The 72,089-nt window shown below is 38.6% G+C and overlaps 2 pseudogenes; both read left to right on the top strand.

The window, feature by feature from the left end:
• Positions 1-13,886: 13,886 nt before the first annotated feature.
• On the top strand, positions 13,887-43,330 carry LOC126033394 (CCHC-type zinc finger nucleic acid binding protein-like; annotated as a pseudogene).
• Positions 43,331-44,969: 1,639 nt separating this feature from the next.
• On the top strand, positions 44,970-45,991 carry LOC126033712 (60S ribosomal protein L5-like; annotated as a pseudogene).
• Positions 45,992-72,089: the final 26,098 nt, after the last annotated feature.

Genomic DNA, 72,089 nt, shown 5'->3' with positions numbered 1-72,089 from the left:
ATCAAGGGTATTTGAGGTAGAGAGAGGTACTCTGGAGAAAAAGCCTTATGCTCAGTAATAACATGTTAGGGTACTTCAGTGCTAACACTCCTCTGAGTCCGTCTACATTTAGTCAAACATGCTCTCTGAATATAGAAACCTGACTTAACACTTGACCATCATGACTTTACATGGTCCCACCTTGAGATAAACTAAACAACACAAAAGTAGAAAGGCCCTCAGGAATAGTATTGTGACTGAGATCCAGAATAGCACAGCTCCATATCTCTATGCTGCTCTCAGCCTTCTTTCATGGAAAAGGATTCTATCATCACCCCCTCCTACTTCACAGGAGCAGATCACATGTTTTGGGAAAGGGAATCTTAGCTCATGTAACAAAGCATGCAGACAACTTGTATATGTTTGTTGGTGACTAGAATATTATGCTCCATTAAACCCCTGCATGAACCATGCCTATCAGGAATCTTTATAAACAACTCTAAAATTCACAACTGTTTCTCTCTGTCCTGTTATATGTATGAAAAGTTTTGGGAATTCAGTGGCATTATTCATGGGAAACAAGAAGAGCTAGTCTCTAAACAAATGGACTGAAAACTCTTGCTTTTATATTATGTTTATCTTTCTTCATAAATCTAGAACACCCCTCTGTGCATTTGTGCATTTGTAGAATTTTGTGTCCTTCAAACTCCCTATATACAATCAATAAAGTCATAGAGTTGTCTCTTCATGAAAAATTCCAGATTTCTTTGACAGAGCTATGCAGCAGCAGCTCTGAACAGAGTTTCCCAATTACCACAGTGGTTGTTTGGACGCCATATCAGGCCTCTAGCTCTGAAGTTATCACTCAGAATAGCAATCTAGCAAGAATGAGGTGTGCATACTTGGAATCCCTAGCCCATCAATATTCCCATATTGGTAATGAGTATATAGAAAGAAGTCATACAACCTACTCAGGAACCAACATTCAAAAGTAAACTACTGCCACAAAGAATGGCTAAATGCAGTTAGAGTAGAGAAAGGTCTACTGTGAGAGTGATAGTTGGAACTAATAACTCTGGACAAGAACTGGGTGCTGAAAAAGGACAAATTTACATGCATGCCACCCCTTCATTAATAGTAGTGCAAACTTGTATCAAAAAAGAAAAGAGAGTATGAAGTAAAATACCTGCCCCAGAGACAGGTGGGGAGGTGGGTGGGAGGAAAGAGAGAGCATCAGGGAGGGTGAGAGAAAATCTGGGAATATTGGTGGCGGGAAATGTGCACTGGTTAAAGTTGTTGTAAGTCACAGCATTAACATAATAGGAATCTTACTATTTCTAGACGAAGTCAGTCAGAAGGCCTGCGAGGATGTTCATACCCTTAGCATGGGTAGCTGATCAAAATTTTCTGAGGAAATATTACCAGCAGGCCCACTGAGAAGTCTTTTCCCTAAAGTTTGGATGGTTGGAAGATTCCTGAGAGATGTCTCACCAATAGGCCCATTGAGTCTTCTCTCTCAACGTGGATAATTGAATGAGACATTCTGTTAATGAAACTGACATTCTGCTTCCTTTACTACATGTAATAGAGATAGATAGATAGATAGATAGATAGATAGATAGATAGATAGATAGATAGATAGATAGATGATAGATAGATAGATACTTAGATAGAGAAATATGCTCCCTTTTGCTGTGTATATATAGTAAAACCTTTCTCATCCTAACATAAGGATATTTACAGGCAATATAGCCCCAATTAAATTTATCTTTACTTGGAATACTCAGCATCAAAACAAAACAAAACAAAAACAGTTTGTAACAGAAAGGATTGCCTTGCTTCAGGGACTTCCCCTAGACACTTTGAATACCTGCTAACTAATCTACACTCCAAAAAGGTTTGGCCAGAATAGCACTGGGCTATTGAATTTTACTAGGTATATATTCTGTACCCCTTTCCTATAAGTTTTATCTCTTTCAAAACCAGGCCTTAGGAATCTTAGTCTTAGCCCCTAAGCTAGAAACCTGTTCCCTTAGGTAAAGAAAATGTGTTATAAGAAACCTGGCTTCTTACTAATCTCATATATCAGTATGACACCTAGGGCCAGGCCAGAGAGAAACGACTTTAAAATGTAAAGGTTTACCTTCCTTTTATCCTCTGGGTTCTAACTGAACTATATTCTATTCTAAGATTACCTAGAGCCATGTGTATTGTTTTAAAGATCAAACAATGTACATAGATAAGTTTCTGTTGTACTTTGCAAAGAAAAATGTGAGCATTCTTTTTATACCTGTGGATATACCCCTTATAAAAAAAATAAACTCTAATCTGGGGGCTGGAGAGATAGCATGGAGGTAAAGCGTTTGCCTTGCATGCAGAAGGACGATGGTTCGAATCCCGGCATCCCATATGGTCCCCCGTGCCTGCCAGGAGTGATTTCTGAGTGGAGAGCCAGGAGTAATCCCTCAGCGCCACTGGGTGTGGCCCAGAAAAAAAACAAACAAACAAACAAACAAAAAAACTCTAGTGTGGATATTAAATTTAGAACACTGTTCTCCATACACACACCTTGTGTGCTCTCATCATTTCTTCATATTTTTCCATACTCCAGTTCATGTTAATCCACTTCCCTGAAGCATATTCATTTGAAATTTACATGCAGGACATTGTATGACTGTGACTCAGTCAAGAACAACTTTATCTGTTAAAAAAAAAAAAGCTGTATTATGGACAACTTTGTAAATAGTGCTTACATTTAAAAATAATTTTAAACTATGGAACCCACAAAAGTCACTATTTTATTATAGATAATGGAATGCTTCTACTTCTTGATTATTAATAGGACTATACATGTTATTATACATACGCAGTGACATGTATACAAACACACATGTTCTGGTCTATGATATAGATATGTTATATGTTTAAACACATATGTTTTATGTTTAAAAAAATCACTATTTTAAAGAGCACATTTCCCCCAATTCATAAAATCCTCACAAGAGACCACAGCATTCAGCCTTGTAGCCATGACAACTAAAGAATCCACAATTGTCACAGAGGTGACCACAGAGATCAAAGTAGCCACAGAGGAGGATATAAGCAGCCTTAATAAAAAATGAACTTCCCAATCCCAAATCCCCTGGCACCAGGCGGTAGTGGTGGTGGTAGTGGTGGAGGAGGAACAAATATAGTGAATAACCTCCAGCCAATGCTCAATGTATGCCTGCTCTTGATTGTGTCACTGCTCTATGGCATCTGCTATTGCTGCTGGGTAAATCCATGATATTCTTACAGGCTCCATCAATTGGGGAAGTATGGGTCCAAGTACTGCTCATTACAGCCCTACTCTTGACTCTGATGCTGCTCGGCTGCATCTGCTACAGCTACGTGGTGAGTGTCTATGGCCCCTACTCCAGCCCCTTTAAGTGATAACCAGGTAAATTTCTCAGGGACTTGAGTGTTTCATCCCTCTGTTTCTATTTATTACATTAATCCAATCCAATTCTCAACATAAGCAAAGAGGAGCACACATTATCCTTCTGTGCTTAAGGTGAGGCCATCTGACCTCTCAGAAGCCTCCTGCTTAATGAATGAACAGGGAAGGGGATCAGCTGCCTTGATCCTTGGAGACATAATCCTAGGTGCCCAATAAGATAAACAGAAAGATTTCAGGCTCTTTGATGACAATGTTGGACAATAGACATGAGGCATATTTCGTGATTGAAGGGGAAAGAATGGGTGGCATAAAAGAAGCATTTTACACAAGGGGGAGTGATGCTTGAACTTCTCACCAGATTTCCCATTAGTTGAAAGCACTGTCTTAAAAACCCACTCAGTTTTTGCATATATGTTGTCTCATATGTCCAAATAACATTATATATTATATTATATTATATTATATTATAATTTTATATTATTTTATATTATAATTATATTACATATGCTATGCTATATCTTATATTATAATAATATATGATTATATGGTTGTATAATATTATTTATATTTATAATATTATTATTATTGTAGTCATGATCATTTCCTTAATGGACCAGAAAGAGACAAAATGAGTTGCTCTCCTGGAAAGAGGCACTCTTTTTTGTGTGCTTTGCAATTAAAACATGGAGTTGTTGAAGATAAACTATCAGCTGATAGGATATAGTAAATGCCCAGATAAAAGAAAGAAACAGTAAGGGACTGGACTTAACCAAAGAAGATTGGAAAATAGAAGAAATAGAAGATGAGAGGCTCTGATGCAAAAAGTTTGTGAAGACACATGCACAGTGATAGATATAGGAGAAAGAACCCATAAGTGCAACAAAGTAAAACAGGCCCAAAAGAAGCATATTCATTTTGATGGTCAAAGACTCAAAGGCAATAAGCATTCAGTGGTATAACAAAAGTCAGTCTTTATCTCATTGCTAAATAACCTAATGTCAGTTTATATCAACCAGAAAACTTAACACTCCTTAAACAGCCTTTGATTGTATCTCTTATTTTTCTAGACATGCGAACCTGATCCAATAGATCATTGTACTGTAAGTATTTCTATTTTTATTCAAATGTTGTCAGTAGACCTGATTTGTGGGCTGAACTTCACAGAGGCCTTCTGAATATCTGTGACATTGTGTTCCCCACATATATGTATATCAATGTCAGCAGAAAGAGAGTTTAGAAAGAAAGGCTAACGGGATTCCAGCCAGAGAGGGCATGGGATTCACAAAATAAATTACTCTGAGCCTTCTGGAACTCATCCAATTCCATGACCAATGAGCTCCAATAAAACACACCTGCATGTTGCAGGCACCTGAACACGAACTGGGCTCTGAAGAGTTATGTGGCATCAGTAATATACTCAGTTCAAATATATGGACAGATGGGGGTGCATGGGATTGGTTTTGTCTTTGAGAGGAAATGTTTAGGTGAGAAAAGAGAGCCATAGGACTGTGAGGGAGACACAGGCCAAGCGAACAGCAGGGCCTGAAGTCAGGTGTGCACACTGGAAGGGAACCCAATCAGTCCATAGCAAACAGCAGAGCAGAGACTTGCTGTTCCGAGGAACAGAACTGAGGGTGAATCCTGAGACAAATAGACCTCATGGTTATAAACGTGGCCTCTGCAAATATTCACTGTCATTTTAAGCTATACATACCATAGTCAGCTGAAGGAACTGACTCCTGTTAGAATAACAGCTCTCCTTTATTCTGTGCAGATAAAGAACGTGCTGCTTCAGGGAGTGCTAAGGGTATGCAGACACAGGATGGAATTTTGAGGTCTTTTGTGTGAGATTCAAATTGATCAAATCTGTAGTATGCCTATATGTTGCAGGGAAATTTTTCTAAGGCTATGCTGTAACCTACTCATGAGTCCTCAACTTTTCCAAAGTATCCCCTGAATCTTTTCTGAGTGCTTAGAACTAGACACGTGAAGTGGAAATGACAGTATATTCCAGGGACAGTCAGACAGGAAAGTAGACCTTTGTTCCCTTCCTAACAGCCATTGAAGATACATCCCTTAATGATAGTCTCTTGTGTTTGCCAGGATGAGAGTATAAAACAGATGGAGGTGAGAAGTGAGGTGTGAGGAGAGTTGTGAACCAAGATTAGAGCTGTGAAATGAGATAAACAATGCAGCTCAGACCTGGAACAGATAAATAGCATGTGGGGTTAACAAGTAGTTAGAGATTCTGACATCGTGGTGCCTAGAGACCCTTCCTCCAGTCTACTTTCTACACAGGGAAAAATCCAAAAATTGAAATTTTAAGCTATGACATTAAAGCTAGGCTGGTCATTTGTCCCTGCACATGGATCCCCCACTTTGAATTAGTCTAAGTCTCTGCTATGGTTACTGGCTCAGGACAATGCATTCTGGTTCTCAATGTGTCTGTCAACAATGAAGGCTCAACAGTGAGCCTTCGGTCTCCCTGATAAGATTAATATAAGAACTTACAATACATATATAACTTTGATGTCAGATAAAAATAAAGATATTTTTCCATTCAATGATTTAAAATGCTATTCTCACCTGCTGGCTCCCAAAAGCTCACACAGTAGTACATACAATAGCTACATGCTCTATCCTGTGACCCTGTGAATTAGGTGACAGTATCAGTTGGAAGGTAGTCCAGAAGAACATATCATGGCCAAAACTAAGTGGCCTCACTTGGTGATTAAAAAACCAAGCTCAGAGTAGACCTATTCTAACAGATGGGAAAGTCCATTGTATCAGTATTGAGAAAGGAATATGCTTGCTCCTATTCCTATCATGAAAGAGGTCTGTTACTTCTTTCAGGGAGCTTCATACGCCATGTTGAGACTCAACCATAACTTTCTCCAATAATCAAGTGTGGGGGAATGACAGACAAAACATACTTCCAGACTTGGGAGATGTACTTACCAAGGGGCTTGTTGCAACTCATGGGGCATCATCCCAGCCCCCAGAAGTAGGTCCTTGAAGGGTAGATCTTTAATACTCCCATAGTCAGGATCAGTAGCCAGGGTCCAAATAAAATGTTGTGTCTCTTCTTTGCTGCTTTTCTTCCTAGATACTGGTATTGGGTCAGAACAAAGCATGGATCCTCCACTCTTCTTTTAGGTCCCCTTTCTTCTATAAGTGTCCACAAGTCCTTATGTTCACATCATATTTCCCCTTTATTCTTCTTTATTCCTTATCCACCACTTATTGGCTTGACCTCCCATATTAACATGTAGATTTTTTGCAAATTGCAAAGCAATCTATGAAATACAGTGAATTCTGAATGGAGACTGAAGGTCTTTCTCAGGGAGACAATAAGGACAGAGCCTCAGGTAATGCTGTGACATCTCAGAGCTTCTGTCCACAGAACCACATCTGCTTTTCAGAAAAAAAAAACTGGATTCCTTGTGTAAATTCATTCAAACTTGCAATCATGTACAATTGTCATTTCTAGATCCAAGGTAAGTGGTTTCAAGTATGTCCTCACAAATCTTAAAAATTCCTTACTTTGCATCAGGAGACCTTGGTCTGGGATTTGACAACAAGAAGGTCAAGATCCATTTTTTACATTAAGGAAGTATTGCTACAAGTTAGAAGTTTTATTGACTTATTTTATATGGAGCAAGTCCTCTTTCATCAAGGCTGCACAGCCAGGTCTCTCAGGAACATCAGGCCTCACAATATGTGAACAGCATTGGTAATTGACATTTGGAGAAAATCAAATGACATGGAAGTTCATTCCATTTTCATACAAGATGTCTAAGCACACATTAAACAGAGTCAAAGGTAACTTCATCATCAGAAATGTGTTTTGTGATCAGGAGTCCCTAGACTTTTATATCCTCCTTTCCCCCTAGTCGATGCCAGTTCAGGGAAGTTAACAGAATTGTCCTCCTGTTCTCTTGACACTGCTTACACATCATGCCTCACTCTATCACTAGATCTAGCAGAATTTATTCAAATATCCTTTAGTCAAGCCCTTAAATTCCTCCTTGAAGACTGTTTCTCCTCTGCAGTTGGCCCAGAGATTGGTCATAGCATCTTCAAATCAATGGTAGGTATTCATGGGAATATATAAGGACCACAAAGTGGATAAGTAGATAAGACCTTGGGAAGAATCTTTATGGGTATTCCATGAGACTGTGTGTACCTGGAAACTAATACTTGCTACAACAACATGGTTCTATATTTTTAGTTTTTTATTAATATCTTTATTTAAGCACCTTGATTACAAATATGATTGTAATTGGGTTTCAGTCATGTAAAGAACACCCCCTTTCACCAGGGCAACATTTCCATCACCAATGTCCCAAATCTCCCTCCTTCCAACCCAACCCCGCCTGTACTCTAGACAGGCTTTCTACTTCCCTCATTCATTCACTTTGTTATGAGAGTTCTCAATGTAGTTATTTCTCTAACTGCACTCATCACTCTGTGGTGAGCTTCATATCGTGAGCTAGACCTTCCAGCCCTCCTCTCTTTTGTCTCTAATAATTATTGCAAAAATGTCTTTTATTTTTCTTAAAGCCCATAGATGAGTGAGACAATTCTGCATCTATCTCTCTCTCTGGTGTATTTCACTCAAATAATATATTTCATGTACATCCATATATAGAAAAATTTCATTACTTCATCTCTCCTGATGGCTGCATAATATTCCATTGTGTATATGTACCACAGTTTCTTTAGCCATTGATCTGTTGAAGGGCTTCTAGGTTGTTTCCAGAGTCCGACTATTGTAAATAGTGCTGCAATGAATATAGGTGTGAGGAAGAAATTTTTGTATTAATATAGTTCTTTTAATAGATCTTTTTATTCACAGGTTTTTCTATAATTTATGCACCAATTTTATCATTACAAAACACTTTTGTGTCCTCTGCCTTTTGTTTGGTTTTATGGGGGAAGTGTGGCACCAGCAATGCTCATGATTGCGCCAGGTTCCATGCTCAGCAAATCACAGAATACTAAGAGAACCTGGATTGGCCACATGTAAGAAAAGTGCCTACCTACTATACTATCACTCTGGCTCCTCCTGATTCCTATATCAAACTCTCTATTTCCTGTGTTCATACTCTGTCTTCCCAGGACAATTCTCATTTATCAAAATATCTTGGATGACACCAAAAGTCTGGCTGAGATTTAGACTCACAATCCTACATCCTGATTCTTACTCATGTTCCTCAGAACTGAAATCATAAACTTACTTCATCTTCCCTCACACACACAGAATGGCTGAGCAAACCTTGGATCTTTGCAGCTTTTTGACCTAGTCCTTGTTTCTAGGAAAAGAGAACATAATGATCAAATGAAAGTCTAGACCAAGTGAGTTCTGAGTCAGAACGATGGACAGCTGAGTAGACATCCAATAATTGAACAAACCTTGGAGGAAATTTTTCAGATAGGAACAATAATTAAAGCAAGGTCACTAAGAAATGTCACATTATAAGTCTGATTTATCCTAGTATGAGAGCAGTGGGCCAACATAACCTAAATTTATTGTTCCAGTAACAATGATCTTTTAGTAATATTCTCTTTCCTCTTTTTTCCAGGGAGAATGCTAACTATCAACTTATGGAGCTCATACAGCATACAAAACCCCCACTACCCAAATCTCTGCCTTCAACACAGTCAAGACTACCTGCCTTTCAACATCTATATCTTAGTTCAACATCTCAGAGCCATTTGTTTATTGCCTTCTTTCAAAAAGCTACTGCTGAGAGCTCCCCCTGACTTGCCAGTGTGCCACACCTTAACTAATTTCATAACCATAGTCTAAGGTTAAAAAAAAATACTTTAGTTTTTCCAAATCTCTTGAGTGCTGAAAGAAAAATATATATTGAATCTTGCTGTGCAGTCAGTAGAAATTATAATTTATTTCTGCTTGTTATCCCTCCCCCAACTTCCTCCTAGCTCACCTGGATGGGAGGGGTCTGTGGTTGCTAATAAAGTAGTTGCCTTAGGGGTAAGGGGAGATGCAGGGAGAGATGCTGCAGGGACGTCTCAGGAGAAAGAGGCAGGATGGAGAGATCAGAGACAGGATTAGTTGCAAGGCAGTTTAAGAAGGTTGCTTAAAAGGTTAGTTTAGAAGCCACACATGGTGGCTAGGGCTTCATTAATAAAGCTTCATGTCTCCTGACTTCTACTGACTGCTTGTGGATCATTTCCTCGCTGCTACCCTGGAACCTCAGACCCGCCAGGCCAAAGAAGCTTCAGGTATCTGGGAAGGATGAAACAGGCCTCACCACCCATCCACCATCATTCACCACCATCTAGAACTCTTATTAATATTTAATTCAACACTTCATGAAATCAGTTTGTACCTGGCGAGCATTATTGCAGATGTGTCTTCAGATGTATCTCAACTTTTCTGAGCAAGATAAAATATTTTTTCTCCAGGTATTCAGTGAATATAATCTCTTCCACAATCTGGTATTCATCTGCCATCAAAAGCTATTATTTTTTTTCCACATCCAGATTTTCTCAGGGATTACTACTCCCGGCTTTGTGCTCAGTGATCAGTCCTGGAAGGCTCTGTAGACATTTTGGGGTGATTGGAAGCATGTCAGTCATATGCATGACAGTCATTTGGGTAAATTATACTCTTGGAAAAGAAATCTCATCTTTTAAGATATAAGTACAGGACTGCTTCTACCCCATATTGATTGTTAATTTTTTACCATGTCAAATAACTTTTTTTTTCAAATTCATATGTAGAGAATTTTCAATATTCTTCATGATTCCAATGACATTTTAAGTCAAGTTTTAAAACCTGTTTATTATAGGGGGCCGGGTAGGTGGCGCTGGAGGTAAGGTGTCTGCCTTGCAAGTGCTAGCCAAGGAAGGACCGCGGTTCGATCCCCCGCATCCCATATGGTCCCCCCAAGCCAGGGGCGACTTCTGAGCACATAGCCAGGAGTAACCCCTGAGCGTCAAACGGGTGTGGCCCAAAAACCAAAAAAAAAAAAAAAACAAAAGAAAAAACTTGTTTATTCTGAGACAACTACATGAGCTCCAGTATTATACTAATTGAAAACCTTATGCTAAAGCATTTAATGTTATTGAAATAGATTAAATATAGGGGCTAGAGTGGTGGTACAGCAGTAGGGTATTTGCCTTGCACGTGTCTGATCTAGGATGGACTGAGGTTCAATCCCCCAGCGTCCCATATGTTCCTCCAAGCCAAGAGTGATTTCTGAGTGCATAACCAGGAGTAACCCCTGAGCATCACCAGGTGTAGCTCAAAACACCAAAAAAAAAGGATTAAATGTAGATATTTAATGGAGAGAAAATAATGCTCTATATTAAGCTCTTGTAGAATATTTGATAGTGATCCAAGGATATTGGATAGAGAAATGTCTCTTCTGCAATAAAGATGAGGGCTAGAAGGATCAACCCACAATATGAAGCTTACCACAAAAATTGGTGAGTGCAGTTAGAGAAATAACTGCACCAACAACTATAATGACAATAGTAGTAACTGAGAGAAATAGAATGCCTGTCTGGAAGACAGGCAGGGGTTGGGGAGATGGGAGTAGGGGGGCATTGGTGGCAAAAGGTTGCACTGGTGAAGGGGATGTACTTTATATGACTGAAACCCAACTATAAACATGTTTGTAACCACATGGCTTAAATAAAGATATTTTATGAGACTGACGCATTGCCTACTGAGCTAAGAAGGCACCACTCTAATAAAGATGTTTGAAAAAGGAAATATCTCTTTTCTAAAGAGAAAGGCAGCCTGAAAATGGATGTTTGCATATAGGAGAATGGAAGTTTATCTAAAATGGAACATTACATAAATTGATTTAAAATGCATTAAACACATATTTAAAACATATTTCTAAAGGAAAAGAAGAAGAAGAAGAAGAAGAAGAAGAAGAAGAAGAAGAAGAAGAAGAAGAAAGAAGAAGAAGAAGAAGAAGAAGAAGAAGAAGAAGAAGAAGAAGAAGAAGAAGAAGAAGAAGAAGAAGAAGAAGAAGAAAATAAAATCACATGTTGTCAGTTTGTACTGGAATTTAGAGTATCATCTTTTGAGAGCAGTATTTCATGATTAATACCCTACATTTTCTCCTTAGGTTAGCTGTATTTTGTCCTACAGTCCAGGTCTTACCTTTTGATTTTATTCACTAATATATGGGGGAGTACTATATTCCATGACCTTTGCTTATTTGGCTTTTGTTTTAGCAATGTGTATTATATTAACACAATATTAATACTTATAATTTTTAGTTTTCATTGCCATAATTTATAAATTAATCATAATTTAACTTTTGTAAAGATAAATTTAATCATCCCACATATTCTTAACCTTGCATCTGGCGCCCTGGTACCCCTCCAATGGAATTACAGTTCCTTCAGTTCCATACGTATCCTTCAAGATGAGACAATATTCTTGTGAGCCCTGAAAAATACTTCCCAGCTTAAATGATTCCATTTATACTAATAACAGACAAGTTAAGCTTCATGAACCCTATTCTCATCGGGTCCACTTTAGTTTTATCTGTACTGTTAACAAGGCAAACATTAAAGAGGGAACAGTAGGAATCATGAAATACTGCTATTTTTTAATAAATTTTAATTGAATCACCTTGAGTTACAAAGTGCTTCCTGACTGACATTCATGCATAAAATTCCAGAGACCCATCTTTCACCAGGACCCATTTCCCATTACCAAGGTCCCCAGGTTCCCTCCTTCTCCATCCTTGCTATTCCCTTTTCCTTGCCTGCCTCTATACTAATTCTCTCTCTCTTTCTTTCTCTCCCTTTTTTATAAGCTCTGTGGTTTGCAATATTGCTACTAAAGTGGTATCTTGAATTTCACTTTACCTCCTTGTATCACCCAGTTCTTGTCCCGAGTAATCATTTCCAACTATCATTATCATAGTGGCCCCTCTTTGCCCCAACTGCACTTCTCCACTCCTTGTGGCAAACTTTCTGCCATTGACCAGTCCTGCAGGCCCTCATCTCTATTTACTTTTGGTTTTATTACCATACTATCTATTTTTTATACTCCACAAGTGAGTGATGATTCCATATATATCCCACTCTGATCCACTGGCTGTTCAGTAATGAATGGTTACTCTACTAGTACGTTTTTCATTTCTCCTACCAAATTTTTGGTTCTGTCATATTGGTTTGAGTTTTTTATTTCTGCTGTCATATACTCGAGTCTTATCGGCTGGCTATTCTATGGTTTCTTTTGAGTTTCATGGTTTCTTTGAGTTCCTTGAACAGCCTCATCATATCCTCTCTAAACTCCTTATCAGAGATGTGATATTGCTTATATTATTGCATATGTTATATAATATACTTCTACCTATATAATAAATATATATTATACATATAATATAAATTATATATTATAATAATATCTATATAACAGTCTATAAGGATATAGTCTAAATTACATAGATATTATTTTAGCATATCATATATTATAACAAACCATATACTATATGATAATATCTTTATCATCTATATTATAATATATATAATAATATAATACAATACAATAATATATGTCATCTTTATCACTGAGCATGATGGGGTTCTGCATTACTTTTCCGCTGCAACCTTTGTAGTCTGAAGGTTTTTATGTGTTCTGGTGTAGCTTGTTGACTGTAAGAAATGTGTTGCCTCTGAGAGAAGTGGAGTGGCCACACGCTTTTTAGGGAATACCAACAATGGGTGCAAAAGTGGCACTTCTGAGTCACAAAGAGGACCCTGCTGCCACTGTTTCTGCCTTAGTTTCTTGGGACTGTGTGACTAACTGGAAGACTTATTCCCTTATTCTGGTGCTTCTTTTTGCCCCCAGAGAACTTGAAATCAGTCATAATAGAATTTATGAATGCTGAACATTTGAAGTTGATTCCTATTTCTGTTGGTTGGATTAATAACTGATAAGGGAAGAAAAATAACAAAACTTCCTGGATCTATGTTTGGCTTTTGCACAGATATAAGAGGCCCAATGACTACCAAACAAAGTTGACTCAAACAGAACAACACCAAGACATACAAAGATAGCCATACAGCAACAAGAAAGAAAAACTCCAAATATAAAGGAAACTACACTAAAGAATCACAAAAGACCTCCCATATAATGTGATCTAATCAATGCAGGCCTAATGTCACTAATAAAAAAAAAGGAACACCAAAAAAAAACAAAAAAACAAAAAAAAAGAATAACTTGATCAGAGAATAAATACAGGTAGGAAAGGGGAATGCAAAATAAAGCCAAGTAATGACTCCAAATCTCTGAAATAGAAGAAAAATTCAATTAATACTAAAATTAATGCAAATAAGACAATGAAGCATTTAGATGGGGCACCACGAGATAGAGACCTGCACCTCCAGATGACACGCCAAGCATGGCCCCACCCCTATGAATGGATCTAGCGAGAGGGAGACCAGTGGCATCAGATGAATCGCGAGCATGGCCAGCACATGGAGACTGCTGCCACCAGGTAAACCACAAGTACAGCAAGTAAATGGAGACCAGAGAAAACAGGTAAACTGTGAGTGCTGCTCCATCCCTGTGACAGGCCACTACATAGAAAGACCAATGCAACTAGAGGAGTGTGGCCACGGAGGGACCACACATTTCTTCTAGTCAATGAACCCCAGCACAGCACATGAAAATACCACACTTAAAGGAGACAATGGGGAAATAAGGCAGAATCCTGCCATGCTTAGAGAATGAAGATGGTATCTCTGAAGACCCAACAAGTACTGGCCGTCTATATAGGCCTCTCTGAGAAGGGCTTTATAGAAGAAATGATGAGGATGTTCAATGAACTGAAAGTAGGATGGAATAAACTGAACGAACCACAAGTAAGACTCAACTCACACTCACACTGTGATGCTATTACGTCCATCATGAAGAACACTCTATTTATATGGGGGATGTGCCTTTAGAGTTTTTTTTTGTTTGCTTCAGTTTGTTTGTTTTGGTATAATCTTTAGTTTTTATGTATATTATCACAAATTCTGGAAAAGGTTTAAATGAAAGTTTAATTTCTTTTCCAATCTGAATGCCTTTGATTTGTCTTATTTATTTGTCATTGCTTTTAGGATCTAAAGTTTGATTTAGAATTTATTGTAACCTAGCTCTGCTGTTAACCTAAGTGCAGGGTCCAGAAGCCCCCCAGGGGGGCCCGGCCAGCAGGAATTTGCTGGGAAGGCTTCTCAGACAACCGCACTCCTATTTTGCTGGGTAGAAGAACAACCACACCTGTAAAAAATCTGAGAGAGGTTAATAATAAAGACCTAAGGCAATATCTCACTGCTCAAAGGCGTTTATTGAAATACAACTCCTTCTTTTATAGTGAAGGAGAAGGGGGCAGTACAAAGGTGCTGTCAATCATACTTTTGGCGCGAAATGGACAGTGGGCTAGGGGGCTGGATGACCTTCAAGCTATGCTGAACGTGCTGTTTCAATGGAAACTTTTAGTGTCCTTCTAGCTGCATTCCTAATTGCTTGACTATCAGGAAATGGTGCAAGATGTGCTTGTCTCAGTGATCTTGAACAGACAATGTAGCATATACTTATTGAAAACAGCCTAATTCACTCCGGAATGTGGTCTTAAGGAATGGGGCCTAGTTTCTGATAACTGTACCAGGCAGTTTTTACTCTCCTCCGGGCTTAGAGCTAAATTATGTCCTGCAGCTGCACATTCTTTTCTCTTAGCTCAAAAATTTGCAGCAAGACTGCATATTGCTTTTAGGTGAAAAGCTGGGCTATGGCAGAAAGAACCGCAAAATGTCCTCAAACAAGTCAGTTCCCAACATCTCCCCCTTTCTCTTCTAATAAAAGAAGGAAAGTCGTGAGCGGGTGGAAGAACCGTGTCTTAGGCATACAAGGTTTGACCAGGTCGGACACGGCCAAAGCCGCATTTAAAAGGTGGCTACAAACGCCGTGGGTGTGCGCAGAGATCCGAATTATGCGTTGTAGCCTTTTAGGGCCGTGCCCTAACTGGGACCTTGCTAATCCCGTCGTAGGTGTCTCCACAGCCGAGAGCACAAGTGCCGGAGCGAGCTCCGTCTGTTAGCTATGCGCTCTATCTCCTGGAAACTTAGTGGCTGGAAAGGCGGCTTGGTGACTAAAGCCAAGTTTTCACAGGAGTCACGCGGGGTTAGACGCTGGTAGTTAACCTGAATAGAGGTTTTTGCCTTTTCATCTACCTGGTTTTTAATAAAGGCAGTAATTTTGCGGAAAATCCATGGGCCAAGAGAAAAGAGCAGCATGAGGCTGATAAGAGGGCCCACAACGGTGGACAAGATTGTGTGGAACCAAGGGGAAGAGAAAAACCAATCCTGGTACCAACCTTGTTCTTCATCGAAATGTTTTTCAAAATCTTTTATACCATCACCAATATGTTGAACGCTATCTCTAACTAAACCTGTTTTGTCTTTAAAAATACAACATTGTTCCTTAAGGGCTACACAGACTCCCCCTTTCTTCAAAAAAAAGGAAACCAAATTAAAGCATGGTGGTTTTGCTGCACTATCTTTGCTAGGGATTTAACAATGTGCTTTAAGTGTTGTAAACTTAGTTTAAGTTTGTAAACATTATTAACAACAGTTATACTTAAGGCATTGACAGATTTTAGAGTATGAACCAATGAATAAATTATTGTGCTTACAGCGGTAGCACCCAGGCCTATGATTAAGGCTAGGGTGAGAGCAGGTTTGACAGGTAAGTTAGGCATTAAAACAATGAAAACACAGTAGTTTTAGGACTGAAAAAACAAATGTGAAACAATGGGGGAGATAAACCAGTGAAACAGGCAAGAAACGTTAAATTGGGGGCAATTATGAACTGAAAGGAGGAATTAATGACAAGAATTTGATTACAATTTTCAATAGGGGGAATTATATTGGGTACCAAAAGGCAAAGTTCAAGTTTCACCACCTGTTTGAAGGTGATGCTGAAGTGAGGCTTGGGGCTGGATTGCAGAGCGAAGGGGTCAGAGACAGGCAGGGGGTTACCAAAGCAGAAGGGCGGTTGAGATGAATAGCAGATAGGCAGGGTCAGTGATGGTGGAGGCGTTGGCCATCTGCAAGATGAGGTTCGAGGTGGGTGAATAGCAGGTACCGAAGGCGTCTGCGTTTGGACGGAGGGCGGAAGCGTTGATCATGACAAGGATGAGCTGAGAAGAGGAGGGGGGTCCGGAGGACAGCATGGGCAGCAAAGGGTGAAGAGAAGGAACCAGAGGTGTTGTCATCGTCTTGCAAGGGAGAGTGAAGTGGAGCAAACAAATTAATGAAGCCTTGGTGCGAAGGGGGTGGTTGGTGGCAGTGGGCATCAAGGACAGCCAGGCAGAGTACCAATTTCAGCATTTTCTTTAGGCAGAGTCAGTTAGAAACAGGTCCGGCAGGAATGGTGGGCTAGCAGGGGGTGACAGGCTGTTTTGAAGTGGGTGAAGATAGGACTGCAGGAAGCTGTAGGAGGTCTATAAGAAAACAACTTGGCAGGAGGTAAAATGATTACTTTTGAATGCCACAGGAATGCCTTCTGACTTTTGCCAGACTTTAGCACTTTTAAAAAATCTTATAATTAATGATAGCCAATTGTTCAAAAGCCTTTAAACTGAACTTAAATGATTTTTCTTAAACTTATTAGTTATTATTTTAAAGCTAGATGCTTCTTTCTCTAGCCACATTTGGCCTTATTCTATTGGCCTTAACTACACATAGCAGAAAAACTGGGGATTGCAAAGTCCAAAAATTCTCCAGGGAAAAATTATTCCTGATGGCCATTTGAGAAATTTTCGGGGTTTACCATCCCCTACCTTTTTTGCCATGCTGATAGAACAAAGCTAGCTTAGCACAGGATTTTTAGCAGGATTTTACAGTTAGTTAGATGACTAGACTAAGCCAGGTTAAAAAAAAATTAATTGAAATTTTAAAAATGGATAAGGCTTTAAAAATTGTATTTATATGAAATGCAAAAATAACAAATAGACAGACAGAACAAACACGAAACACAACATTGTGGCCACTTTCACGCATAACACACACACATGAACAGACAAGAGGACTTATTCAAAATTTGCATTGGAAAAATTGACAAGCGCTTTTAAATATTTAGCCGGCATGTTTGTAAAAAATTGTTAACGTAGCTGGAGTGGAACTGCTGAAAATAAATTTTAAGGTTTAGCTTTAACACAAAACATTTTTAAAACAATTTTAATTTGAAGTTTAAATCATGAAGGAAAATGTTAGCAGTTAAAAAATGAGCGCTGTAGAAGGAGTTTTTACTTTGAAGTATGATATCATTTGCTGTAAAGAAACAGGTTTGTTATAAATTGGTTTTACAGTAGAATAGTAAAACAGCTGTAATAAAGTGTTAAAATTTTTATGATTAAACACAAGAGCATGAACTATGATTATTAAAGGTATAAAAAACTGACTTTAAAAAACAACTGTTTTTACTTTGAAGACTTAAAGTGAATAATTTGTAAAAAATATTAGATACCAAATTAACAAAATGTTTAGACATTATAAAATATAGTTAAAGACATTTGATGCATTTACACACCTAGAGCTTAAGACCAAAATTATTTTTAATACTTGTTAATTTGCTTATAAAATTTAGTTACTTTTATGATACTAATTAACAATATTATTTTAAAAAGGGCTAACCACAACATGAACAGAGACAACTTAAGATTAAACTTGGAAAATGCAAAATTATTTGTACTTACCTCTGAGTTTAAAATTAAGCTTGAAATTAAGAAAAGAAATAAAGCTACTTAAGGTTTAAGTTTATGAACAATAATTTATGAACAAATTTATTTAACTAGTTATTATATTGTTTTTGTTATTGAAATGGCTTTTATGCCACTATTTGAACTGCCTAACCACTTTTAAGGTTTAGATTATTTGGTTTAAGTTTTTCAAATGGCAATGCTATTTTGCTATATTTATATGCATTCAAAAGAGCTTAGGCTTAGCTTAGAGTTTTGGAATGTTTACACATTATTGTTAAGTAAAGCTGACCAACTTATTTTGCTCACTTGTATTATTTTAGTTTTTAAAAAATTAACTTTCTAAACATGTGCAGTAATTTTAACAAAGGAGTTTTGCTTTTTTTTTTCCAATGCAGAGGTAAGAAAGACACCTGTGTTATATTTACAAATTATTCCTCAAAAACAAAGTTAAAAATGTTACAAAATGTTATTTGACTATTAGATTTGAATAGCAAACATGGAGAGGAAAGAGCAATTAAAAAGACAAAATATGAGAAACATTTAAACGCAGATTAAGGAGCTTAAACTATTAAAAAATGCCCATGACCTGAACCACTTTACAAACTTCATATACTTTTAAGATTAAAAATAATTTTTTTTTTTTTATGTTTTGCACTTAGGTACAGAGAAACTTACAGTTTTAAAAACAGGTACAAAGGGCCCGGAGATAGCACAGCGGCGTTTGCCTTGCAAGCAGCCGATCCAGGACCAAAGGTGGTTGGTTCGAATCCCGGTGTCCCATATGGTCCCCCGTGCCTGCCAGGAGCTATTTCTGAGCAGACAGCCAGGAGTAACCCATGAGCACCGCCGGGTGTGGCCCAAAAAACAAAAACAAAAACAAAAAAAAAAAAAAAAAAAAAAAAAACAGGTACAAAGTATTGCCACACATACATGACCTTTGCATAGGTTAAAGAACTTTTTATGACATTTTGTAACACATTTAAGACTTTTTAATTTTACCAACTGTGGCCTTTATATTTAGAAAAACATTTCAACTTAGGCATCCCAACTCAGGAAAAAAGGAACATTTGTAGCACCAGAGAGACAATTATAAAAGCCTGAGGGAAGATAGGCATTTGTATAGTAAGGGATGGGAGGTTTTCGCCCTGCTCGCTGAATTTTGCTGAAGCTGCCGCATGGCCAAGAGGGGGGGGGGGGGGAGTAGCAAAAGTTTGTTGCCACGTGTGGAACCGGGTTTAAGCTGGGATTTGGAAAATGGGCGCTGTCCCTTTAAGGTGAAGCCAGCGATGAGCTCAGAGATTAGAATGTGTGCTTGCTTGCTGGAAGGAAAGATTTTACTGCGGAGAAAAAGTTAACTTTGCAAGAGTTCAGCTTTTCAGCGGGGAGACAGCGCCGCCCCCAATAGATTTCAAGCAGGAGAGCGTGTAAGGGGCTGGGGTCACACGGCTTGAAACAGCTGTGTGGCTTTTTTAATTAAAGGCTTTGTATTGTTGCAATTGCTGGCTAAGGAGGGGAGGGTGGTGAGGGGAGTAAAGGTTTTGGTGGAACAGGGACGGAGCTGAGACTAGGGAAGTGAAGGGCTGTTTAGGATTTTGCACAGAGGGTGCAGCGGCAGAAGTAAAGATGAAGGGTCAGAAGAGGAAGGAAACTGAGAGACAGAGTCAGAGTAAGAGGGAGCCCAGGAACACTAGATTTCTGGCAAACATCATGAACAAACATTAAAAAATTACAAATATCTTTTTTGGTAACCTCTACATGTCTGGCTTTCAACTCAGACTGTATATATTTAATGAATTTAAGTTCAGTACTCAACGAAAACACCCATGGTAGCGTATCCTATGGGTGAAGCCCCAAAAGCCAATCAGGGGCGGTGATCAGAACGACTGAAAAAACTGCAGTTTAAATTTTTGATTAAGGCTAACTCGTTTCAACGCTTACCCTGATGAGGTATTTCCTGCGATTTATGAAACAGCTCCGGACTCGCCGACCTATAGTCGTTCGGAGTGTGGCGGTGATCTTCGAGCCCAGCGTTGGGCGCCAAAATGCAGGGTCCAGAAGCCCCCCAGGGGGGCCCGGCCAGCAGGAATTTGCTGGGAAGGCTTCTCAGACAACCGCACTCCTATTTTGCTGGGTAGAAGAACAACCACACCTGTAAAAAATCTGAGAGAGGTTAATAATAAAGACCTAAGGCAATATCTCACTGCTCAAAGGCGTTTATTGAAATACAACTCCTTCTTTTATAGTGAAGGAGAAGGGGGCAGTACAAAGGTGCTGTCAATCATACTTTTGGCGCGAAATGGACAGTGGGCTAGGGGGCTGGATGACCTTCAAGCTATGCTGAACGTGCTGTTTCAATGGAAACTTTTAGTGTCCTTCTAGCTGCATTCCTAATTGCTTGACTATCAGGAAATGGTGCAAGATGTGCTTGTCTCAGTGATCTTGAACAGACAATGTAGCATATACTTATTGAAAACAGCCTAATTCACTCCGGAATGTGGTCTTAAGGAATGGGGCCTAGTTTCTGATAACTGTACCAGGCAGTTTTTACTCTCCTCCGGGCTTAGAGCTAAATTATGTCCTGCAGCTGCACATTCTTTTCTCTTAGCTCAAAAATTTGCAGCAAGACTGCATATTGCTTTTAGGTGAAAAGCTGGGCTATGGCAGAAAGAACCGCAAAATGTCCTCAAACAAGTCAGTTCCCAACACCTAAGTATAGCCATGAGAGGCTCAAGTTTTAAGGAACAAATACTAGGCCAAAACAGCCAGTTTCAGGAACTTCAAGGGCATGTACCAAAACTGTGAGATAAGCTAGCAACACTGTAGGGCCTGCAGGTGGACAGGCTCCTGAGCCCCTTCTCTACTACTTCAGCTGACACAGATCCTGAGGCCCATTAGTAAGGATCATTCCCTGAGAGGGATGACCTCAGCATGACTCCCATGCCTTATTTCAGTGCTGTTCATCTCCTTAGTGGTCTTTGTAGGAAGGATCTCGAATTCAGAGCTAGCATTACAAGGTTTTCAAAGACAATAATGTACAGGAGAAAGTGGACATCCTTGCCTAATAAATGATGTCAAGAGGAAGACTTTCAAATTTTTGCAATGAAGCAAGATGTTGGCTGTTGGTTTGTTAGCATGCATATGACCCATTATTCACTCGAGGTATATTCATTTTATCCCCATTTTCTTGAAAAACTTTTATCATGTATAAATATTGATTCTTTTTAAATTATTTAACTGCATTAATTAATATCACGCTTTTTACATATCTTTTAATTTAGTTTGCACTGTACATTAACTTATTTGCATATATTAAACTAGACTGTGTTCACAGGATCAGGGTATATGACCTTTTTTATATTATCGAAAGCTATGGGATACAACAAAAGCAGTTTAATAGTTAGCAATATAGGCTGATGTTAGGAAATAAGAAAGGTGAAAATCAATAATATAATCTCATAGCTTGATAAAATAGAAAACAACCATGTTCTCAGGTAATTATAAAGAAAGAAATAAAAATTAGTGTGGAAATCTATGGTCTAGAAATCAAGAAAATGATTGAAAGCATCAGTGAAGACAGGACTGGTTTTTTTTTTTTTGGGTCACACCCGGCAGTGCTCAGGGGTTACTCCTGGCTCTATGCTCAGAAATTGCTCCTAGCAGGCTCGGAGGGCCATATGGGATGCTGAAATTTGAACTACCGACATTCTGCATGCAAGGCAAACACCTTACCTCCAGGCTATCTCTCCAGCCCCAGGACTGGTTTTTTTCAATTAAAAAAAATTGAAAAACCTTTAGCTAGACCAGTAAGGAAAATAATTACAATAAACTGAATCAGAGATTAAAGAAGAAATACTGTGACATATAACTCTGAAATGCATATAACCATAATGGGTTACTATGGACAACTCTATGCATATACTCTCAGAAGAAAGACATGGGTGCCTTAAAATCATTCAACCTCCCAAGATTGAAACCGGAGAAAGTTTAAAACTTAAACAAGCCAATCATGAATAAGATTTAAACAGTAATTACAAGTCTCCTAAAGAACAAAATCTCAGATCCAGATAAACTCATCATTCTAGAAAACTTCAAATTAATTATCTAATTACTTGGCTATTCAAAAATATCAAATAAATAAAGGCTGGATAGTACAGAGAGTAGGGTGTTTTCCTCACATACTCTGACACCACTATGAGCTTATCTACAGAACATAGTCTCCTGACACTCAGGAATGTCCCTAAGGAGCAGAATTAGAATTAAGTCTTAAGAATGGTCTGAATAGGGGCCAGAGTGATGGCACAGTGGTAAGGTGTTTGCCTTCCACGCGGCTGACCCAGGAAGAACTGACCAAAGTTCGATCCCTCAGAGTCCCATGTGGTCCCCAGGCCAGGAGCAAGCCAGGAGTAACCTCTGAGTGTCCTGGGGTGTAGCCTCCCCCTGCCAAAAAAAAGAATAGCCTGAATACCAAAAACAAAAACAAAAAAAAACAGGAATCCTTCCTGACCTATAAAGCCAACCTTATAAAAATACAAAAATCGGGGCCGGAGAGATAGCATGGAGGTAGAGTGTTTGTCTTGCATGCAGAAGGACGGTGGTTCAAATACCGGCATCCCATATGGTCCCCTGAGCCTGCCAGGAGTGATTTCTGAGAGTAGAGCTAGGAGTAGCCCTGAACACTGCCAGGTGTGACCCCAAAACAAAAAACAAGGGGAAAAATGGAGCCAAAGAATTAGCCCAGAAGTATGTAGTCCATCTTGCCTTGCATGTAACCAACTGGGATGGACCATGTTGGGTCCCCAGCATCCCATATAGTCCCCCCCGACCCTGCCAGGAGCCATTTCTGAGCACAGAGCCAGGAGTAACCCCTGAAAGCTGCCAGATGTGGACCAAAAACCAAAAAAATAATGAATGAATGAATGAATGAATGAATGAATGAATGAATACAGAAGAGAGGGCTTCTTTTAAAAAAAGCAGACAAGGAATTTTTTATTGTTAAATTATCTTTATTTAAACACCATGATTACAAATATGATTGTAGTTGTATGATTACAGTCATGTAAAGAACATCCTCCTTCACCAGTGCAAGATTCCCATCACCAATTTCCCAGATTTCCCTCCTCCCCACCCCACCCACACCTGTACTTGAAACAGGCTTTCTACTTCCCTCATTCATTCACATTGTTATGATAGTTCTCAGTGTAGTTATTTCTCTAACTGAACTCATCACTCTATGTGGTGAGCTTCATGTCATGAGCTGCACCTACCAGCCCTCATCTCTCTAGACAAAGAATTTTTTTACTCAAAAGGAAATTTTCGGCCAATATTTCTGACAAACAATGATATAGATCAATAAATAGATCAATGATATAGATCAATAAAACTTGACCAAACCTAAAATAACAATAAATTTAAAACAATGTACTAAATGTCAATAATGAACAGTATGTTCTCAATAGTATGCTGAAATAATTACATTGAACTGAAAAAAGCATACCATATGTGAAGACTATACGATATGCTTCTAAATATTCATTAGCTTAGGATAAATATTAGGATAAAAGTAACAATTTGTCCCTCTAGTACAGGGATATAAAGAGTCACTTGGACTCATTTCTGAAGAAAAAAAAAACCTGGAAGCCACAAAACTAACCATCGGGACATTTAAAACACATATAGCACTGCATACATTGTTTCTTATCTTAATGCTATATACAGGATCATGCAGTCAGCTGTCAATCTGAAGGAAAAAAAGAACTTTTTCACTTAACAATGTAAAACATATATTTGTGAAAATTAATAGCCAATCAAAATATTTAAATGATACCACTCCTCACACTCCTGCTCTAGTAGTTAGTAGAAATAACTCTTTATTCTGCATTTCTATTTCCTTCATGGCTGTGTCAGACAATAAAAGGGGCAAGCTGAATTTTACCTAATAGAGAGACACCTTGGAGTAAAGGCAATAATTCCCAGTTTGGAAATCCCTAATACTGCTCTGGCACCATCTTGGGACAAATTGATATAACAACCTGACAATGAGGAAACAGCAAAAACTTGATCCAAGAAAGATTCCCTATCGCATTACCTAACGGTAAAATGAAATCAGAAGACACACCATCCTTTGATCTGTGCAAAAATCAAGAACACTAATTACAGAAGACAGACTATGACAATCACTACTGGGCAGAAATTTTCCTGGGACCAATAAGAAAGATCCTAGCCTGGGGCCTGAGAAATAGCGCAGTGGTAGGGCGTTTGCCTTAGACGCTGAAGGAAGGTGGTTCAAATCCCGGCATCCCATATGGTCCCCGGAGCCTGCCAGAAATGGTTTCTGAGTGTAGAGCCAGGAGTAACCCCTGAGTGCTGCCATGTGTGACCCAATCCCACCCCAAAATAAATCAAAATTTAAAAAAAAAAGAAAGAACCTAGCCTATACTTCAGCCTAGGATGTGTACAAAAACCAATATCTCTAATCCCAGAGTTCTGACTTTGACAACAGTGACTGATCAGAACTTCTGGAGCCATTAGTAAAGAGTCTATCCTAGGCTTCAACCTAGGTTCTCTGCAAAAATCAAGATCACTAATTACAGACTACTAATTACTGACTACAACAAACGTGATGGAACAAATCTTCTAGAACCATACAAAAGACTCTATCCTAGACATTGGTCCTATGACTCATTGAAATACCAAGATCTCTAGCTACAGAAGACTGATTTTGTCATCCACAACTGAGCAGAAAGTTTCCTGGCACCATAAAAAGACCATGAGGTTTCAGAATGAGTGTGTATGAAGCCCGTAGTTGCTCCCATGACAGTATGCTTCAAGGGTGGAGAAACTCTATATCTCCTAGGCCAAGGGAATTTCCTCTAATTTCCCATACTTCCAATACTTATTGTGCCTATGCAAAAAACAAAACACAAAACAACAACAACAACAACAACAAAAGCCTTATCACACCAGTCCTTTAATGGCTTTCTTTTCTTTCTTGTGATTATGGTTTTGGTGATGATTTATTGTTGCTGCTGCTGTGTTTTTTGTCATTGCTTGTTATTTTTTTATTTTGTTTTTTTCTTTTTTTTTCTTTCTTCTTCTGAATTGATATTTATAGCCTCTAGATGGATTCCCCCAGTGCTTTTATTTTCTCTTCTTTCCAACAAAACCACAGAACTTGAATCATTTTGTTCTCCCTCATAACTTGAGGGGGGGAGATGGTATCAGGAACAACCAATCATACGAACATTGAATGGAAATAAAGAATGACAAGACTTAAGAACCAAACCCAAAATGAACAACACCTGAATCGATACCCAATCTACAGCAAGCTCTACACAAAGGAGACCTCTCACACTAGCAGTCCAAGGGGCAAAGAAGGGAGGTATGGGATGCATGCTGGGAACAAGGGTGGAGGGAGGACAACACTAGTGATGGGAATGCCCTAATTTTTTGTCACTATCTACCTTAAATATTACTTTGAAAGACTTGTGATTCACTTTGATCACAATAAAAATTATTAAAAATGTTTTAACAGAAAATAATAATAATAATTCCCAGTGTGAATTACTCTGCATCACCCTGGCATTTTTATTACAAAAATCAAAAAGATAATTCAAGGGTATTTGAGCTTGAGAGAGATACTCTGGAGAAAAAGCCTTATGCTCAGTAATAACATGTTAGGGTACTTCAGTGCTAACACTCCTCTGAGTCTGTCTACATTTAGTCAGACATGCTCTCTGAATATAGAAACCTGACTTTACACTTGACCATCATGACTTTGCATTGTCCCACCATGAGACAAACTAAACAACACAAAATTAGAAAGGCCCTCAGAAATAGTATTGTGACTGAGATCCAGAATGGCACAGCTCCATAGCTCTATGCTGCTCTCAGCCTTTTTTTATGAAAAATAATTCTATCATCACCCCTCCTACTTCATAGGAGCAGATCACATGTTTTGGGAAAGGACATCTTAGCTTGTGTAAAGAAGCATGCAGACAACTTGTATATGTGTATTGGTAACTCAAATATTATGCTCCAATTAACACGTGCATAAACCAGGCCTATCAGGAATCTTTATAAACTCACTCTAAAATTTCACAACTATTTTTTTTCTGTCCTGTTACGTGTGTGAAAAAATGTTAAAATTTGAGTGGCATTGTTCAAAATTAGAACTGGGAGACAAGAAAACCTAGTCTCTAAGCACATGGAGTGAAGTCTCTTGCTTTTATCTTCACTGACTCCTCTTCATAGATCTAGAATACTCCTCTGTGCATCTGTAGAACTTTGTGTCCTTTAAACTCCCTGTATAATTAATAAAGTCATACAGCTGTCTCTTCGTGGAAAATTCCAGATTTCCTTGACAAAGTTATGCAGCAGCAGCTCTGACGAGTTTCCCAATCACCGTAGTGGTTGTTTGGACACCATACAGGCTTCTAGTACTGAAGTTATCACTCAGAATAGCAATCTAGCAAGAGCTAGGTGTGCATACTTGGAATTCCTAGTGGGATAGTGGTAATGAGTATGTAGGAAGAAGTTACACAACCCACTTTAGAACCAACACTGACATTCAAAGGAAACTACTGCCACAAAGAATGGCTAGTGCAGTTAGAATAGAAAGAGTTTAGTGAGAGTGATAGCTGGAACTGATCACACTGGACAAGAACTGGGTACTACAAGGGGATAAAGTTACATGCATTTCATCCTTTCTTTAACAGTAGTGCAAACTAATGTCAAAGAAGAAAGTGTGAAGAGTCAGAGGGAGAGGTAGGTGGGAGGGAGGAGGACATCAGGGAGAGTGAGAGAATGATCCAGCTATACCCCCCCTAGGGATAAACCCTAGGAACACAAAAACACAATACAAAAATGTCTTCTGCACACTTATTTTCATTGCAGTGCTATTTACAATAGCCAGAATGTAGAAACAACCTAGATGCCCAACAACAAATGAGTAGCTCAAGAAACTGTGGTACATTTACACAATAAATACTATGCAGCCATCAGGAAAGATGAAGTCATGAAATTTTCCTATACATGTATGGACATGGAAAGTATTATGCTGAGTAAAATAAGTCAGAAGAAGAGTGATAGACACAGAATAGTCTCACTCATCTGTGGACTTTAAGAAAATAAAAGACATTATTGTAATAATAACTAGAGACAATAGAGATGAGGGCTGGAAAGACTAGCTCACACTATGAAGCTCACCACGAAGAGTGGTGAGTGCAGTTAGAGAAATAACTTCACTGACAATTAGCATGACAATGTTAGTAAGTGAAAGAAGTAGAATGCCTGTTTCAAATACAGGCAAGAGCTAAGGTAGAAGAGAGTTGGAGGGCACTGCTGATGAAAATGTGGTTTTGGAGGGTTTTTGATTTGGGGGGGGGCCAACCTTGTGATGCTCAGAGCTTACTCATGGCTATGTGCTCAGAAATCACTCCTGGCTTGAGGGACCATATGAAGCCAGGGTATCAAACCGTGGTCCTTTTCTAAGTTAGCATGGGCAAGGCAAGTGGTGGTGGAAATGCTTGACTGGTGAAGGAGGGTGTTCTTTTTTTATAACTAAAAACCAACCACAAACATGTTTGTAATCATGGTGCTTAATTAAAGATATTTAAAAAGAAAAGAAAACTGAAGACATTGGTGGTGGGAATTTTTGTTGTACATTGTATGAATGTAATTGTTATGAACAACTCTATCTGTTTAAAAAAAAACTATATCATGAACAAACTTGTAAAATGTGCTTAAACTTAAAATATTTTTTTGGTTTTTGGGCCACATTGGTGACACTCAGGTGTTAGTCCTATCTATGTGCTCAGAAATCACTCCTGGTTTGGGGGCCCATATGGGATACCGGGGGATTGAACCAAGGTCTGTCCTAGGTCAGCTGCATGCAAGGCAAACACCCTACCACTGTGCCACCACTAAGTCCCTTAGAATAAATTTTAAGTAAACTGCAGAACCCACAAATATCACTATATTGAAGACCACAGTTCCCACAACTCATTAGTTCTCACACAAGAGACCACAGCATTCAGCATTATAACCATGACAACTAAAGAATCCACAATTATTACAGAAGTGACTCTAGAGATCAAAGTAGCCACAGAGGAGGATATACAGCAGCCTTCATAAAAAATGAATATTCCAAATCCCCTGGCACCCCAAGGTGGTGGTGGTGGTGGTGGACCAACAAATGTAGTGAATAACCTCCAACCACTGCTCAATGTATGCAGTCTCTTGATTGTGTCACTGCCACTGCTCTATTGCATTTATTTACCCAGCTATTGCTGCTGAGTAAATCTATGCTTTCCTACAGGCTCCATCACTTGAGGATGCATCCGTCCAAGCATTGCTCATAGCAGGCCTACTCTTGACTCTGTTGCTGCTCGGATGCCTCTGCTATTGCTGCTGGGTGAGTCTATGGCCCCTGCTCCAGCCCCTTAAAGTGATAACCAGGTAAATTTCCCAAGGACTTGAGTGCTTCGTTCCTCTGTTTCTATTTATTATATTAATCCAATCCAATTCACAACATAAGCACACAGGAACTCACATTATCATTTTGTGCTTAAGGTGAGGATATCTGACTTCTCAGAAGCCTCCTGCTTAATAAACAGGGACTGGGATCAGCTGCCTTGACCTTTGGAGACATAATTCTCAATGCCTAACAAGATAAACAGAGAGCTTTCAGGCTATTTGGTGACAAGATTGGATAAAGGGCATGAGGCAGATTTTGTTACTGAAAGGGAAAGAATGGGTGCTATAAGAGAAGTATTTTACACAAGGGGGAGTGATGGTTGAACTCCTCACCAGATTTCTCATTAGGTGGAGGCACTATCTTAAAAACCCATTTGGTTTCTGCATATATCTATTGTCTCTTATGTCCAAATCTGTCATGATACGTTCCATAAAAGACAAAAGGAGTTGCTCTCCTGGGAAGAGGAGACACACTTGTTGTGGGTTCTGCAATTAGAACATGGAGTTGTTGAAGGTGAAAATATCAGCTGACAGAGTGTGGTAAGTGCACAGATAAAAGAAAGAAATAATAAAGGATAGGACTTCACTAAAGAAGAGTGGAAAGGTAGAAGACAAAAGGTTCTGATGCAAAAAGTTTGTGAAAGGAAATAACAAAGCTTAGAGCAGAAATCAATGAAGTGGAAATCAAAATAAAACAATCATAAATATCAATGAAAGCAAAAGTTTGTTCTTTGAAAAAAATAAACAAGGTTGATAAACCACTAGCAAAACTCACAGAGAATGGGAAGAGAAAAACTTAATAAACAGGATTAGAAATAAAAGGAAGAGATTACTACTGATATTACAGAGATTCAAAAAGTAATCAGAGACTACTTTGAGAAACTTTATGCCATAAAACATGAGAACCTGGAAGAAATAGATAAATTCTGGGACTCTTATAATTTTTCATGGTTGAATCAGGATGATTCATACCTAAATAGACCCATATCTATTGAAGAAGTTAACATGGTAATTAAAAGTCTTCCCAAAAACAAAAGCCTAAGCCCAGATGAATTCACTAATAAATTTTTGCAAACATTTTAAGAGGAACTACTACCAATCCTTTTTAGGCTCTTTCAGAAAATTGAAGAAAAAGAAACACTACCAAATAGTTTTTATGAAGCTAACATCACTCTAATACCAAACTAGACAGAGATGCTGCCAAAAAAGAAAATTATAGACCAATATTCCTGATGACCACAGATGCAAAGAGTCTCAACAAAATCCTATCAAATAGGATTGAACACCTCATCAAGAAGATCATACATCATGACCAAGTAAGTTTTATTCCAGAGATGCAAGGATGATTTAGCATATGTAATTCGTCAACAAAAGATATCAACAAAAGAAAAACTAAAAACCATATGATAATATCAATATATTCAGAGAAAGCATTTAATAAAATAAAAACTCTCAACAAGATGGAAATGGAAGGAACTTTTCTCAATATAGTCAAGGCCATCTATCACAAGCCAATAGCAAATATTATTATCATTGGAGATAAACTAAAAGCCTTTAAAATCTGGTACAAGATAAGGCTGCCCCCTCTCACAACTCTATTTACCATAGTACTGGAAGTACTTGCCATAGCAATTAGACAAAAAAAGAGATATCAAGGACATCTATATAGGAAAAAAAGAAGCCAAGCTCTCACTGTTTGCAGATGACATATTAAAATGTTTAGAAACCCTAAAGGTTTCTACCAAAAAGCTTCTAAAAAATAGATTCACATTGCAAAGAAGCAGGCAACACAATTAACAGGCAAAAGTCAATGACCTTCTTATACACCAATAATGATAGAGAAGAAATGGACAATAAACAAAATAATCTCATTTACATTAACGCCACACAAACTCAAATCCCTGAGAGTCAAAGTAACTAAAGAGGTGAAGAACCTATGCAAAAAAACTATAAAACCCTGCTTCAAGAAATAAAAGAGGACACAAGGAAATGTAGACACATACTCTGTTCATGGATAGGGAGGATTAACATCATTAAAATGGCAATACTCCCCAAAGTATTTACAGATTTAATACAAGTCCTTTAAAGATATGCATGACATTCTTCAAAGAAGTGGATCAAACACTCCTGAAATTCATTTGGAACAAAAAACACTCAAGAATAGCTAGAGCAACCCTTAGGAAAAAAAAAAAGATGGGGGATCACTTTTCCCCACCTTTAAAATGTACTACAAAGCAAGAGTTATTAAAAACAGCATGATATTGGAATAAAGACAGACCCTCAGATCAGTGGAATAAACTTGAGTATTCAGAGAATGTTCCCCAGACATACAATCAATCAATTAATCTTTGGCAAAGAGGCAAGAAATGCAGAATGGAGCAAGGAAAGCCTCTTCAACAAGTGGTGTTGGGACAAGTGGTCAGCCACAATCAAAAAAGCAAACTCAGACCTCCATCTTACACTATGCACTAAGGTCAAATCCAAATGTATTAAAGACTATGATAGCAGACCCAGAACCATAAGGTATATAGTAGAAAACATAGGTTAAATACTCCATGACAGTTTGACTAAAGGCATCTTCTAAAAATAAGCATTACTGTCCAAACAAGTAAAGAAGAAATAAACAAATAGGACTACGTTAAGCTGAGTAGCTTCTGCACCTCGAAGGAAATGATGACTAATATACAAAGGCCACCCACAGAATGAGAGAAACTATTCGCCCAATACCCATCTGATAAGGGGCTAAGATCTAACTCCTGACGCCTATTAGAATAACAGCCCTCCCTTATCCTATGCAGATAAAGAACATGCTGCTCCAGGAAGTGCTTAGGGTATACAAACACAGGATGGAATTTTGAGATCTTTTGTGTGAGATTCAAATTGATCAAATCTGTAGTATGTCTAGGTTTTGCATGGGAAAATTTCTACAGCTGTGTTACTCAGAGGTCCTCAAGTTTTCCAAAGTATCCTTTAAATCATTTCTGAGTGCTTAAGACTAGACAGGTGAACCCAATACAAGATTCTGACAGAACTTAACAAGAAAGAAAAACATCTAATGCCATCAAAAAAATGGGAAAATGAAATGAATAGACAGTACCTCAAAGAATAAATACAAATGACCAAAAGGCATATAAAAAATGATCCACCAGGGAAAACCCTACCACGGCTCTGACATTGACTGCTCAAAAGAGACTTACTTCCCTTAGCACTAAGAAGACTTGACAACAACAACGACCTGCTTACAGGACAGGGTTCTCTGCATTGCCCTGTAATTGTGAAGTGAAATGAGAGGACGCTCTGTACCATCCTGACTGCAATATAGGATATGCAGGTTCCAGGATCTTTAATACAGAAACATGATACCAACAACAGAGACTGTGTGAAAAATAAAAGTGTATTGGCACTACAGACAATGACCTGGATTGAACAAACTAGTTTGCCTGGAGCCTAGAGTTGATCTTATGCCAGGAAACTTCAGAGGTAGGGGTCTCCTTGTATTTAGGCCAAGGCTTTTCCTTTCCATGTCCTTCATATTTAGGCCAAGGCTTTTCCTTTCCATGTCCTTCATATTTTGGTGGGCCTATGCAAACAATAGTTGCCACTCTAACACCGTTTTTACTGTGCTCCTTTGACTCTAATCCTTAAGAAAAACAACCCACTTAAATTTTTGAGGTTAACTTAAACTAATATGCATGTGTATAAAAATGTAAAAAAGTACTTTGCCTTTAATGTTTAAGGAGTTACATAAGTTTTATGTCTTTAGATCGCTTTGTGTGCTGCTAAGAAATATTATGTACTACATTCTGGGGACTTGAGGGACAACGTAATTGTACATGGGTTCTGTTTTATTTTTCTTAATGTTCTTTGTCTGAAAGTTCAAAGTTAAGATATCAGCAATGGAACTACTGAGAATTCTGTTTATGGGTGATTGTCCTTCCACTGTAACTTTACCTTGTCCTCTTTCTTTGCATCTTTGTTCTCATAATTAAAAATAAAAAATTAATTAAAAATAGAAAAAAAGAAAAAGAAAAGACATTCTTGCAATAATTTTCAGAGAGAAAAGAGAGGAGGGCTAGAAGTTCCAGCTCACTACATGAAGCTCACCACAAAGAGTGGTGAGTGCAGTTAGATAAATAACTACATTGAGAACTATGTGAATGAATAAGAGAAGTAAAAAGCCTGTCTAGAGTATAGGGTGGGGTGGGGAGGAAGAAGATTTGAAACATTGGGGATGGGAATGTTGCACTGGTGAAGGGGGGTATTTTTCACATGACTGAAATCCAACCATAATTATATTTGTAATTAAAGTATTTAAATAAAAATAAGAACTAAAAACATATTGTTAGGAATCACTGCTGCTGGAGTCTCTGGCTTCCAATCATATTCTTCATCTGTATCTGTGGATAAGTACAATAAGACATTATTACTGGTATTTATAGTAAAAGGTTGATTACACACCTGTTCACTCTAAACAGTTGTTTCCATTGTTGCTGTTTCTTTATTGTCATGGATAGTCAAGGCTTTGTGTTGCTCAACTTCCACTTGATTTGAACACTTCTCCCTGAAAAATGTAGACAACTATGGTGCTTGGAGTTTCTATCCTATTAGAAATTTCTACCCATCTGAAAAAAAAGAAAAGAAAAGAAAAGATCCACATCCCTAGTCCTAGGGCTATACCCTGGGAATACAAAAACACAATACGAAAATGCCTTCTGCACACCTATATTCATTGCAGTGCTATTTACAATAGTCAGAATCTAAAAACAACCCAGATGCCCAACCATAGATGAGTGGCTAAAGAAACTGTGCTACATTTACACAATGGAATACTATGCAGATATCAGGAAAAAAATGAAGTCATGAAATTTTCCTATACATGCATAGACATGGAAACTATTATGCTGAGTGAAATAAGTCATAGAGAGATAGACACAGAATAGTCTCACTCATCTATGGTATTTAATAAAAATAAAAGACAGTATTGTAATAATACCCAGACACAAAAGAGATGAGGGCTGGAAGGACCAGCCCATGATATGAAGCTTACCACAAAGAGTGGTGAGTGCAAATAGAGAAATAACTACACTGACAACTATCATGACAATTGTAGTGAATTATCAAAATAGAATCCCTGTCTTGAATACAGGCAAGAGTTGGGATAGGAAAGAGAGAGGGCATTGATGGTGGGAATGTTGCAATGGTAAAGGTGGTATCCTTTTTTATAACTGAAACCCAACTGCAAACATGTTTGTAATCATGGTGCTTAAATAAATATATTTTTTTAAGTTTGTGAAGATACAAGCAGGGGATAGATTTAGGAGAAAGAATCCATAAGTACAATGACAAGAGAAAAATAGATCCAGAAGAAGCAGATTCATTATGATGATCAAAGACCCAAAGGCAATAAGCATCTTGGTGGATAACAAAAGCCACTCTTTATCTCACCGTTAAATAACCCAATGCCAGTTTGTATCAACCAGAAAACTTAACACCCCTTAAACAGCCTGTGATTATATCTCTTATTTATTCTAGGCATGCAGAAAAGATACAATAGATTGTCATGTAAGTATTTCTGGTTTTCTGGTTTTCTTGCAAATGTTGTCAGTAGACCTGATTTGCAGACTGGACTTCACAGAGACCTTCTGTTCTTTTTTTTGGGGGGGTGGGGGGGTTGGGGTTAAACCCAGTGACTCTCAGGGGGTTACTACAGGCTATGTGCTCAGAAATTGCTCCTGGCATGGGAGACCATATGGGATGCCAGGGGATCGAACCGCGGTCTGTCCTAAGTCAGCTGCATGCAAGGCAAACACCCTACCACTGCGCCACCACTCCAGCCCCCACAGAGACCTTCTGAATATCTGTGACATTGTATTCCCCACATACATGTATATCAATGTCAGCAGGAAAAGGTTTTAGAAAGAAAGGCTAAAGGGATTCCAGCCAGAGAGGGCATGGGATTCACAAAATATTACCCTGGGCCTTCTCAGTCACTTAATGATCCTGGGCCAGTGAGCTTCAATAAAACACATCTGCATGCTGCAGGCACCTTATTACTCAACTGGACTCTGAAGAGTAATATAGCCTCAATAATGTGCTCAGTTAAAAATTCTAGACAGATGGGAAGTTTGGGGTTGTTTTTGTCTTTGGGACAGCAGGCTAAGACAAGGGACTGTGAGAAGGACATAGGCCAAGTGAACAGCAGGCCCTAAAGTCAGGTGTGCACACTGGAAGGGAACCCAATCAGTCCGTAGTAATCAGCAGAGCAGAGACTTGCTGTTCTAAGGAACAGAATTGAGGGTGGATCCTGAGACAAACGGACCTCACTGTCATAAACCTGTGTTCAGTGTTATTCTAAGCTGACATGCCAGTCAGGTGAAGGAACTCCTGACTCCTATTAGAATAACAGCCCTCCCTTATCCTATGCAGATAAAGAGCATGTTGCTCCAGGAAGTGCTTAGGGTACACAGACACAGAATGGAATTTTGAGGTTGTTTGTGCGAAATTCAAATTGATCAAATCTGTTGTATGTCTATGTGTTGCATGGGAAAATTTCTATAGCTGTGTTACTCAGGGGTCCTCAACTTTTCCAAAGTATCCTTTAAATCATTCCTGAGTGCTTAAGACTAGACAGGTGATGTGAAAATGTCCGTCTATTCCAGGGACAGCCAGACAGGAAAGTAGATCTTTTTTCCCTTCCTAACAGCCACGGAAGATACAACCCTTGTTGATTGTCCCCTGTGTGTGCCAGGAAGAAAGCATAAGACGGATGGAGGTGAGAAGGGAGCTATGGGGGGGAGTTGTGACCCACAACTAGAGCTGTGAAATGAGATGGAAATGTTTTCTGCAGCACAGACTTGGAGCAATTGCGATAATATATGGGATTAACAAGGAGCTATAGACTCTGACTTCTTGGTTCTTAGAGACCCTTCCTCTACCTTTTACACAGGGAAAATCAAAAATTGAAATTTCAAGCTCTGACCATTAAATCTAAGCTGGTCCAGCATATGAATACCCCTTTGAATCAGTCTAAATTTCTGCTATGGGTGCTGACTTAGGATAATGCATTCTGTACTCAATGAATCTGTCAACATTTAAAGCTCAACAGTAAGCCTTAGATCTCACTGATAGGATAAATATAAGAACTTGCAAAACAAAGATAGCACTAATGTCAGAGAAAAATCAAGATATTTTTCAATTCAGTGATCTGAAAAACTATTCACATCCACTGTTCCTCAAAAGCTCACACAGTAGTCAATGCAATGGTTACATGTTCTAGCATTTGACTCTAACATGGGTGATAGTGTTACTTGGAAGGCAGTCCAGAAAATATCAGGCCCAGAAAGTAAATGGTCTCACTTGGTGAGTAAAACTAAGCTCAGAGTTGACCTATTTTTACACATAGAAAAGTCCAAAGTAGCCAGTGTTAAGGAAGGAAAATGTCTGCTCCTGTCTCTATCATGAGAGGATCTATTACTTCCTTTAGGGAGCTTCAAATGTCATGTTGACACTAAACCATGACTTTCTCCAATAGCCAAATGTGAGTGAATGACAGAAAAAATCCAAACATATGTGTGTGTATATATATATGTGTATATGTGTGTGTGTGTGTGTGTGTATATATATATATATATATATATATATATATATATATATATATATACTTACCAAGGGGCTTATTGCAACTCATGGGGACTAACCCGAGCCCCCAGCACTAGGTCCTTGAAGAGTAGATGTTTAATACTCCCAAAATCAGGATCAATAGTCAGGGTCCATGGAAAATGTTGAGTCTCTTCTCTGTTGCTTTTCTTTCCAGATTCTGGTATTTGGTCAGAATAGGGTATGGGTGCTCCGCTCTCTTCTTACAGGCCCCCAAAGCATACCCTTCTCTCATCAACTTCTACACAAGTCCTCATACTCACATCATACTTCCCCTTCATGCTTCTTTATTCCTTATCCACCACTTAACTTCTCAAATTTTTTAATTTTTCTGGATTGCCCTCCTATATCAACATGTGGATTTGTTGCAAATTGCAAATTGCAAAGCAATCTATTATATACAGTGTATTTTGAATAGAAACTGAAGTCTTTCTCAGAAAGATAGTAGGGACAGAGCCTCAGGTAAAGCTCTGACAAGGGAGGCAACGACCAATCTCAGAGCTTCTGTCCACATCTGCTTTTCAGGAAAAACTGGATTCCTTGTGTAACTACATTCAAACTTGCAACCAGATACCATTGATAGTGCGTCATCCTAGATGCAAGGTAAGTGGTTTCGAGTATCTTCTTAAAATTCTTAAAAAATTTCTTACTGTGCATCAGGAAACCTTGATCTAGGATTTGATAACAAGGTCAAGTAATTTTTTTACATTTAGGAAGTGGTTTTACAAGTTAGAAGTTGTATTGACCTATTTTATGTAGATTAAGATCTCTTTCATCAAGGCTGCAGAACAAGGTCTCTCATAAACATCAGGTTTCACAATATGTGAGCAATATTGGTAATGGAAATTTGGAGAAAAATTAAATGATATGGAAGTTCAATCCATTTTCATGGAAGATTCGTAAGCATATATTAAACTGTGTAAAAAGTAAATTGGGGGCCAGAGAGATAGCACAGCTGTAGAGCATTTGCCTTGAGCACAGCTGATCCAAGAATGGACAGTGACTTGAATCCTAGCATCCCATATGGTCCTCTGTGCCTGCCAGGAGCAGCTTCTGAGTGCAGAGTCAGGAGTAACTTCTGAGTGTCTCCAGGTATGACCCAAAAATCAAAAAAGAGAAAGAAAGAAAAAGTGAATTGATCATCAGAAATGTGCTTCATGACAAAGAGTCCCCAGACTTCTTTATCCTCCTGTTTTTCCTTAAAGATTCCAGTTCAGGGAAGTTAACAAGATAGTTCTCCTGTTCTCTTTGACACTGCTCAGACATCATGGCTCACTCAATCACTAGATCTAGCAGAATCTACTCAAATATCCTTGAGTCAAGGCCCCTTAGAGTGCTCCTTAGAGTCTCTGTGTCTCCTCTGCTGTTGGCCTAGAGACTGGTCATAGCATCTTCAAGTCAATGGTAGGCATCCAGTAGGATATGTGATAGTGACCACAAAGCGGTCAAGACATAGAATCTTGGGTAGAATCTTTATGGTCTTCCATGAGACTGTGCAGACCTGGGAATTAAAACCTGCCACAGATACATGGTTCTTTTCATAGATCATTCTTTATTCATAGGTTTCTCAATAACTTATGTACCAATTAGCCATTACAAACCACTTTTCTGTCCTCTGCCTTTTGTTTGTTTTGGGTTTGGAGGGAGGTGGAGTAACACCATCAATACTCGTGCTTGCTCCTGATTCTGTACTCAGGGATGACACTTTTTAGGTTTGGGGAACCATAGACAGTGCTAGGGAGAGAAACTGGGTTGGCCACATACAAGGCAGGTAAGTGCCTACCTGCTATATTATCACTCTGGCTCCTCATGCTCCCTACAACAAACTCTCTGTTTCCTGTGTTCAAACTCTGTCTTCTCAAGACAATTCTCATTTATCAAAAGTTCTAGGATGACACCAAAAGTCTGGCTGAGATTTGGACTCACAATCCTACATCCTGATTCTTACCCACATTCTCAAAACTGAAATCATAAACTTGGCTCACCTTTCCCTCCCACTCACCCAGACTGGCTGTGCAAACCTTGGATCTTTGCAGGTTTTTTTACCTAGTCCTTGCTCCTGAAAAATTAAAACAAAGTGATTAAATGAGAGTAAGTCTGGACCAAGTGAGCTCAGAATCAGAACAATTAAGGCTGAATAGACTTCCAATAACAAATCTTGTAGGAAAATTTTCAGAGACCAGCACTAATTAAAGCAAGGTCACTTAGAAAGGTCAATCTTTGAGTTTGATGTGTCCTAGTCTGAGGGCTTGGGCCAAAGAAACCCAATCTTATGGTTCCAATATCAAGAATCTCTTAGTAACATCCTCTCTCTTCTCTTTGCTTCAGGGAAAATGCATAAAAATTATAAGAAGGCCCTGCTCTCCAAAACTCTGCCTTCAACCCAGTCAAGTGCACCTGCCCATCAACACCTGTACCTTGATTCCACAGCCCAAAGCCATATGTTTTCTGCCTCCTTCAAGAACGCTACCACTGACAGCAGCCGCTGAGCAACCAATATGCCAGACACCTTAATGAATCCCATACCCATAATCCAAGGTTAAAAAAATGTTTATTTTTTTCAAAGATCCTTGTGTGCTGAGTGGGAAATATATGTTGGGTCTTGTTCTACTGCCAATAGAAATTGTAGTTTACTACTGTTCATGAAGTCAGTTTGTATCTGGTGAGTATTATTACAGATGTATCTCAACTTTTCAGTGGATATAGTCTTCTACACAACCTATTATTCTAACATCAAGAGCTAGAATGCACTCATATGATTGATTTTTATTATTATTATTTTGGTTTTGTGTCCACACCCAACATTGCTCAGAGATCACTACTTCTGGCTCTGTGGTCAGGTACTAGTCTTGGTGGGCTCCAGGAACTATTTGAGGCACTGGAAACAAACTTATATCAGCCAAGACAGTCATTTTGCCAAGTTATCCTCTTTGAAATAAATTCTAAACACCTTTTTTGGGCCGCACCTAGTGGTGATCAGGATTTTCTCCTGGATCTGTGTTTAGAGATCACTTTTGTCAATTTTCGACTGACCTTATGTACATATAACCTGGTTATATGTGCAATGCTCTATATGCCATGTGCTATTGCAGGGAACTTTATGATTCTATTATCCTGAAAGCTATGTAGTTTTTCATTGTATATATATAGATATATATAGATATATAGATATATACATGTATATGTATATAAATATACTACATCTTCATCTTTTGTACATCTAGGCTAATTCCTACTCTTAACTTTTGTATTAGTTCTGCTATAAAGAGTGATGTTAATATGTCTTTTTGAATGAATGTTTTTCTGTTCTAGAAATAAATACCTAAAAGTGGAATTGCTGGTGTGAAATAACAGTGGGCAGGTTTTGGGAGGACTGAGATGTGTTGGTAGTGTCAAGGATAGAACTAAATATCCAAACTGCAGTCAACAGCAATGAAATCGTTAAGACCCAAATTTTAATGACCAGACTTAAAAGGGTATCTGCTATGATAACAGACTAGGAAGGCAGATTAGGAAGGGAAGAGGTATGGTATGGACTCAGGGGACATTGGTGAAGGCTAGGTTGTCACTGATATTGTGATTGGTGCTGAAACATTGTATTAGACCTTTACTATGAATAACTTTGTAAATCACAATTTTTTTAAACTACCATGTATCAATTTTTATCTTTAATAAATGTCATCATTTATAAATAGTTGTTTACATTTAACAAATGTATTTGTTACATTTTATTGAAAAATATTGTATCTTAGCACAGGGGTGGGGCATTTGCCTTGCATGCAGCCGACCCTGGAGGGACCCGGTTCGATTCCCACCATCCCATATAGTCCCCCAGGGGTAACTTCTGAGTGCAGAGCCAGGAGTGATCCCTGAGCACTGCTGGGTATGGTCCAATAACCAACTAATCAATCAATCAATAAATAAATAAAGTTTTAAAAAAATAAGTGCTGTATTGTATCTTATCAAAAGTATATATGTGTAATACTGTCTTCTGTGCTGTATTGTATCTTATCAAAAAGTATATATGTGTAATACTGTCTTCACTCCTCATTTACAGTTAATTTTTGTCATTTTAGTAAATTGAGGAAATTTCCAATTTTTCCAAGTTCATCTTTAGAGAATTTACAATACCATCACTGTTCCAATGATACTATAGTAGAATTCATCTTCAAAATATAAGATAAACATATAAAACTGATTTAATTTATGACTTTTAAAATTTGGCCGTCTATTCAGATAGATGATCTTAGAAACATGATTTTAAAAGGACCAATAGATTTATCAAAGGGTACTTGGAATCATTAATCTTTTAGAAAATGTAAATGAAAACTACAATTTGGTATCACTTCAGATTTGTTAGGATGATTGTCATTTCTTAAAAATGCTGGTGAGAATCTTGTTCCACCTCACAAACTGAGGGGGAAATAGTGGAGGGTACCAAGACCAGATAGTCACATGAACATTAAGTAGAAATAAAAAATGGTCAGACTTAAACACCAAATCCAAAGCCAATGACAATAGAATAAACACCCAATCTACAACATGCTAGACACAGAGGGAACCACTTATACTAGCAACCCGAAGGGTAAAGGAGGTGGATATAGGATGCATGCTGGGAACAGGGGAGGAGGAGAACAACATTGGTGGTGGGAATGCCCCTGATTCAATGTCACTGTGTACCTAAAAAATTACTGTGAAAGATTTGTAATATACTTTGGTCAAAATAAAAAAATTTTTAAAATGCTAGTAAGAATGAGCAGGGCCTGGAGAGATAGCACAGCGGCATTTGCCTTGCAAGCAGCGGAGCCAGGACCAAAGGTGGTTGGTTCGAATCCCAGTGTCCCATATGGTCCCCCGTGCCTGCCAGGAGCTATTTCTGAGCAGACAGCCAGGAGTAACCCCTGAGCAATGCCGGGTGTGGCCCCAAAACCAAAAAAAAAAAAAAAAAAAAAAAAAGAATGAGGAGAGAAGGGTACCCTGGGAAACTTGGTAAGAAAATATTTACTATATGAAACAATGAGTCTGATTTCTTCAAATATTATAAAATACCTGGCATATCATAAAATTTCACTTAAAATATATATATTGAATTGAACACATTCATTAAACAATACAAATATCTTCAACCTCATGATTACTCAGTATTAACAAGTCATGTATATATTATCTAAGACAAGAAAGCAACCTACATATGCATTAATCAGGGATGGCTTAGAAAAATTTGCTCAAAATATACCAAAGAATACCGCTCAGGTCTAACAATGAAGGAAATATTTGCATTTGATACATTAATAAATCTTGAATACTTTCCAGTGTTAATGAAAAATACTGAAGTAATTTTATAATATAAAGACAAAGTTAAAGAAAGAAAGAAATTATCTTTTGTTTTATAAGTATCTTTATTAAGCATGATTACACACATTTGTAGTTGGATTTTAGTTATATAAAAAAGGAATGAAAATATTTAAAGCTTTAACTACAGAGAAGGAAATATGTACAATGTTACAGCACAAAATAGTACAATAGTATAGCATATACGGCACTTTCCTTCCACACAGGGAACCTGGATTTGATATCTAGGACCCTATTTGATCTTCAGGCCCACCAGGTCTAATGCTTGAGTGCAGAGCCAGGAGTAAACCCTGAACATCCCTGAGTAGTATCCAATCCCCTCTCCCAAAAAAACCACAAACAAATGTTTTTCTATCTAAACAGCCAATATAGGTTTGATCCCCAAATCAGTAACCCCATATAATAACACAACCAAGAGAGATTCCTGAGCACGTCTGAGTATGGCATAAAAACAAAAACAAACTTAGAAATAAAGAAATAGAAGCAGAATTCAGTGTTTGTCTGCTCAGTCTTGCCCTAATAAAGCACAGCTTAGGTGGAAAACAATAGATTATTATTTTACAGGGGCCAGCGAGGTGGCGCTAGAGGTAAGGTGTCTGCCTTGCAAGCGCTAGCCAAAGAAGGACCATGGTTCGATCCCCCCCCCTCCCGGCGTCCCATATGGTCTCCCCAATTTCTGAGCGCTTAGCCAGGAGTAACCCCTGAGCATCAAATGGGTGTGGCCCGAAAAACAAACAAATAAATAAATAAAGATTGAGATTATTATTTTACAGACCTAGAGGCCAGAATTTAACATCAAGTGACAATATGGTTATTTCAATGGCTGGATTGCAGAAATTCACTTCCTGCTGGAGCCTCCATCTGATGTTTTCTTGTTCTTGCCTAGATATATATCTCCCTATCTGCTATACTGTCTCTCCAGCTGCACTCCTTAATGAATTATGGAAATACTATCTAATATCAAAACCAGAAAAGGACATAGAGAGCCTCCCATTATTATGTATCAAAAACTCCTGAACTAATGATAAACTCAAATATTTTTAAGTGACCATGGACTGCGCCTTGCACAGTGGCTTATGTGGGGCCAAGTGCAGGCAAGAACTCTGAAAAGAAATAGCCACTGCCTTGCAGCTCTGCCTCTTTTAACCTGCGGGCCGACTCAGATGCTCAAGACATAACTACAACCGTGAGCAGCAATCGGTGCTTCAAGTGTGGACGATCTAGCCACTGGGCCCGTGAATGTCCCACCAGTGGAGGCCATGCTTGTAGTATGAGAAGCCATGCAGAGATGATTTTTACCTCTGATAGAGGTTTGCAGTTTGTTTCCTCGTCTCTTCCAGACATCTGTTGCAGCTGTGGTAAGTCTGGTCATCTTGCTTGTGATCTTCAGGAGGATGATGCCTGAAGTAGAGATGGCCACATTGCCCAGGACTGGAAGAAGACAAGAGAGAGTGAAAGCAGCTGCTGCAACTGTGGCAAACCAAGCCATCTGGCTCATGACTATGTCACTCAAGCCAATGAACAGAAGTGCAACTCTTGTAGAGAATTTGGACACCAAAGTGAAGTGTGGTGAAGTAAGTGTGGTGAAATTGGTCATGTAGCCATCAACAGCAGCAAGAAAAGTGAAGTTAACTGTTATCACTGTGGCCAACACATTCCCACTGTGGTGGGAATACACGATTGAGACTACTACAGCTTAATTATTTTCCTTTGTCACACCCTCCTTTTTCTAATATTATATTGTTTTTCTCTGAATTCTCTTCATTGGCCAATGGTTGGCAAATAGAAGCTATTCTCAGGCCAATGAGCTTACTTGCTATATAAAAGGGGTTGAGGGGAAATCAGTTTAATGCATTTAAATACAAAAAAAGAAATCCTATTTAGTTTGGTAGATGTGTTATTTATAATACTTTGTTAATGAACTCTCTTTCCACACCACTGGTGAACAGGAATTAATGAATGGGAAGTGTTGAGTCAAACCAGTAGACTCATTTTAGATTTCTTGAATATGTTTCCATATTCTGGAAGTGACTGAACTTTGATAAATATCTTTAATTTTAGCATAATGATGGCCTTGGATTATCTGACCTCAGTAGCTATTAAATAACATCAAGTAACATCTATATCAGACTGTATTGCATATAGTTGAGTGAGAGTAAACAAAATAAATAAGAGTTGGCTTTCTGAGAGAAGTTCTGATTAAAACTGAAACAGAAATAACTTCATCAAAGCCTTAATGTTGGATATACAGTGAGTGAATGTAAACATTTTGAACACATTTTTCCCAAGACTAAACCTAAAATCCAGAGCAAACATCTCTGCTCAGACTTTAGCTTAATTTGGAGCTATTCAGGAATTACAAAGAAATGTATTTCTACAGAAATCAAATGTTATTTTTTGAGTGGAAATAAAAAATGACAAGACCTAAATTCCCAACCTGAAGTCAACGACAATAGAATCAAGAGATCCAAACTACAACAAGCTATTCACAAAAGGAGCCTCCTACACTAGCAGTTTAGGAGGCTAAGGGTGGAGGTATAGGATGCATACTGGGAACAGTGGTAGAGGAGGTCAGCATTGGTGGTGGGAATTGCCCTAATTCACTGTTGCTATATACCTTAAATATAACTGTAAAAGACTTGTAATTCAAAAAAAATTATTTTAAATAACTCAAATGCTATTTTTGAATTTATATTAAACAAGTGTATTTTCTTTATTGCAATCAGTTTTTAGAAGTCAAATAAATAAAGCAACTGAAATCTTAAAAAAATGGAAGTGTAATTTTAAACTACCCAATAAAGCTAAAGAAGGAAGGGGAGTTTGACTAATGCTTTTTTTTGTTTCAAATTTTCATGACTGTATATAGTGCAAAATGCTATATTATAGAGAGAAATTTGGAGGACCAAAATACTTACCATGCATGGCAAATGTACTCTTTGGGCTAATGCACATGGTACCTGAGTATATGTGTTTGCATAAAATGTGGCCTTTTCTACTATCATACTGGTTTATGTATTGGGGCTTTCTCCACCTTTGAAGAAACTTGTGTTCTCTTGAATATGCTACTCTCCCCCTTTCTTATCCATTTCCCTCATGTACCTCAGTACCTTTGAATAAAGGCAGTTTTTATATCAGAAATTACCATGAACAAGATTTTTATATATCCCATAAATAAGTGTGACCATTCTATCTCTCCCTCTCCCTTGGACTCATTAGCTCAACATAATACTCTCCATATCCATTTGTGTATAAAGAAATCCATGATTTTGCTTTTCTCCCCCCACCCCCAGAGGGCTGCTTGGCCTGGTGTCTGTGTGAAGGCATGGACGTTGGTCTCTGTTCCCGCAGGATGGGGTTTGTCAAAGTCGTCAAGAATAAGGCATACTTCAAGAGATAACAAGTGAAATTTAGAAGTCGGCGAGAGGGCAAAACGGATTACTATGCTCGGAAACGTTTGGTGATCCAGGATAAAAATAAATACAATACACCCAAGTACAGGATGATAGTCCAGGTAACCAACAGAGATAGCATCTGTCAGATTGCTTATGCCCATATATAAGGATAGTTTGTGCAGCAAATGCTCATGAGCTTCCAAAGTATGGTGTGAAGGTTGGCCTGACAAACTATGCTGCAGCCTATTGTACTAGCCTGCTGCTGGCCCGCCGGCTTCTCAATAGATTTGGCATGGACAAGATTTATGAAGGCCAAGTGGAGGTCATTGGAGATGAATATAATGTGGAAAGCATTGATGGAAAACCTGCTATTTGGATGCAGGACTTGCCAGAACTACTACTGGAAACAAAGTTTTTGGTGCCCTGAAAGGAGCTCTGGATGAAGGCTTATCTATCCCTCACAGTACCAAACGATTCCCTAGGTATGATTCGGAAAGTAAGGAATTCAGTGCTGAAGTAAAACGGAAACACATTATGGGGCAGAATGTAGCAGACTATATGCATTACCTAATGAAAGAAGATGAAGATCCCTACAAGAAACAGTTTTCTCAGTACATAAAGAACAACATCACTCCAGACATGTGTATTATGTTTAGGGCATATGAAAGGAAACCAAGTACTGTTTGCTTTGCTTTGTTTCAGATGGATAAGAAAGCTCATGCAGCTATAAGGAAAAACCCTGTCTATGAGAAAAAGCCTAAGAGAGAAGTTAAAAAGAAGAGGTGGAACCGTCCCAAAATGTCTCTTGCCCAGAAGAAAAATCGAGTAGCCCAGAAGAAAGCAAGTTTCCTCAGAGCTCAGGAGAAGACTGCCGAGACTAAAAATTACCATGATTTTTTATGAGAATTTTTCAAAGACAACAATAAACTTATTGACCAAGCAAAAAAAAAAAATCCATGGTTTTACTTTTCATTAGAGCCGCATAATATTCCATTATACCGATGTACCCCAGTTCTTTTATTCAATCCTTTGTTCTTGGTCACATTAGATTTTTCCAAATTCTGGATATTGTGAGTTTTTTTGCAACATAGATATGCAGACCTTTCTGCATTGTGTTTTGAGGCCTCTAGAATATATTCCCAGAAGCAGTATTGCTAGGTCTTATGGGAGCTCAATTTCTAATTTTTTTTTGTTTTGTTTTGTTTTGGGGCCACACCCAGCAATGCTCAGGGATTACTCCTGGCTGTCTGCTAAGAAATAGCTCCTGGCAGGCACGGGGGACCATATGGGACACCGGGATTCGAACCAACCACCTTTGGTCCTGGATCAGCTGCTTGCAAGGCAAATGCCGCTGTGCTATCTCTCCGGGCCCTCAATTTCTAACTTTTGAGGAATGTCCATACATTATTCCAAAACAGCTGAACTAGTTGACATTCCCACCCTCAGTGAATGAGCGTATCTTCCTCACATATGCTCCAGCACTGGTTGTTCTTGGTCATTTGATGCCAGTCTCTGTGAGATACCTGATTGTTGTTTTGATTTGCATCTCCCTGATAAGTGATCATGTGAGGGCTGGAAAGATAGCACAGCAGGTGGGGCATTTGTCTTGCATGCAGCCAACCAGGGAGGGACCCAATTTGATTCCTGGCATCCCATATGGTCCCCCAGCTCGAGCAGAGGTGATTTCTGAGTGCAGAGCCAAGAGTAACCCATGAGCACCTCTGGGTATGGCCCAAAAACCAAATTATCAATCAATAAATAAAGTTTATTAAAAATAAGTGATAATGTGGATCATTTTTATGTGGATTTTAATGTGGATTTTTTGGTCATCTGTATTTTTTTTCTTGGAGGAAGTTTCTGTTCATGTCTTCTCCCCACTTGGTATACACTGTATACAAATTATTTTTAATGGGAAGATTCCATAATGAAGCTTCAAATTTATATATATGGCTGTATTATAATATTTAAGTTGATAATTCACTTCTATTTTTAGTGCATTGTGGTCTGAAAATATAGTTTCTATCATCTTGATTTTATGAAAGTACATTTTGTTGCTCAATATGCAGTTTAATTCAGAAAAGAATACATATTCTGCTTTGGGTAATAAAAAGTTATATATACTAACCTCTCTTTTTCATTTCTTCCTCAAAGCCAGCTTGATCAAATTCAGCTTATTGAATTTTAGCCAGCTTGATCTATCAAGAGGTGAGAGAGTGAAGTTGAATTCTCCAACTACTATTTTGTTGCTATTGATATCTTTCTTCAAGTCTATTGGCAGTTGTTTTAAGTATTTTGCTGGTCCCACATTGGGTACATATATATTTAGGAGTCTGGTGGGCTCCTGCTTTGCTTTTCCATTGTGACCTTGCAGTGTTTTTTTGTGTAGCAATTTGACTCATTGATTCTTCTTGGAGCACACTGACCTATATATAATAATGGCTCTTTTGTTCATGAAGAGGACCCCACTGCCACTCTGTCTGCCTAAGCTTCTTGGGACTGTAGACTAAATTATCTTTAATGGTATGAGCTATAATGTAGTTTCAAATTTATATATATATGGTTATGTTGTAATAAAAATTTTAAAGTGACCTTTGACTGTTGGTGTGACTCATTTGGTTCAGCCTATATGAAAACAGCATGAATACTTATTTAAAAAGCAATATAGGGTGGTGGAAATGTTACACTGGTGAAGGGGGTGTTCTGTTAATGACTGAAACCCAACTACAATTATGTTTGTAATCATGATGCTTAAATAACGAGTTTATATTAAAAAAATAAAATAAAAAGCAATATAGGAAGCCAACCGCAATGTCTTTCCTAATATCCATTGCCACAGACTCATCTAACTCTCAAAAGAGAGGCAAAACTAGCAGTAAAACTCATAGATAAAATGGTCTCATAGCTCATCACATTGGGGCCCCTTGTGAGTGGGGCAGGAAAAGTTCCCCCTCTCTTTTGGAGCTCTGGCAACTCACACACAGACCATCCTACAACTGCTGCTATGCCAATGACCCAGATTTACTGATTTTTCACTAATCTCTGCAGAGATTCTTAGTCGCTCAAAATTCCAGGTCTGCCAGTTCTGTGACTGACATCTCTAGGGAGTTTGGAGCCAGGGTAGGCTGCATCCACCCCCCCACACACACACACACCTATGTACTTACAGAAGTCCTGGCAGCCACATCCATGAACCACTGCTGTTGTCATATGAACTCATCAGCCCAGTTCCACAGATTCTCGAAATCCTGGACCATCTGACATCCTCATACTTTTAATACTGGCTTCTCAGTAGCAATACACCAAATTAGAAGTGAAATTAAATTAGAAGGCACAAAAGCTCAACAAATAAAACAATACAGAATAACCAATAAACAGCTTAATAAACTTCAGACAATGGTGTGATAACCCCATTGCAATGTACGACAATTTTTATGAATTTTCCTTTAAAAGGTGTTTTGTTTTGGTTTGGTTTGGTTTTTGGGTCACACCCAGCAGCGCTCAGGGGTTACTCCTGGCTCTATGCTCAGAAATCGCCCCTGGCAGGCACAGGGGACCGTATGGGATGCCGGAATTTGAACCACCGTCCTTCTGCATGAAAGGCAAACGCCTTACCTCCATGCTATCTCTCCAGTCCCTTAAAAAGTGTTTTTAATGATTCCATTACCATTTAATTGTATCAAGAAAAATTAAGCAAATTATTCATATCTGATAAGTAGCAGGCTTCAGGGAGGTTGGGAAACTAGAAGGAATATTACAGTGGTGGTGGGTTTGGTGTTAGAATATTGAATTCTAGAAATATTATAAGTGACTCTATAAACCAATGTTAAAAATAAATTTTAAGTAACATAGAGCTTTCATATTAACCATTGTTCCCAGTCTTGGAATCTATACCAAGAATAAGAAACCATTTATTTAAAAAGATATATGCGCAATAATGTTCATCACAACACTAGGTACAATAGTCAAGATATGGAAATAATCCAAATGTTCCATGGCAGATTAATGGTTGTACTAATCTGTATTAAGACTGAGTAAATTCAGTTAAGTATTATATAGTTGTAATAAAAGATAAAATCTTGCTGTGCACTGCAGCTTGATGGAACTGGAGAGCATGTTAAGTGAAAAACATGAGAGAAAAAGGCAAGTAACAATCTCTCTCTTCTGTACTCTATAGATAAATAAAGCAATTGCCTGGCAGGAGTTGTACTATGATCAGGAGAAACAAAACCAGGGAACATTAAGATAGAACAAAATTTTGGCCTTTGATTTCAAAGCAAATGAGCAAGAAGTTAGTGAAGTGCTAGAAATGACATGAATATAAAGAAGGCTATTGCACACTTTGGTGTCTTGAAAATGAAGTGACAACAAATCCATGAAAGTTAACACATAACAATTTACTGAAACTTAAAGGTATGGTTTTAAGTAGTTGATGGCTAGAATGCCCAATATTCATAAACAAACACCTTTAGCGGCTTTGCACAATCCTCTTTCCTTCTAGATCCTAGCATCCCCTGGGTGACTTTAGTGTGAAGCAAAAGTTTATTATGACTCTCTTTTCTTCAAATTCCATGGCCTCACAATGATATCACCCATAGTGATGTCCTGATATAAACCACCTAAGAAGTTCTCTCAGGCTCAAAAAAAGGGCAATTCTTCCCATAGGATATTATAAACTACACGTGAGTGTTCAATAAAATCATCTTAGAAAACCTCTAAAGATCGCCAGGCACCAGCCTAAGATTGTCAACCAGCAAGTCACTGAATAGAGCCACAGACATAGGTCACAAAGTCACCATGCCAACTTCCTGAAGAACACAACAGGGCATTATGTTCTTCATGGATGAGGGTGGGGGGAGGTGGCTTGGGGGTCACTGGATGTGCTGGATTCCTGGGCCCAGAGTCAGCCATTTGGCCTCATCCACCATTGGGCAGGATCTGAGTGGAGGCTTACAGTAGGACTTGGTTAAAAAAAGGGAGCTGGAGGAGCTGAGAACTCTGGACACCCCTGAGACCACGAAGGACAGAACTTAGCTGATCTGAAGTGATTGCTTGTCCAGTGGGGCCACAGGGACTGTCAAGAAAATGAGCAGCAGTTGTCCTGGGGTACTAAGTCCTGCACTCATCCTGCTACTATTGTTGCCTCCGATGCTGAGTTTGAGGAGCTTCCACCACAGACGCCCAAGCTGGTTAGACTTTCACCATCTCAGTCTGGGCTGGAGAAACCTCCACCACAACCATAGCCCCAACAACGGAGGTTTCTACCACCGCCGCAGCCTAGGATCCTTGCTCCAGGAGAAACAGGAAGACACAAAGACCTGCATGGGTGCATTTGACCTCTACCTCATCTTGGATATGTGAGTGGACCTTCACCATGATTGGTACAAGTTGCCTTTTCCTTGTAGTCCATGTAGGCAGGACTTGGGAACCTTTGTGTCTAGAGTGAAAAAGCAGGCACAATTCTGGTGAAGACCCCTGAATCCTTTTTGCACCTGAAACAAATTATACCCCAGATTTGTTCCCTTGGACTTTTTCACTTTGGAAAAAAAAAGGCTTCTTCTATAGGGAATCCCTCCTTCTACTGGCCTGGATCTGTGATCTTCAGGTTCCTTAAACAGCTGGAGGGCCTGTGATTGCCAGAAAATGCCTTGCTAGCACTTGGTAGCAGTTAGAAGTTTTCCCATGGATTTAAGGTTTTGTTCTTTGGTTTAGTTTGGTTTGGTTTTATTTTCATCCAAATCACTTTACTTTTACTTAAGCTCAGGAAAATTGTTGTGTGGTCTGCTGGGCATTCTCAAATACTGCTGCTTAGGAAGTCATTTGACTTTGACTTTTTTTCCTTATATCTGCTTTGCTTCCTTATTCCACTGCATTTTTCAGACCAATTTAGTCTTTGGACAAAGCCTAGGCACCTTCTGGTCTCAAAGAAAGAAAGAGTATGTGGAATAGAAGGCTTGGAAACCATTCAAGTTGACTTGTTTTATTTTCAACTCTTGACACTAAGGAATTTTGTTCTTCCAAAGAAATGGAATTGCGTTGGATCATAAATAACATGGCCTAACAAATTTGACATTTTCAAGCCCTCTTCCTTCACTGCACTGGGTCATTTTGAAAGCATCCTGGGATAAGGGGAACTTATTTGCTTATGCAGTCTCCTGGGCAGGAGGCAGGCCTACAGGTTGGATGAAAGTTAGGCTTCTTGCCATGCCTTAATTCCAACATCTCAGATAGTACTTACTTTCTTTTCATTTATTTTTCACTAAAATTAATATCATAGGAGATATGTGTATACCCCAGCCCACTGCTTCTAAGCAGAAACAGAAAAAGCTGAAAGCCACCCTAGAAAGAAAGCCCCACTCCCTTTCTGTGTAGAGAATTCTGAGATTCTTGTTAGGTGTGGATCATTGGGGTGATGACTCTTCTGCTGAATAGTGGAGTTGGGAAATGTGAGAAAATCATAAGATAATGTTAAGTTAGTCTTTCCAGGCAGGAGTAGGGAGCTCCTGTCTATGCCCCTACTCTATTTATAGGCTCAATAGTGTGAACCAGCAATTGGGCATTTAAATCTGCACACTTTACATAGTAATCTATTTATTCTTTTCTACCTTTTATTAACCTCTATTTTATTTTCTCTATTGTTGCTGGTGGGATAAGAGACTTTAATCAATGAAAGAGTAAGGTTCCTCAAGTAGCTTAAGTGAACTAGGAGAATAAAGGCAGCTACTAGAAAAGGTAATCGAGTGCTTCCCATCTCTACCAATCTCAGTCATCCAGAAAGCTTCTGAAGAAAGTTAGTTCTAAAGTGAGTCTATAATAAGCACCTGCATAATATAGACCTCATATCTCACTATTCCTGCAAGGTGGTTCCTAAGCCAATCCTGTGTTCAACTTGTTCTTCCTAGAATGGGAAATGCTTCACTTGGGAGCATTATAAAGCAAGCTGGAGCAAGAAAATGTGTTTTGCAGGAAAATGATAACAGTGACTTGGTTGAAGTGTGAATCAAAGAAGTTAGTTTGAGAAATCAGTGCTTTCACCTCTCTGTTAATCCACCTCAATCACTCAGGGAAATGCATGGGATGGGTCAGGATTGATAAAGTTTACTAAGATCATCTACGTGGCAGGGATTCTCATGTCCCACCAGTCCCAGGAGGCAACAATCAAGCTGAAACCTGTAGTCTACTTGTTCTGCACAATGCAGGAAGTGATACCTACTACCCAAGTTTTGAAGGAGCCATGGATTCAGGCTAGAATAAAAAATTGCTCTTTTAAGGAAAGAGAAAATTACTCCTAACCTTGGCACAGGCTTTCCGATTTCATTGTCTTCCATTACAGATAAGAATTCCAGGAGGAGGCAAGATAGTAAAACATAATTTTATTAAAAGAAGTTTACATAGAGGGACAGGAGCAATAGCACAGTGGTAGGGCATTTGCCTTGCAAGTGGCCAACCTGGGATGGACCTGGGTTCAATTTCCCACATCTCATATGGTCCCCTGCCAGGAGTGATTTCTGAGCACAGAGCCAGGAGTAACCCCTGAGCAACACCAGGTGTGGCCAAATAAACAAACCAAAACAACAACAACAACAAAAAAGGCAAATTAGAGAGAAGCAGAGGAGTGCTAAACCCATTCTGAGTTTTTATCTTAGAGAATACCTTAGTAAACTAAATGAGGATTCTACCTAGAACTAAAAATATTTGGAAGGGATGATGAGTAAACTTCAAGTGCTTTTCCTATATACTCTGTCAAGGACGTCATATCTCTACTTATAGGAAGCTCGGAAATATGCTTCAGTTGTAAGATACACCATCCACACTTATGGTCATTAAGTGCCAGTACTCGTTGCCAAAGGAGTCGAGTGTCCCATTGGTCAAGAAACTTAATATCACATTGTTGATATAATTAAATTTTCCATAAAAATACTTAAGCTAAACTAGGATTTTTCTTTTCTAACATGTTAGCCCATTTTTAATTTTTTAATTCTTTTTCCCCCCAACAATCATATGGCACAGAGAAAGCAATAGATTTATTGCTTTGCAGTCCTAACTTTATAAACAAGTGGACTTTATGATCTGGTTTACATTTCTCAATCCTTCTAATCCTTTTTCATCTGATAAAAGGGATAAAGGATGCCTACTTGGTAGGATAAATTTAATGAATGAATGAGCTGTGCCGTCTTAGCACATTGTTCTGATGTAAGGAGAACCAAAATATCTAGAAAGTCTAATTGATCGCACTGTTCACCATCTGGTGAACTACTATCATATCTTCTATTTGTAGGAAGATCTGACTGTGCTGGACTGGCTAGACACCCAGAGCAGCAGCCCTCATTTTTTAATAATATTTTTACTTAAACACCATGATTACAAACATAATTGTAGTTAGGTTTCAGTCATAAAAAGGGGCCAGAGCGATAGAATGGAGGTAGGAAGTTTGCCTTACATGCAGAAAGATGGTTGTTCGAATCTCAGCATCCCATGTGGTCCCCAAGCCTGCTAGAAGTGATTTCTGAGCATAGAGCCAGGAAAAACTCCTGAGCACTGCCTGGTGTGACCCAAAAACCAAAAACCAAAAAAAAAAAAAAACACCCCCCTTTTACCAGTGCAACATTCCCATCACCAATACCCCCATCTCACTCCTCCTCCTCACCCCTGCCTGTATTCAAGACAGGCTTTCTACTTTCTACTTCCCTCACTTATTGACATTCTTATGATAGTTCTCAGTGTAGTTATTTCTCTAACTGCATTCACCATTCTTTGTGGTGAGTTGTATATCGTGAGCAGGTCCTTCCAGCTCTCATCTCTGGGAATTACTTCAATAATGTCTTTTATTTTTATTAAAACCCATAGATGAGTGAGACTATTCTGTGCATGCGTGTCTCTCTCTCTCTCTCTCTGACTTATTTCACTAAGCATAATATATTCTATGTTCAGCCATATATAGGAAAATTTCATGATTTCATCTTTCCTGACAGAGCAGCCCTCATTTTGGCTGTACCTGCCAGAGCAATTCTCAAAACGATGAGCAGGATGGCAGCCCATTTGGCTCTTAAAGTGAGCAAATCACCTCATCCCCCAAGAAGGTATCTAGATCTGGAATGAGGAAAACTACCTGACACTCTGCATTAGCAGGGAGGTATATGAAGGTCAGGCAAAAACTGTCCTGATCAGACTTGCTGCCTGTGGTTTTAAGATTACATAGTGAGACTTGGCCTGCTGGATTAGAACCCTTGGGTAGTGTTCTGCAGGAAATCTAAATCACCCTGCAAATAAGAACCCAGCTAGCTCAGGGCTGGTCTATGGGCTCAGGTCACTTTATGACTAGAGGAATTCATATATTCCTGTCCTGTTAAGATTTTCCAACCTAGCTTGGAAAAACCTGGCCTCCCCATCTGGAAGTATCACATCAGCAATATCAAAGCAAGCATTTGATACATATAAGATTATAATGCTAAAATATAACAGGTTCAGTGTCACTCTTCTTCCCAACCAATATTCAGGTGCAGCAGTTTTCAGACCTATAGTTAGGATTACAATCTCCAGAAGCTGAGCCATGATGTCACGGGTACACATCTCAGGTCCATCAACTGGAATCAGCTGTCAATGCTGTTCACTTCAGATGGAAACAGTCTTCCCTCTGTGTTCAGTACTTCTTGAATAATCTACTGCTCAGGGGCTAAACTGCCTTGCTGTATGGGTGACAGTCTGGGAAATGACCCAGATTCCACCACTTCCTCATGAGTTGAATATCTGGGCAGGAGAGAATTGGTTCACCCTCCTCTACGGATAAGTAGGTGGCTAGCTTAGGGTTACTGATCCCTTCAAAGTGCATCAGCAGGCAGGGGGCAGGTGCTACATTCCCCTTAAATATCCATCAAACCACCAGTTTCTAATGAGGTTCATCCTCAATTTCTAATGAACAGTAACAGATGAAGAGCAGTTGAAGTCTTAGCAATCTATAACAAGAAACAAGAGGTGACACATGAAGATTTCCTCAAGCTTCTGCTGTGCATACAACAACCAGTTTCTAGGGGTAGCTAGAACAATGCTGAAATCTTCTCTTTTCTTGGTTCAACCAGAGATGGGAAGGGCCTGGACTGGCTCTGACCACAAGCCAAACTAGTGCAGGCTGGGTAGAACCACCAAATTGAGACAACTTCAATCTGGTCAACTTTCAGCTCCCCCCTCCAGGAACTAGGTCACTATCATCAGTAAAATTAAGTTTCATTTGAATTGTTCCGTTTAAATCAACCACATTACAATTCTTCAATTATTTCTATAGATCTGGGATTTAATTTATAAAGAAAGCAAGTTAATGAGATATGGGGTTTTTTTACTCCACATTTACTGGTATCTATCAAATAATCACAGGTATGGGTTAAATTTACTTCTGACAATATTGCCAGTCATTTTGCATAAACACGGTAAGAACTACACAGCTTTCTTTTATCTAAAACTTACATTAAGCATAATTGGATTCTCTGAGCTCAGGGCTAAAGGGTAGAGCAGAATGGCCTGGGGAAATGGCACAGCAATTTTCTCTTGAGCTAGAAATCTTCACAATGTAGGCCTTATGTCAATTTGTTTAAGGTTTTATTACCCCATACGTAGGGTACTTTCAGTTGTTTTTCTTCTTTTGGGTCAAAAACTGTTCCAAGACCTCAATCTTGACCATTTATAATTTTTTTTTATTTTTGTTTGTTTGTTTTGTTTTTGGGCCACACCCGGCGTTGCTCAGGGGTTACTCCTGGCTGTCTGCTCAGAAATAGTTCCTGGCAGGCATGGGGGACCATATGGGACACCGGGATTTGAACCAACCACCTTTGGTCCTAGATCAGCTGCTTGCAAGGCAAACGCCGCTGTGCTATCTCTCTGGGCCCCATTTATAATTCTTGTAGGCTTTTAGACTCTCCCATGTGGAATCCAGGGTAAAATAACACCTACTCAGGTGACCTATTCAAGATTCTTAGTGAGGCCTTCCTTTAAGTAAAGTTAGTTAACTAAGTTAAGTTAGTATGACAAATGTCTAAAATTTTAAGATAATTTAGCATCAGGATCCACCATAACACTAGAATTTTATAGTTGACTAACTTCCAAATTATTACAAGGCATAGCATCATCTGCCTTCCTTGGTCTATGCAAACAAAACATGTAACAAATTAAACATACAAAAGGTGTAAAGTAGAGAGAAAATAAAAAATTTCACTTACATCATTATACAATCCTCTACATTACTTCAGCTAAATAACTTTAAAATAAACTATCTTAAATCTCTTAAAACAGACATAAGGCATAATCTCAAACCAAGCTGTTAAATGCATATTTAATCATTTTCTCATTCTCATGCAAAAATTCTAGTTTCTTTCAATAATTTTTAAAAAATCCAATTTTATAGCTTTGTAAATTTTCATCAAAATCCCATTTAAATTATTATATAACATTATTTAACCACATGTTTAATCAGAATAACACAGTTGTCACAATTGACAACAAGATTGCAAGTAAGATTATGCTTATTTAACATCAAGACCATGTTGACATAAGTCTATAGAGCTACTCTCGCACAGATAATATCCTGGCTTCCTTCTTTGATTTTCTTAAAACACTTAATGTGGGGGCCGGCGAGGTGGCCCTAGAGGTAAGGTTGTCTACCTTGCAAGCGCTAACCAAGGAAGGGCAGCGGTTCGAATCCCCGGCGTCCCATATGGTCCCCCCAAGCCAGGGGCAATTTCTGAGCACTTAGCCAGGAGTAACCCCAGAGCATCAAACGAGTGTGGCCCAAAAAAAAAAAAAAAAAAACTTAATGTGATTTAGAATTCCTTCTTTTACCAGGGATCTTTTCCAAGGAGTCCAGCTCTTAACTTACTAAGTTCCTTTAACTTTATTCAACTATCATAAATTATTACATTTTCCATCATCTATTTGAAATTCAGTTTTTTTATATCCCTTCTCCAGAAAAACAAGTTTACATTCACATGCATTTTCAGTACCACCACTCTGATAACCTTATGCACAGTTTAAGTTTTTACAGGTCAAGCAACCTGTGAAAACACAATTTAGAGAAGAGAGACAAAGTTTTAGGTTGTTTCCTTTTTCCTTTCACTGAGACCAGTTTTCCCTTGAGATAGAACTTTTCTACTAAGGTGTTATAAATCTTAAGTATTATTTACCATGAATACATATTTAGTTTTCCTTATATTACCAATTTCCATTCATAAATCATTTAGCACTTTTTTATTTTAATCAAAGTAGATAACAAATCTTTCACAATAATATTTTAGGTACATAGTGATATTGAATCAGGGGATCAGGGGCATTCCCACCACCAATATTGTCCTCCCTCCACCCCTGTTCCCAGCATTCATCCCATATCCCCCTCTTTGACCCCCAGGCTGCTAGTATAGGTAGTCCTCTCTGTGTCTTGTATGGTGTAAGTTGGGTATCTATTCTGTTGTTTTTGGCTTTAGATTTGGTGCTTAAGTTTGATCCTTTTTTTATTTCTACTTAATGTTCATATGACTGTTTGTTCTTGATACCCTCCATTATTTCCCCCTCCATTTGTGAGGTGGAGCAAGATGGTTCTAGTTGTGTGGTTCTGTTTGAAGGAAAGAGAAAATAATAATAATAATAATAATAATGACAAAAATCAAACAAGCAAAAAATGAGATGAGTCCCTGAGGCTATATCTATCAGTTTAAGAGCAGAGAGGGAAAAGGAAGAAGCACTTTTAACTCTTAACATCTGCTTCCTAATTTCAAAACTGTATCTAGCATAAGATGGTGATTATAATCACTCCCAGCCCTGAGGGAAGTAAGGCCAGCTACAGGGACAGTGAGAGGGATGGTAGAGGCAACACTAGTGGTTGCTGAAGTGGCATGTGGGTGCCTAAAGCACAAAGGCACTTGCATTATTTTCAGAATTAATCTTCATATTTTTTCTTGGAGATGGAAGTAATGTCTTTCCTCTTTTTCATCAAACCAAACCCCTTTGGCAAGGAGCCTGTGTTATGGTGTTACATAACAACATAGGAGCCTAGGCATAAGTCCTCTCATTCCACTTCCCAGATCTTCCCATCCCAGTGGACTTTCTCAGGCCTCTAAGTTATCAGCGGTTTTATATGTACGTAGCCCCAATTGACAAATTGATAAAATGAGGGGAGACTTATTCTGGTACTTGCCTGATTGGACCTCTCAAGAGATCTTTTTTTTTTCCCAGAAAGCTGCACTCTTTATTTTTTTAACTTTTTAATTGAAACACCATGATTTACAGTGTTATCATAGTTGAGTTTTGGTCATTCATTGTTCCATCACCAGTCCCACATCCAGCATTAATTTCCCTCCACCAGTGTTCTCAGGTTCTCTCTTATACCCTCCCTTTCCAGTCTGCCATCTGACAGGCACCTTTTTGAGTTTGGTTGTTAAAGCTTGGATCCCAGGATTTCAGTGTTGTTAACTCTGTGGTTCATATATTTAGTTCTGTCCTTCTTAACATCAAAACGTGCTTGAATCCCCTTGACCCCTGTAATTTTTCATCTACCCTCTATTTCTTTTCTTCTCTCCCTATAAATTGGGGCCAAGGGTGATATAGACATCCTTCTTTTAAAAATTGCATTCCCTTATTCAGTTATTCTAAACACCATGTATAAAGTATATCATTCTGTGTTTATCTTTCTTTTTCTGGCTTCTTTCTTTTAATATGGTATCTTTCAATTCCATCCATGTTGCAGTTATTTGCACAAGTAAATCATTTCTTACAGTTTTTTCATATTCCACTGTGTCCTCATCTTCATAATTCGTTCATCTATGATTGAACATCTAGGTTGATTCCAAATCTTAGCTATTGTATTGTATTGAATGCTGAAGTGAATAAGTATGTTCTTATATCCTTTTGAATAAATGTTTTTTTCTGTCCTGACAGTAGCTATCCCAAAGTGGAATTGCTGGTTCTGTAGCAGCTTGATTCTGGGTTTACTGAAAACTGTCCATACTGTTTTTGATAGGGACTGGATCAGAAAGCATTACCACCAGTAGTCGATAGATGAAAGTTCCTTTTTCACCACATTCCCAGCAACATAGATTGTTCCCAATATTTTTGATATGCACCATTCTCTCTGGTATCAAATTATATCTCATTGTCATCCTGATTTGGATATTTCTAGTCATAAGTGATTGTAAGCATTTTTTCATGTGCCTATTGACTATCTTTTAACCTTGTTATGAGAAGTGTATGTTCATTTCCTCTTCCTATTTTTTTTTATTTTTAAGTAGTTTTTATTTTTATTTTTTTAATTTTTTTTATTTAAACACCTTGATTACATACATGATTGTGTTTGGGTTTCAGTCATAAAAGGAACACCACCCATCACCAGTGCAACATTCCCATCACCCAAGTCCCAAATCACCCTCCTCCCCACCCAACCCCTGCCTGTACCCTAAACAGGCTCTACACTTCCCTCATACATTCTCAATATTAGGACAGTTCAAAATGTAGTTATTTCTCTAACTAAACTCATCACTCTTTGTGGTGAGCTTCCTGAGGTGAGCTGGAACTTCCAGCTCTTTTCTCTTTTGTGTCTGAAAATTATTATTACAAGGGTGTCTTTCATTTTTCTTAAAACCCATAGATGAGTGAGACCATTCTGCGTTTTTCTCTCTCTCTCTCTCTGACTTATTTCACTCAGCATAATAGATTCCATGTACATCCATGTATAGGAAAATTTCATGACTTCATCTCTCCTGACAGCTGCATAATATTCCATTGTGTATATGTACCACAGTTTCTTTAGCCATTCATCTGTTGAAGGGCATCTTGGTTGTTTCCAGAGTCTTGCTATGGTAAATAGAGCTGCAATGAATATAGGTGTAAGGAAGGGGTTTTTGTATTGTATTTTTGTGTTCCTAGGGTATATTCCTAGGAGTGGTATAGCTGGATCGTATGGGAGCTCGATTTCCAGTTTTTGGAGGAATCTCCATATCGCTTTCCATAAAGGTTGAACTAGACAGCATTCCCACCAGCAGTGGATAAGAGTTCCTTTCTCTCCACATCCCCGCCAACACTGTTTATTCTCATTCTTTGTGATGTGTGCCATTCTCTGGGGTGTGAGGTGGTATCTCATCGTTGTTTTGATTTGCATCTCCCTGATGATTAGTGATGTGGAACATTTTTTCATGTGTCTTTTGGCCATGCGTATTTCTTCTTTGTCAAAGTGTCTGTTCATTTCTTCTCCCCATTTTTGATGGGGTTAGATGTTTTTTTCTTGTAAAGTTCTGTCAGTGCCTTGTATATTTTGGAGATTAGCCCCTTATCTGATGGGTATTGGGTGAATAGTTTCTCCCACTCAGTGGGTGGCTCTTGTATCCTGGGCACTATTTCCTTTGAGGTGCAGAAGCTTCTCAGCTTAATATATTCCCATCTGTTAATCTCTGCTTTCACTTGCTTGGAGAGTGCAGTTTCCTCCTTGAAGATGCCTGTAATGTCCTGTAGTGTTTTGCCTATGTGCTGTTCTATATATCTTATGGTTTTGGGGCTGATATCGAGGTCTTTAATCCATTTGGATTTTACCTTTGTACATGATGTTAGCTGGGGGTCTAAGTTTAATTTTTTGCAAGTGGCTATCCAATTGTGCCAACACCACTTGTTGAAGAGGCTTTCCCTGCTCCATTTAGGATTTCCTGCTCCTTTATCAAAAATTAGATGGTTGTATCTCTGGGGAACATTTTCTGAGTATTCAAGCCTATTCCACTGATCTGAGGACCTATCCTTATTCCAATACCATGCTGTTTTGATAACTGTTGCTTTGTAGTACAGTTTAAAGTTGGGAAAAGTAATTCCTCCCATATTCTTTTTCCCAATGATTGCTTTAGCTATTCGAGGGTGTTTATTGTTCCAAATGAATTTCAAAAGTGTCTGATCCACTTCTTTGAAGAATGTCATGGGTATCTTTAGAGGGATGGCATTAAATCTGTATAATGCCTTGGGGAGTATTGACATTTTGATGATGTTAATCCTGCCAATCCATGAGCAGGGTATGTGTTTCCATTTCCGTGTGTCCTCTCTTATTTCTTGGAGCAGAGTTTTATAGTTTTCTTTGTATAGGTCCTTCACATATTTAGTCAAGTTGATTCCAAGATATTTGAGTTTGTGTGGTACTATTGTGAATGGGGTTGTTTTCTTAATGTCCATTTCATCCTTATTACTATTGGTATATAGAAAGGCCATTGATTTTTGTGTGTTAATTTTGTAGCCTGCCACCTTGCTCTATGAGTCTATTGTTTCTAGAAGCTTTTTGATAGAGTCTTTAGGGTTTTCTAAGTAGAGTATCATGTCATCTGCAAACAGTGAGAGCTTGACTTCTTCCTTTCCTATCTGGATTCCCTTGATATCCTTTTCTTGCCTAATCGCTATAGCAAGTACTTCCAGTGCTATGTTGAATAGGAGTGGTGAGAGAGGACAGCCTTGTCTTGTGCCAGAATTTAGAGGGAAGGCTTTCAGTTTTTCTGCATTGAGGATAATATTTGCCACTGGCTTGTGGTAGATGGCCTTCACTATATTGAGAAAGGTTCCCTCCATTCCCATCTTGCTGAGAGTTTTGATCAAGAATGGGTGTTGGACCTTATCAAATGCTTTCTCTGCATCTATTGATATGATCATGTGGTTTTTATTTTTCTTGTTATTGATGTTGTGTATTATGTTGATAGATTTACGGATGTTAAACCAGCCTTGCATTCCTGGGATGAAACCTACTTGATCGTAGTGGATGATCTTCTTAACGAGGCATTGAATCCTATTTGCCAGGATTTTGTTGAGGATCTTTGCATCTGCATTCATCAGTGATATTGGTCTGTAATTTTCTTTTTTGGTAGCGTCTCTGTCTGGTTTAGGTATCAAGGTGATGTTGGCTTCATAAAAGCTATTTGGAAGTGTTTCTGTTTGTTCAATTTCATGAAAGAGTCTTGCCAAGATTGGCAGTAGTTCCTCTTGGAAAGTTTGATAGAATTCATTAGTGAATCCATCTGGACCTGGGCTTTTGTTTTTCGGCAGACATTTGATTACTGTTTTAATTTCATCAATGGTGATGGGGGTGTTTAGATATGCTACATCCTCTTCCTTCAACCGTGGAAGATTATAAGAGTCCAAGAATTTATCCATTTCTTCCAGGTTCTCATTTTTAGTGGCGTAGAGTTTTTCAAAGTAGTTTCTGATTACCCTTTGAATCTCTGTCATATCAGTAGTGATCTCTCCTTTTTCATTCCTAATACGAGTTATCAAGTTTCTCTCTCTCTCTTTCTTTGTTAGGTTTGCCAGTGGTCTATCAATCTTGTTTATTTTTTCAAAGAACCAACTTCTGCTTTCGTTGATCTTTCGGATTGTTTTTTGAGTTTCCACTTCGTTGATTTCTGCTCTCAGCTTTGTTATTTCCTTCTGTCTTCCTGTTCTTGGGTCCTTTTGTTGAGCATTTTCTAGTTCTATTAGCTGTGTCATTAAGCTACTCAGGTAAGCTCCTTCTTCCTTCCTGATGTGTGCTTGCAAAGCTATAAATTTTCCTCTCAGTACTGCTTTTGCTGTGTCCCATAAGTTCTGAGAGTTTGTGTCTTTATTGTCATTTGTTTTTAGGAACCTTTTTATTTCCTCCTTGATTTCATCTCGGACCCACTGGTTATTGAGCATGAGGCTGTTTAACTTCCAGGTGTTAAAGTGTTTCTTCTGAGTCCCTTTGGAGTTCACAAATAATTTCAGAGCCTTGTGGTCAGCGAAGGTAGTCTGCAAAATTTCTATCCTCTTGATCTTATGGAGGTATGTTTTATGTGCCAGCATGTAGTCTATCCTGGAGAATGTCCCATGTACATTGGAGAAGAATGTGTATCCAGGTTTCTGGGGATGGAGTGTCCTATATATATCCACTAGGCCTCTTTCTTCCATTTCTCTCCTCAGGTCTAGTATATTCTTGTTGGGTTTCAGTCTGGTTGACCTGTCCAGTGTTGACAAAGCCGTGTTTAGGTCCCCCACAATTATTGTGTTGTTGTTGATATTATTTTTCAGATTTGTCAACAGTTGTATTAAATATTTTGCTGGCCCCTCATTCGGTGCATATATGTTTAGGAGAGTGAATTCTTCCTGCTCTACGTACCCCTTGATTAATATAAAATGTCCGTCTTTGTCCCTTACAACCTTCCTGAGTATAAAGTTTGCATTATCTGATATTAGTATGGCCACTCCAGCTTTTTTATGGGTGTTGTTTGCTTGGATAACTTTTCTCCAGCCTTTTATTTTGAGTCTATGTTTGTTCTGACTATTCAGGTGCGTTTCTTGTAGGCAGCAGAAGGTTGGATTGAGTTTTTTGATCCATTTAGCCACTCTGTGTCTCTTAACTGGTGCATTTAGTCCATTGACGTTGAGAGAAAGAATTGTCCTGGGATTTAACGCCATCTTTATTTCAAAATTTGGTGTGTCTTTTGGGTAGTCTTGTCTTAGATTAGGTCTTTCAGTTTTTCTCTTAAGACTGGTTTTGTGTCTGTGAAGTTTCTGAGCTGTTTTTTGTCTGTGAAACCATGTATTCTTCCATCAAACCGGAAAGTGAGTTTTGCTGGGTATAGTATTCTGGGTGAAGCATTCATTTCATTCAGTCTTGTCACAATATCCCACCACTACTTTCTGGCATTGAGCGTTTCTGGTGACAGGTCTGCTGTAAATCTCAGGGAAGCTTGCTTGAACATGATTTCCCCTTTTGATCTTGCTGTTTTCAGAATTCTGTCTCTATCTGTGGGATTTGTCATTGTGACTAGGATGTGTCTTGGGGTGGTTTTTCTGGGGTCTCTTTTGGTTGGTACTCTTCGGGCATGCAGGATTTGATCACATATATTCTTTAGCTCTGGAAGTTTCTCTTTAATGATGTTCTTGACCATTGATTCTTCCTGGAAATTTTCTTCCTGGGTCTCTGGGACTCCAATGATTCTTAAGTTGTTTCTGTTGATCTTATCATAGACTTCTATTTTCGTCTGTTCCCATTCTTTGACTAATTTTTCCATTGTCTGCTCATTTGCTTTAAGTTTTTTGTCCAATCTCTCCTGCTGTATGGAATTGTTATGTATCTCATCTTCCACAGCACCAAGTCTATTCTCAGCTTCTGATACCCTGTCCCAGAGCTTATCCATTTTGTCATTCACTTCGTTTACTGACTTTTTCAGGCCTGTTAGTTGACATGTTATTTCAGTTTGGAGTTTTGTCATTTCTGCCTTCATATTTTCTTGGTTCTTATTAGTGTTCTGTTCAACTCGATCCATGGTTTCTTGGAGTCTGTTGAGCACCTTCCATATTGCTAGTCTAAAGTCCTTATCTGAGAGGTTGATTAGTTGTTCAGTCATTATCTGGTCCTCAGAATTGTCATCTTCATTCTCTATGTCTGATGCTGGCCTGCGCTGTTTCCCCATTGTCACACTTGTATTGTGGGTTTTTCTATGTGTTGTAGTGGTATTCATTGTCTATATGATGTAGGCAGCACACTCCTCTGGCTCCTCCCTTTCTGGATGGGCTGACTTGCCTCTAAGGGAGGGGAGTCCTCCGTGGATGAAGCCTCACACTGGGTCAAATCTTAGGCCCGAGCATGCAACAGAGAAGACAGTCCAGAGAGAAATGTTTGCTTCTGTGATATAGCGCCGTTCTTAGTGTGATTTTTCCTTCTTGTTGCAATGGAGTTCTTTCCTTAGAAAGAGTGCATGGCCGCGTAGCGAAGCGGAGCGGCCGTGCTCCTCTGAGCCTCTTTTTGCCCCACTCGCAAGAGTTTCACGCAAGAGGACAGTAGACAGACATAGACAGGTCACACTCACAGTCTTTCACAGCTGAGCCCCACTGGGCCGGTGTACTTTCGCGGATTTTCCCCGCCTGGTGTCACACACAGGGAGCCAGCTTTTGCAAAGGTTAGCCGGTTTTTATGCTCTGAAGTCCCTCCCTGAAAATGGCGTCTGGGCGAGCGAGGTTTCTGGAGGCTCTTTTTGCCCCACTCGCAAGAGTTTCACGCAAGAGGACAGTAGACAGACATAGACAGGTCACACTCACAGTCTTTCACAGCTGAGCCCCACTGGGCCGGTGAACTTTCGCGGATTTTCCCCGCCTGGTGTCACACACAGGGAGCCCAGGATACAATTTCTGTTGCAAGAATTGCTATGATAGCTGACATGCAATAAAATCTCCAAAGAGTTATGAAGAGCAGCTATCCGCCTTTCTGATGGCTGCCAGGGAATGCGCTGCACTTTTTATTGCTTGTCTGCCTCTGACAGTGTTGGCTGCTGGGCCAGGGGCATGACTTTTCATGTATTTCCCCATGGGTCTGTGCCAGGCTCTTGTCTAATTCATTCTTGATACCCTTCCCGTCCTTTTCACCACCACCTGGAGTTTGCATCCTTCTCCCCTCTTCCTATTTTTAAAAGGGTTTTAGGAATATTTGGTTTTGGTTAATCTTTGTGAGTACTTTAATCAACCCTTTATCTGATGTGATGAGTCAAATATTTTCACATACAGTTAATTTCTCTTAGTTTTAGCCTGTGTTGTGTTTTTGTTGTTGTTGTTTTGTTTTGCCATACAAAAGCATTTCATTTGATTTTGTTTGATTCTCAAAGGATCTTAAGAACATCTTAGCTCAGGAGCATCAATATAAATTTCTAACCTGGCTCACATATCAAAAGACCAAATTCTGAGACAGAAATCTCCATTAAGTTGAAGTAATGTTCACAGAAAAACAAATATGAACCCAATCAAATGTGGGGTCAGGTATGGGATCAAATCATTTATTCACACAGGCATTAAAGTAATCATCCAGAATTTAAAGACAGTTCCAGTTTTATTCTTGAAATATAACAAGCCAGTACTACTTCCAGCATTCCTGTCATTGGATTTGTGACCCCCTCTGGATCTACATAAGGTTCTCACAGGACACTTTCCTGATCTATGGACTATGATCCTCAGTGCTATTTCCAACACCAGATTAGTGCTACCTCAGGATCCACATCAGAGGTTCTCATAGGTCTCTTTCCTGAACCTAAACCTGAACTTGAACCTGAAAATTCTACCATAGGAGGAGCCATGCAACTACTGGATCTACCAAAAAGACAATCCACTTGTAGAGTAATCAGTCTTGCCTCAACTCTTAGCTTATATCCCAGCTTGACTGAGCCCTTCATGCACTTACCTGACTAGACTAAAACCATTTTGCTTTTGCTGGCTCATTTATGCACTTCTACCTGATGTGTGTCTTATTCAGGGTGACACGGTCTGTTCTCTGGACTAGTCGGGGACTCCAGAACAACTTCAGAGTGCCTGCTTTCCTGTTCTACATCTGAGTCAGCAGACAGTGGCTCCCTGGAAGTGGCTTCCAAGAAGCAGTCCTTCCCCCAACATTGATGCACTGGCCAGCTAAGCTTGCTGGCACCTCCAGAATTGTTAGAGAAAATTCAAGGAATTAATATTGCAGCCCAAAGTGGGTGGAAAAGAAAGGAGTTTATTTTACAGACCAAGTCTTCAGGTAGCCCAGCCAACTTTGTCCAATCAAAGGGTCCACTCTACTTTTATGTCTTCAAACACAAAAGCAAGCAAGCAAGCAAAAAAGGCTACACAAATTGCAGTTAAGGCTCATGTGGCTTTGAAGAACAAAGAGTTTTGCACTAAACTATTTTTTTTTTGGTTTCTATGCTCTAGTACTCATAATTTTTTGTCCCCTTCTTTCATTCTCCTTCTGCTGATAAATCTCTGCCAGCTTTCTCATATTACCAGATTTCCATCATTTTCTTTCACAATACCAAGAAGAATTGCTAAGTCATATGAGAGCTCAAGTCTCGGGTTTTTTTAGAAATATCTTTCTGTTTCCTAGAGAGATTGTATTGGTCAACTTTGAAACTTCTCTACCACCCCCCACATCGATGCCAGCACTGATTGTTTCTGTTTTTTTCCTTATGAGTATTAATCTTACTGGTCATGGACTATGATTTACTATGGTGATAGGTATGAGTTGTGTGAATCATTTAGGTGTTTTCATATATGTATAGGCTGATCCCTACTGAGTACTGAGCCACAAGAGAAAGCCTGGAAAAATCTCTCACTGCCTCTGCCCATTTGCTCTTCTATCTCCTGAAATTATCCCTGGAGGTCAAGAAAGACCCAGTGAAACTGTATCCTAGAGGCTCCACAGCAGACAGGGGTTCCGTAACACTTAGAAAAAAATGACACTACAAGTGTGACAATGAGAAAACCACAAAGGCAAACACCATGCACAGAGAATGATAGCTCTGATGACTGAAAAATACCAACTACCTGATTAATCTCTCAGATAAGGAGTTTAGAATAGAAATATGGAATATTCTCATAGAAATCAAAGAAAGCATAGATCAAACTGAACAGAACACAAAGATAGAAATAAGAAAACTCCAAACTGAAATAACAGGTTTGAAAAACTCGGTAGATGAATTGAAAACCTCAATGGAAAGCCTCTCCAACAGAGAGAGTAACAGCAACCAAAGACAGAATCAGTGAACTAAAAGATGAGATGCAGAACAAATCCATATAGCAGAAAAGACTGTAAAAGAACTTTAAAGCAAACGATCAGACAAGGGGAAAAGGACTCAAAGAATGTGAAAAGATAAAATAAAAGTCTTTGATAAATTCAACAGAAACAATATAAGAACCATTGGAGTCTCAGAGGCCCAGAAAGAAAATTCTCCATGAAGAATCAACAATCAAAGACATCGTTACAGAAAAACTTCCAGAGCTAAAAACAGCATGCAACCAAATCCTGCATACCCAAAGAGTATCAGTTAAAGAGACCCAAAGAAAAGCACCCCAAGATACATCCTAGTGACAATGACGAATCCCACAGATAGAGATAGAATACTGAAAGCCACAAGATCAAAAAGGGAAATTACATTCAAAGGAGTATCCTTAACATTTACAGCAGGGGGCCAGAGTAGTAGTGCAGTGGTAAGTCATTTGCCTTGCACGCGTCTGACCTAGGACAGACCATGGTTCAATACCCCAGCATCCCATATGGTCCCCCAAGCCAGTAGCTATTTCTGAGTGTATATCCAGGAGTAACCCCTGAGCATCACCAGGTGTGACCCAAAAAAAATATTTACAGCAGAAGACAGTGGTGGGGTATTGTGACAACACTGAATGAAATAGACGCTTCACCCAGAATACTGCACCCAGCCCGACTCACATTCAGGTTTGAGGGAAGGATACATATCTTCATTGATAAGCAACAGCTCAGAAACTTTACAGATACAAAACCAGCCTTAAAGTAAAAACCAATAGGTCTAATTTAAGAAAAGACAGACCAACAGACACACCAAACTTATACACAAAGATGATCTTAAATCCCATAACAATCATTTCCCTCAACATCAATGGACTAAATGCACCAGTTAAGAGACACAGAGTGGCAAAATGGATCATAAAGATGAATCCAACCTGCTTCCTACAAGAAACATGCCTGAATAGTCAGAACAAACATAGACTCAAAATCAAAGGCTGGAGGAAAATCATCCAAGCAAACAATAACCTTAAAAAAGCTGGAGTGGCCATATTAATAAGAGATGATGCAAACTTTAGACTCAGAAAAGTTGTAAGGGACAAAGATAGACGTTTCATGATAATCAAGGGATATGTGCAACAGAAAGAAATTACACTTACTAAACATATACACACCCAATGAGAGACCAGCAAATTATGTAATACAATTATTGAAAAATGTGAAAGAAGATATCAATAGTACCTCAATAATTGTGGGAGACCTCAACACTACTCTGTCACCACTTGATAGATCAACCAGACTGAAACGCAACAAAAATATACTAGCCCTGAAAAGAAAAATGGGGAAAGAGGCCTAGTAGATATATATAGGGCACTACATCCCCAGAAACCTGGACACACATTCTTCTCCAGTGTACATGGGTCATTCTCCAGGATAGACCACATGCTGACACATAAAACATACCTTCATAAAATCAAGAGGATAGAAATTTTGCAGACTACTTTCACCGACCACAAGGCTCTAAAATTAAATGTGAACTACAAAGGGACACAGAAGCAAAAATTTAACACCTGAAAATTAAACAGCCTGTTACTGAACAACCAGGAGGTCCGAGATGAAATCAAAGAGGAAATAATAACTTTCCTAGAAACAAATGACAATGAAAACACAAACTATCGGAATCTGTGAGACACAGCAAAAGCGGTACTGAGAGGAAAATTTATAAATTTGCAAACACACATAGAAGGAAGAAGGGGCCTACATGAATAGCTTAATGACACAGATTATAAAACTAGAAAATGATCAGCAAAAGGAACCAAAAATAGGTAGACAGAAAAAATAATAAAGCTTAAAGAAGAAATCAATGAAGTGGAAACCAAAAAATAAATCCAAAAGATGAACAAAAGCAAAAGTTGGTTCTTTGAAAAAATAAATGAGATTGATAAACACTGGAAAAATTCACAAAGAAGGGATATTGTTGTGGTGTTTCAATTACCTTTTTCATGCCCTCTCTCAAACTGAGGACTCCGCCCATTTTCAGCTTATTTGATTTTTTTATTTTATTTATTTATTTATTTTACCCCATTTTATTGTTTTTCTTTCCTTCAAACAAAACCACATAACTTGAATTATTTAGCTCCGCCTCTTAAATGGAGGGGGAGAAAAGGGAGGGTACCAAGACCAAACAGATATATGATCACTAATAGTAAGCTAGACAAAAAGGGGACCACCTACTCTAGCAGCCTGGGGGGTGATGGTGGGGGATATGGGTTGCAGGAAGGGAACGGGGGTGGGGGGAGGACAAATTTGGTGATGGGTATTCCCCTGATTCAATATTAATATGTACCTAAAATACTACTGTGAAAGATATGTAAGCCAATATGATCAAAATAAAAATTAAAAAATAAAAAGAAAGGGATAAAGAAACTTGATAAATCGGATTAGAAATGAAAAGGGAGAGATCACTACAGATATTGCAGAGATTCAAAGAGTAATCGGAGACTACTTTGAGAAACTCTATGCCACGAAATATGAGAACCTGGAAGAAATGAATAAATTCTTGGATTATTATAACCTTCCATGATTGAACAAGGAGGATGTGGCATATCTAAACACCCCCATCACTATTGAGGAAATTAAAATGGTAATCAAATGTCTGCCCAAAAACAAAATACCAGGAATATATGGATTCACTAATGAATTTCTTTCAAACTTTTCAAGAGAAACTACTATCAACCCTTGCCAGGCTCTTTCATGAAATTAAAAAAACAGGAACACTTCCAAATAGTTTTTATAAAGCTAACATCACCTTGATACCAAAACCAGAAAGAGATGCTGCCAAAATAGAAAATTACAGACAATGTCCCTGATGAACACAGAATGCAAAGATCCTCAACACAATTCTGGCAAATAAGATCCAATGCCTCATCAAGATCATTCATCACAATCAAGTAGGTTTTATCCCAGGAATGCAAGGATGGTTTAACATCTATAAATCAATCAACATAATACACAATAACAACAAGAAAAATAAAAACCATATAATCATATCAATAGATGCAGAGAAAGCATTTGATAAGGTCCAACACCCAACTACTGTCCTTCTGCATGAAAGGCAAATGCCTTACCTCCATGCTATCTCTCCGGCCCCCAACACCCATTCTTGATAAAAAAAAAAAAAAAAAATATATATATATATATATATATATAATTAGAATGAGGATGAAAGGAACTTTTCTCAATATAGTTACGGCCATTTACCACAACTGATGGCAAATATTATCCTCAATGGAGAAAATCTGAAAGTCTTTCCTCTAAAATCTGGTGAAAGACAAGGATGCCCTCTCTCACCACTCCTATTCAACATAGTGCTGGAAGTACTTGCTATAGCAATTAGGCAAGAAAAAGATATCAAGGGCATCAGATAGAAAAGGAAGAAGTCAAGCTCTCACTGTTTGCAGATGACATGATACTATATTTAAAAAACCCTAAAGACTCTACCAAAAAGCTTCTAGAAATAATAGATTCATACAGCAAAGTGGCAGGCTACAAAATTAACACACAAATATTAATGGCCTTCTTATACACCAATAATGATAGAAAAGAAATGGATATTTAAAAAAATCCCATTCACATTAGTGTCACACAAACTCAAATATTTTGGAGTCAACTAAAGATGTGAAGGACCTGTACAAAGGAAACTACAAAACTCTGCTTCAATTGAAGCTGGAGAGATAGCATGGAGATAGGGCGTTTGCCTTGCAAGCAAAAGGATGGTAGTTCAAATCCATATGGTTTCTCGAGCCTGCTAGGAGCAATTTCTGAGCATAGAGCCATCAGTAACCTCTGAGCACTGCCGGGTGTGACCCAAAAACCAAATATGTATTTATATACATATATATGTATATATACATTTACATATATAAACATATATAAATATATATGCTTCAAGATATGAGAGGACACAGAAATGGAAACACATATCCTGCTTATGGATTGGTAGAATTAACATCATTAAAATGGCAATACTCCCCAAAGCATTGTACAGATTTGATGTGATCCCTCTAAAGATACCCATGACATTTTTCAAAGAAGTGGGTCAAACACTTCTGAAATTCATTTGGAACAATAAACACCCACGAATAGCTAAAGCAATCCTTGGTAAAAGAAATATAGGAGGCATTACTTTCCCCAATTTTAAATTATATTATAAAGCAATAGTTATCAAAACAGCATCATATTGGAATAAAGCCAGATCCTCAAATTCATGAAATAGGCTGTGTATTCAGAGAATGTTCCCCAGACATACAATCATTTAATTTTTGATCAAGGGGCAATAAATTCAAAATGAAGCAAGGAAAGCTTCTACAACAAGTGGTATTGGCACAACTGGTTAGCCACTTGCAAAAAAAGTGAACTTAGACCCCCACCTAACATCATGTATTAAGGAAAAATCCAAATGGATTAAAGACCTCGATATCATACCTGAAACCATAAGGTATATAGAATAAGACATAGGCAAAACACTCCATCACGTTGAGACT

Source organism: Suncus etruscus, chromosome 17 (assembly GCF_024139225.1).
Source record: "Suncus etruscus isolate mSunEtr1 chromosome 17, mSunEtr1.pri.cur, whole genome shotgun sequence".
In the NCBI taxonomy this organism is placed as follows: domain Eukaryota; kingdom Metazoa; phylum Chordata; class Mammalia; order Eulipotyphla; family Soricidae; genus Suncus; species Suncus etruscus.
This window is presented reverse-complemented; position numbering and strand designations above follow the sequence as displayed.